Below are 72,089 nucleotides of genomic sequence, written 5' to 3' on the forward strand. Positions count from 1 at the left end.
CTTTTTCAAAATTCAGTGAGTAGAGCAGCCACACTGCTAAAGTTCGGCACCAACTTTCAGCAAAATCCACTCAATCCCAAGTACTGCGGTACTGCTTTTTTTGTGGATTTGGGCAATGGAAAATTCACTTTTAGCCAGGTTTACCACCAAACCTGCCTTCCAAAGTTGATTAAACAAGTCCGATAAATGCTGTAAATGTTCCTTCCATGAGTGACTAAAAATCACCGGGTCATCCATATATACCACACAGTTGGGTAATCCAGCAATGACCTTACTAGTCAGTCACTAATATGTGGCTGGAGCATTTTTCATACCAAATGGCATGGCTTTGAGATGATATAGTCCATTTGGCGTTACGAAGTCTGAAATTGCCTTGGCTCTCTCTGGAAGAGGTACGTGTCAGTATCCTCTGAGCAAGTCCAACTTAGAAATGTAAGTTACTTTTTTGACACAGTCCTCCAATTGTGGAATTGTATATGCATCGGTCTTTGTAACGGGATTGACTTTGCGATAGTCCACACATAACCATTGGGTAGCATGACCATTTGGCACTATGACTATGGGTGAGCTCCAGTCACTGTAATTCATTTTGATTATGCCATCTTGGAGCATGCGCTCTATCTCCTTCAGAACCTGTGCCAACTTTAGAGGGTTATGCCTAAAAGGGTGTTGCTTAATAGGAATGGCATCTCCTATATCTACATCACGCACAACTAGGTTAATACCTCCCAGTCTATTTCTGCATATCTCCCCATATGATAGTAATAACTCTTTCAGGTCGTTTTGTGGAAGGTAACTCAATAACTTATCCCAATTTTTGACAACTTCTTCATTGTCTAATTTGATTTGAGGAATGTCCCATTCAGAATCCTCTGAACTTGGTTCTTCCTTCTGTGCTGTAATCACTAACATAATCTTCTCTTGCTTTCCTTCCCTCTCAAAATACCTATTGAGCATATTCACATGACACACTCTGTGAGATTTCTTCCTGTCTTGAGTCCTTATCAAGTAGTGCACCTCACTCAATTTCATCTCCATTTGATATGGTCCTCTAAACCTTACTATTAAAGGATCACCTGTTACTGGAAGTAACACCAATACCTTATCCCCAATTGCAAAATTGTGAATTTGTGATTTCTTATCCGCTTCCTGTTTCATTGCATGCTCGCAGCTCTCCAGCTCTATTTAATCATTCTCTAAAATTTGACACATAGTCCAAATGGGTGCTCTCTGAATTCTGTCTTATTAATTTCTCCTTTATCAATTTTAACAGTCCTCTTATTTCATGCCCAAAAATTAATTTAAAAGTACTAAATTTGGTTGATTCATTCATTGCCTCTCTGATTGCAAAAAGTACAAATGCAACTCCCTTATCCCAAACATCTGTGCTTTGGATTGTATTAGTGGGTGACACAGTGGCTCAGTGGTTAGCACGGCTGCCTCACAGCACCAGAGTCCCAGGTTCAATCCCAGCCTCGGGCAACTGTCTGTGTGGAGTTTGCACATTCTCCCCGTGTCTGTGTGGGTTTCCTCCAGGTGCTCCAGTTTCCTCCCACAGTCGAAGGATGTGCAGGTTGGGTGAATTGGCAGTGCTAAATTGCCCATAGTGTTAGGTACATCATTCAGAGAGAAATGGATCTGGGTGGGTTACTCTTCAGAGGGTCAGTGTGGACTTGTTGGGCCAAAGGGCCTGTTTCCACACTGTGGGGAATCTAACTCCAATCTACTGATGACCATAAGCCCTCAACAAGGTCTTTAGTGTTTGATGCCATCTCTCTAGTGCTCCCTGCAATTCCGATTGGTACACAGTAGATTTAAATTGCTTTATTCCCAATATATCCATAACCTGCTTGAATGGTTTGCAGCACCTCCTTTCTATACCCTATTGACAAAACAATTTGATGAATCTCTGCCCATTTCTCATCTGCTTGAATGTGTGATGGTTTCCATTTCCTCATTAAGACATCATTTGTTAATAACACACACTTTCTTTCTCTGTAAATTTCTTTTGATATAACTGTTTTAAGTTCTCATCTTTCTGCTGTATTCAATCAGCCTTAGCAGAGCTAAAGATGTTTGAATGTTTACCAGTTTGTTCCTTCTCTGTGCCACTTACCTGATCAATAAAGGTCTCAGATAACACCATGTCATATGTGCCTTATCTGTGCCTTTTGATCCTTCCTGCATCAACTTGTGATCACACAATCAGTTAAAATTCCTGGAAAAACTTTCTTCATGTCTGCAGTAGCTTGTGTCTATATTGGTTTTTCAACTAGATTAGGCAATATGCCTACTGGGGAATCAGCTATATCATTTACAAGGGCTGATGATTATGAGCTGGTCCATAAAACTCAGCTAACCTCACTGTTTTAACTCTCTGCTCTCCCACATGGGTCTGCATTACTTCCTCACTAAGTTTACCCTCAGCCTTTATCTCCAGCCTTTTAAGCTGATTTCCCTTTTTAAGTGTCAGTTTCTGAAGTTCAAAAGCTCTCTCTTTTTCTTTCTCTTCTGCTTTTAATCATAACTCAAACTGTTTGAGTTCTGCTGCCCTTTCCTTATCTCCAGCCTCAAATTCAAGCTGCTTCATTTGCAATTGAATTCTTGCCATCTCTATTCTGATGGTTTCTCCAGCAAGTTTAAATGCTGAGCTACTGCTGTAATTACCTCTCCTTTCCCCACAGAAGCAGGCAGTTCCAATTCCAGTTTCTCTGCTAATCCCTGCAGCTTGGTCTTTTCCACTTTTTACAAAACTTCCAGTCACCGCATCCACATCCAGAAAACGTTCAGCGGTTGAAAGAGCCAAGCTTTGTCCACCCAATCAAACCAACATGCAAAATAAAGACACTATAGCACCTACCATTCGCTCTTTGAAATCCCACAAAGAGCCCCCAGTCTGTTGAGGATGAAGCCAGACCACTCAAAACATTCCTAAGCCAGCAGCCCCAGACTATAACCTTGCAATTTGTTTCGGTAAGTGCACAGTGAGAATTACTCTGAGTAAGCTAGCTAGGTCGCCTACCAGATTTTAAAACCGAAATTTATTCACAAAATTACGCAATGAAACACAAAGAACAGAACTCCTACAGAACTCAGTCTATCCAAACTAGACTTTATTATGCTTTTCCGAATCTACACAACAGTCCCAATAAGCTGTGATGTGTCTGGAAGCCCGGTTCTGTCCACAAGTTAAGTTTTAATTTCTGTCACACACCTCCGATTTGTTACTCCAGTCAGCTCACCCTTTCATCTCTTTCTCTCACTCACTCTATCACTGATATATGGAATGGCACACCATTGAGACCTGGAGCTATTTCCTGGAATCCCCTCCTCTGTCTCTTTCTCTCTTGTCACAGACCCTCCAAAGAAAATCTTATCTCTTTCCTAAAGCTTTTGGGCGCTGATTCTAATGTCTGCTGATGTGGCTTAGCGTCAAACCCCGAATGGTAATCCCTCCTAAGAAGCGCCTTCAGATCGTCTTCTACATCGGAGCGCTATATAAATGCAAGTGATTGTTGGGTGGATATAGCAGTTAACCCGTGGAAATGCTCAGTATTCCTCTGTCGAATTCAACATTCAGTTGTGAGCGAACGCCTATTTCAAACTGATGGTCCCTCTGCTAATTGAGGAGAATGTGGATGACAGTAAAGGGTGGAATCATGACAGAGATCTCCATCTGTGTGTCACAGAGTGTGCCTGTCTGTGTGTAGGGATTTTCCCCATCAGCCTGTTCACAGGACTGTTATTACACAGCTCTGCAGCGAGCCCAGGTCTCCTGGCTTAGAGGTAGGGGCGCTACCACTGCATCACAGGAGCTCCTAACAGTGCGTGTGTATCCGTGCATCCCTGAATGAATGCTGTGTCTGTAAACGAGTCTGTGTGTGCCTCTGTGTGTGTGTGTGTGTGTGTCTATGCGTGTGTGTGTACCAGCGAGTCTTTGTATAACTCGCCAACTGCCCCGAAACTCTCTTTCTCCGTTTGTCTTATTTCTCCTCCTTCGCTCTCTCACTCTGTGGGTGCCAGCTCATTATAAACTTACCAAATATACAAACCAAATTTGGCACGTTACCTAAATATAACATGAATCTCAAAAGGGTTAGGGTTAGGGTTAGGGTCTCTAACACACATTCACACAGCCACACGAACAGACTCTCTCACACACACACACGCATACATCCATACAGATCTACATAAACACAGAGCTATACAGATATACACACACCAATATACAGATATACATAAACACACATCCATACAGATATATAAACACGTAACCAACCAGATATACGTAAACACACAGCCATACAGATATGAACACACATCTATATAGATATACATAAACACACGGCTATACAGATAGAAACACACATCTATATAGATATACATAAACACACAGCCATACAGATATACATACACAGCTATTTAGATATACATAAACACACAGCTATACAGATATAAACACACATCGAGATAGATATACATAAACACACAGCTATACAGATAGAAACACACATCTATATAGATATACATAAACACACAGCCATACAGATATACATACACAGCTATTTAGATATACATAAACACACAGCTATACAGATATAAACACACGTCTATATAGATATACATAAACACACAGCTATACAGATATAAACACACGTCTATATAGATATACATAAACACACAGCTATACAGATAGAAACACACATCTATACAGATATACATAAACACACAGCCATACAGATATAAACACTCATCTATATAGATATACATAAACACACGGCTATACAGATAGAAACACACATCTATATAGATATACATAAACACACAGCCATACAGATATACATACACAGCTATTTAGATATACATAAACGCACTGCTATACAGATATAAACGCACACAGCCATACAGAGAAATATAAGCACACAGCCACATATATATATATATATATATATACATTCATATGCACGCACACACCGAGAGACTGCCTTCCATTCACACAGAAGCGCCTACATACATTGAAAATCTACGGCAGCTGAATTCCTGCAAGAAGCTTGTTTTTCTCGGCGTTATTCCCAGGTCAGGGTTTGTGCGGCACTGCTACCCGTGAAGCTAATGTCCTCCCGATTGATTCCCATGGTATCTGGTCCGCTTGTGTGTGCTCTGAGCTGAGAGGGTATAGTGAGCGCAGACAGCGCCGGTTCAGTGTGAACCCCAGTCTATGATTTGGGCTGGATTGCAGCAATTTGTTGGAATGGTGTTGACATTGAGAAATCTCCCCCACATTCCCGATTCTTTCCACATTAAGGCAGTGACTGCCCTTCGAACTGACTGCTTTGGTGCTCCGGGGTCTTGCTAGGCTGAGAAAGGTGCAGTTATTTCTTAATGTTGTTTTCATCAACAATAATCATTTTGTGAACACATTTCGAGCCATGGAGATGTACAGCACAGAAACAGACCCTTCGGTCCAACCCGTCCATGCCGACCAGATATCCCAACCCAATCTAGTCCCACCTGCCAGCACCCAGCCCATATCCCCCCAAACCCTTCCTATTCATATACCCATCCAGATGCCTCTTAAATGTCGCAATTGTACCAGCCTCCACCACATCCTCTGGCAGCTCATTCCATACACAAAAGTTGCCCCGTAAGTCTCTTTTATATCTTTCCCTGCTCACTCTAAACCTATACTCTCTAGTTCTGGACTCCCCGACCTCAGGGAAAAGACTTTGTTTATTTATCCTATCCATGCCCCTCATAATTTTATAAACCTCTATAAGGTCACCCCTCAGCCTCTGACGCTCCAGGGAAAACAGCCCCAGCCTGTTCAGCCTCTCCCTATAGCTCAAATCCTCCAACCCTGGCAACATCCTCGTAAATATTTTCTGAACCCTTTCAGGTTTAGAAGGTACAATTTCACGAGGCGAGAGAGGAATAAAATGTAAAAGTGAGAGCCCAGGGAGAGTGGAAACTACATAAAAAACACTTCCCGGCTTAGCGTAGAAATTAAAGTCTCGGGTCTTCCGAATCCTGAGCTGAGAAGTTCATCACTTCATTGTTTATTTAGACCTCTCCCTCGTCTCTCTGTCTGGAAACATACTGAAGTAATGAGCTAATTTGCAAATTGCGAGTCTGTTCGTGTGTGAAACGTTCAGAGTGGGTTTGCTCTTCAAACTTCAAACACGGGCTGGAGAAATGGAACGGGAGAACAGAAGGGACTAGAGAGAGAGAGACAGAGTGAGAGAGAGAGAGAGAGAGGAAAGAGCGGTGGAAGGGAATAGGGGAACCGGGAGCTTCAGAGAGAACGGCAGCGAGAACAGAGTGAGGAAAACGTGGGGAGCGAACGAGCAAATCTCGAGCGAAAGATAAATGCGGCTTGAAAGAGGTGAGAAGGTGGTTAAAGGAAGGAAGGATTGGAGAGGAAATGTAAGCGGAGAGAGATGAAAGAGGAGAAATTTTACGGAAAAGGAAGGATTGTTGGTTGTAATGTGGGCTGGAGACTAAAGCTCGGTGTTCAGAACCGGAGAGGTCCCCGATCATGATCAGAAACTCATCTTCAGCGGCAAGAAAAACAGCTAAAAACAACCCAGAGAAAATAAACAGGCAGATCATTTTGGATATTTTTTAAAAAACGTACAAGTAGGGAGAAATATCAAGAGTGTGGAGACGTGTAAATATGTCGATATGTGTCTGCATATGTAACTGCGCCAGTTCATTTACATGTCCATATTTCTGTACATATATAGTTTTGTATTTGTATAAATGCATATTTCTTTATGTGTGTGTATAAGTCGTTCTGTATTTGTACCTATGTATCTGTTAATATTTTTCTACATAGTGTGGTATTTGTATAATTGCATATATCTTTATGTGTGTGTATCTCGTTCTGTATTTGTATTGATTTATGAATTTATATTTCTGTACATATATAGTTTTGTATTTATATAAATACATATATCTTTATGTGTGTATGTATAATGTTATATATTTGTATAGATGTAGCTGTCTATATTTCTGTACATATAGATTTTTTATTTGTATAATTGCATATATCTTTATGTGTGTATACATCGTTTTGTATTTATATAGATGTATGTGTTTATATTTCTGTGCATATATAGTTTTGTATTTATATGGGTGTATGTGTTTATATATCTGTGCACATATGAATTTTGTATTCGTGTAAATGCATATATCTTTATGCGTGCAAATATAATTATATATTTGTATACATATATTTGTATAAATGCACATATTTTTGTGTATATACCGTTCTGTATTTGCGTAGATGTACATGTCTACATTTCTGTACATACTTAAATTTGTATTTGTACGAATGCATATATCCTCGTGTGGATATATCGTTCTGTATTTGCGTAGACGCATGTGTCTACTTCTCTTGTGAATGTAGACCTGTATTTGTGTGAATGTATATCCATATTGGTGTGCGAATATATTTCTCTATTTTTTCTAACAGTATATGTCTGTTTCTGTATTTGGTGTAGATGCACGCGTCTATATTTGTGTATATAAATACAGTACTGGATTGTGTACATGTAAATGTCTATATTGATTAAAAAACAAACAAAAATACTTCGAATGCGAGAAATCAGAAACAGAAAATTACAATACTGCCAAACCTGCTGAGTTTTTCAGCAATGTTCGTGCATGTGACCGTGTAAAATATACTCCTGTGTGATTGTGTGGGGAGACGTGTGAGGTGTGTGAAAACTAATGTATTTATACCCACCCAGTTCTGCAATTTGTCACCGCATTTCCGTGTTTTTATTGCCATTTGCCTGTCTGTATCGATATATGAGCCACTCTCGCGGTCTGTATGTATTTGTGTCTCTATCTGTGAGTGCCAGTTTCTAGGTTTATTTCACAGTGTGTCTGTCAGTGCGTGTGGGCTCCCGGCTGTCTCTGTATTTTGTGGGATTTGTAACCCTGGCGCGTTTTATTCGTTGTTAGCTCAGCCTCGGCACAGTTTTGTTAACACGTTGAACCGAGGGGTTACACAAAGACAAGACAGGGTGACCACCAGAGACATAGTTCAGCTCACTGCTCCCTAAACTATTCTTACAATGATCAAGAAAGTCAATTTACCCCGTGTTCAACTCTTGCCCCCCCCCCCCCCCCCCCCCCCACTGCCCTATGTACATTGCAGGAAAAAAATCTCACCGTGGTCCTTGCAAAGAGATAACTAATTCTGGAGTGTAGTTAGTGGGGCAGTGAGTTGGGGTAGAGTCAGAGGGGAGCTGGGCTGGGGTGAAGGCTCGGGGTTGGTTAGACTTTAATAACGGCCACTGTTTACCCCTGAAGTGCGGCTGGTGTCTGAAATTAGATTCTCTCACAGCCTCCCGTCACCGCTGCCAGCAATTGATCTCCCGCAAATAAAAAAAAACCCAAATTGCCCCCAACCCCCTACTTCACAGCTGGAGGCGGGATTATTGACCCCCTCGTGGCCGTGCTCCCATTGACAACCCTTCCTCCTCCCCCACCCCACCTCCCAGACAAAGTGTAATACAGAGGCTGACCGCGACTTTCATAAGGTCTCAGTGATTTCCTGAACCTCTATCCGTGTCTCAGACCAAACAGTACACACACACACATCCTCAATACAGTCTCATCACTGTACTTGCACATACCGTGTACATGTTTATCCATATACCTACATATACTGTGTACATGTTTATCCATATACCTACACATACCGTGTACATGTTTATCCATATACCTGCACATACTGTGTACATGTTTATTCATGTACCCACACATGCTGAGTACAAGAATTTACTCATGTAGCTATACAAGTTCTATACATTGGTATGAATGTATTTGGACGAATACTACAGGTATTCTTGCTCATGTACTGACACATATATACAGTGTACATGTACACCCATGTACATAAACATACAGTGTACATGTTTAGTCATGTCTCTACACATACAATGTACATGTTTATTCGTGTACCCACACATACCGTGTACAAGAATTTACTCATGTAGCTATACAAGTTCTATACATTGGTATGAGTGTATTTGGATGAATGCTACAATTATTCTTGCTCGTATACTGACACATACACTATATGCAAAAAAAAGACCTAAAGAAGCTGGAACTACACTAACAAACGCATACATTATCGACTGAAGTCTACACGCTGAAACATATACCTAATGTTCTTATTATTGGATCTAAACATACATTCGATTCATTCTTGTTAAAGTTTGCGTGTGCGCTTTATATATTCATATTAATGTATCAAGACAGATGTCGCATATATTCTAATTGTTTTTAAAATATACCTCATTTGCTCTTAATATATAGCATATATTCGTGTTAATGTCAGAACATATAGTTTATGCATTTTAATGTATGTTCACATAATACTTTATATGTTATCATTAATGCAGTTACACACATTGCAATATATTCGTGTTAACGAGTCAGAACAATACAATCGATGCTTATAATTGTATCTGCACATATATTTATACATTCTGGCTCATGTATTTACATAAACATGTATATATTCTTGTTAACGGTGTCTACACATATATTATGTTCTTGTCATTGTCTCGACGCATTTACTTTAATAATTTTAATACGCATTTACACAACCATCGCTGATATTCCTGTTAATGCATTTGCATAAACATATTTTTGATAACATATCTACACATACGCTTTATATATTTTTATTCATGTACTTACATAGATACCGTATATTTTCTTGTTCTTTTTTACAGACACAGAATACATTCTTATTGTTGCATCTAGATAGAAACCGCGTACAGATTTATTCAGTTCCAAACTCATGCCAGTGTTTTTTTGGACAGAATGCAGGACACTGACTGAGATTCTCATTGTTTCAAAGAGCAATTATTTCACGTTTCTCTCTCTGCCCCTCTCTCTCTCTCCCCCCCTCCCCCCCCACCCCCGTTCAATACAAGGAGGTGGAGCGGGGGGGTTAGTGGGACATTCACCCCCATGTTCACTAAATGTGGTGTCAAACTGACTCTTCTTACCAATCAACGAGCAGACAGGAAATTACGTGACCTTGGCAGAGAATTTTAAGAACCCCCCCAACCAAATCCAGCCACCCCCCCTTCCTCTGGGTCTCCCTCCCCTCCTCCAGAATCCACTGCATTCCCTGAGAGTTCAGGGACGAGGCGCAGGGTTTGGGGTGGGGGAGTTATCTGGTCTGACTGACGCTGGGATGTACATTGAAGAATTTGGACCTTCTGGTTTTCTGCCTGGCGATGAGTTCCTGTTGCAGAAAAGACGAGGGGGCGACCAGGTGAGGAAGAGGGGCTTCTGCTGACTGAGAAGTGACCCTCTCACATCCTCCCCCCTCCTCTGACCCCACCAAACCTCCCCCTTCCTGGACTGAATCCCTGGTAACTTTGGATAACCAAACGGTGCGTGTAGCGAAGGACAAGTCACTCCCGCCTTCAACTCCAGGCTCACCTCCCCGGTTCCTGGCAGCGTTTGGGGGTGGGTGGGGGTTAGAGGAGTGCTTGGCCTTCCCGCGGCCTCCTGTATCTTCATGTTGTCTCAGCGGGTCGGGGAACACTCTCCAGGAAGGTCCCTGACGTAGGCGAGACGGTGGGGCTGAGCTCCGGATGAGATGGCTCGTTGTGATCGCTCTTCCCTTTCAGAGGGGCGCGGGTCCCCGTGAATCGGGACCGGCGGGCGCCGTTCAAGAGCCGGGAACTTGAGTGAGCGCTTGCCCGAGGGCCGACAGCATGAGCGATGGAGGCAGTCAGCGAGGCGGGGAGGCGACCAGGAGCGAAGCCCAGGCCGGGGAGAGAGGGACAGACCCGGCCAGTGCATCCGCTTCGACCCCGAAGTCCCAGGGAGAAGCGAAACTCTCTCCGGGAGATCCGGATTATTGCAGGAGGATCCTGGTCCGAGGTGAGTGGAACCAGGCGAAAAATCTTCGCATTTTAACAAATAAAAACTTCTAGGAAACAAACGACAAGGCGACAGAGAAATCGAAAACGGGAAACTGATTTTGAAACTCGGAAATGATAGAATTTCAAAATTAAAATCAGAACTGTGTATTTTTTTTCTACATAAAGTCTTAGCGCCTTCACAGCGATAATTACGGGGAGGGTTGATCTCAACTTTGGATGGAAACAATTGTATTTGCAGTTCCCAATTCAGACAGATTTTATCAGAATTCCCCCACCCCACAACACACCAAAAAAAAAATACCCAGCGAGGGGACCTGGCACACTCCCCTCGCTTCATTCCGACTGAAGGTTGAGCTGAATTGAGGTTAAAAAAAATGACTATTTTTGTAAAAAAAATTAAGGTCATTCGAGTCAAACCAAGCCATTTTCACACGAAATGCGGTTGAGTTTCAATTGCTCTCCCATTTGATTCTGTTTTCACCTCCCCACACTCTCCGTCATCAATAAACTTGAGGCGATTCTCAATAATTTCGCCATCAGTTCCCGTTACCACAGACTGGGATTCCCAGAGCCCCACACCCCATTCATTCTTTTTTTATCTAACCCCTTCTAATGGGGTTTTTGATTGCTGGTCTTTTCTGTTGACCGTCTGCAGTTTTATTTTAATATACATATGGTGGAAACGAATTATACCGAAGGCCCCTGAGTCTTTTACCATGAGTTTAGAATTATACTGCCAGTGAGCTGGCTGCTGTAGATGGGGTGTGATTTATCAGCACAGAACAATCCCACTTCCATGTAAACATAATTTTAACACGACATTTTTCAAAAAAGTATTTGAATGTCGGCGAGCAATCAGCGGCGCGCACATATATTCAGTTAAACTTTGTCTCAAAATGAATTTCGGCCCAGGGTTCCCCCACACAGACTGGTTTGCCGGGACGTGTGATGTATTTAAAGATTGAGGATTTATCACAATAGTTTCTCTTGCTTTAAAAAGAAACGAAGCACAAATTTCCACAACGCGGCACATAAACAATTCAATTCGATGGAAGCGAGATTCGCGGTTAATCGGGACATCGTCTGATAATGTTCCGTTAAAGTAAATTATCACCGAGTCCGTGAATTGGAAATGTTGTGGTGAGGGAACTAACGGGACTTGGAATGTGGGTTTTTAATGGGGACATTATACCACAACTCTACTCTCTTTGTTACAGACCAGTTCCTCTCTCTCTCTTTCTCCTAGCTATGTCTCTCTCTGTACCCCTTTGTTTCTGTCTCTTTCTTCCTCTGAGTTTGTCTCTTTTTCTCTGTCTTTCTGTCTGTCTTTGCCTCTCTCTCTGTGTGCCTGTCTTTTTCTCTGTCTTATCTTTACTGTCTTTCTGCCCCTCTCTCTGTCTTTCTGTCTCTCTGTCTGTGTCTGTTTCTCCATCTCTGTGTGTATCTCCCTCTCTGTCTCTGTGTGTATCTCCCTCTCTGTCTCTGTGTGTATCTCCTTGTCTGTCCCTGTGTATCTCTCTGTCTATCTCTGTGTGTGTCTCCCTTTCTGTCTCTCTGTGTATCTTTCTGTCTGTCTCTGTGTGTATCTCCCTTCTGTCTCTCTGTATCTCACTCTGTCTCCATGAATACCTCCCTCTCTGTCTCTGTGTGTACCTCCCTCCCTGTCTCTATGTATATCTCTCTGTCTCTGTGTGTATCTCCCTCTCTGTCTCTGTGTGTCTGTCTCATCTGCCTCTGTCTTTTCTCGGTTTCTCTCTCTCTCTGCCTGTCTCTGTCTCTCTGCGCCTCCCTCCCTGACTTTTGCCTTTCTCTCCGTCTCTCTCCCTACTTTTTCTCTGCCTCTCCTCTTTGTGTCTTCGTTTCTCAACCCTGGCACCGCGATATTTTTACATTTATTTTCTCGACTCTTTAAAGCCCCCAGCCTGTCTGAGCAATTAATCCCCCGTCTCTGGTCTGAAGCCTTGCTGTCAATATTGCAAGGAGCGCGCGATTTCCTCACGCTCTCCAGTTTTTATGTTTGTCTGTATTTTTTCAAATTTCTTTCTTGACACCTGTTCTGGCCCGGGTTGAAATGTTGGTTTAATTTAAATGCACTTTAGACAACATCGTACACACACACACATAATTATAAGTTACGGTCTACAACGCACACATTGAACAGACAAAAAGATTTTTAAACTGAAAAAAGATGCGTTAACCTAACTATATCCGGTATATTCCAGACGGAAGCCTCGCAATTTCTTATATATATATAAATGATATTGAAATTGGGAACGAACGACACAAGTAAGATTAAGCTTCGTTCACTTGTCTTTCTGGAATAAACGGCTTATCCACAGGGAGATACGGCCCTCTTATCTGAGGGGAACCTCATAGAAACATCGCCCAGGGCGTGCCTTGGGAAGGATATATTGGTATTGGAAGGGGTAGAGTTACCTGGACTTCGGGGGTTAAGTTATGATGGGAGATTATATAAATTAGGCCTTTTGGTTTAGAATTTAGAAGGTTAAGGGGTGATCTGATAGAAGTCTTGAAGATATTAACAGGAAAAGACAGGATGGATGAAGAGAAACTATACCCACTGGTTGGAGATTCGAGAACCGGGGAAAAGAGACTGAGATTTAGGGCCGGAGCTTACAGGAGAAATGTTCGGAAGCACTTTTACACCCCAAAGGTGGGAGAGTTTCGGAACTCTCTTCCACTAACGGCCGTGGGGGCTGGATCGGTTGTTAATTTTAAATCTGAGATAATTTTTTGTTAAGCAAAGGGATAAGGCAGGAATATGGAGTTTGAGCACAGATCAGCCAGGATTGCATTAAACGGTAGAACAGGCTCGAGGGGCTGAATGGCCTACCCCTGTTCCTGGGATCCACTGAGTGACCCTGGATGGTTTCCTCCTGATTGGTTTGAATGAGCTGAGTGTGGGATCCTGGGATCCGGAACCCATCGTTATTTACGATGAAGCTGCAGGCGGGACACGGGGGATTGGGCTTTTATCTGCAGCAAGAGGAATTTCCCCCCCATCTCCAGAGAAAGGGACAATGGGAGTGCTCTGTGATAATGTCATTGACAAAGATTGTACAAGAGCAGGAGTGTGAGGGGGATCTGGTCATTGAGAGACAGGGGCGGCCCCAATGTTAGATAGACCCCCTTCCCACACACTCACACTCACACACACATTCACACACACACTCACTCACTTACACACTCACACACTCACTCACTCACTTACACACTCACACACTCATTCACACACACTCACTCACTTACACACACACACGCACATTCACACACACAAACATACATTTACACACACACAAACACACACGCACACACATTCACACACAAACACACACATTCGCACACACAAACACATATTCACGCACTCACTCACACACAAACACACATTCACACACATTCACATTCACACACACAAACACACACACATTCACACACACCAACACTCACTTACACACTCACTTACACACACACATATTCATACACGCACGCACATTCACACACACAAGCACAGACTCACACTCACACACAAGCAGACACACACACACAGACTCACACACACTCGCGCGCACACATACTCTGTACAATCCTTGGTCTGTCGAAGTTTAAACTGGAGGCTAGACGGAGGTCAAACACAGGTCAGTAAGTCCCTGTTCATCCTGCCTTAACTGGAGAGCAGCTTTAAGATAAAGAGAGAGAGAGAGGTGACAGCCTGCTCTAGATATTTATAGCCGAAAGATATTTTAAATAAAATAATCTGTCCCTCTCTCCCTCCCTCCCTCACCCCGCCTCCGGACCTTGGGGAAAAAAATCACGTCTCAAATTTCAGATCCATCTCCCTAAATTTTTTTAAAATTAGAAACGCAACTTCTCACCATGGAGTACTATGCCCACCCTACTCTTTGTCTATTCCCTAACATCCTTTCTGTATTGTTAAACTTTGAGTATAGGAGTTGGGCCGTTATGTTGAGATTGTACAGGACATTGGTGAGGCCTGTTCTGGAAAACTGTGCCCAGTTTTGGCCACTCCGTTATAGGAAGGCGATTATTAAAGTGGAGAGGGTTCAGAAGAGATTTACCAGGATGTTGCCGGGTGTGGATGGTTTGAGTTATAAAGAAAGGCTGGATAGGTTGGGGCTTTTTCTTTGGTGCGTAGGAGATTGAGAGGCGACCTGATAGAAGTTTATAAAATAATGAGGTATACTGATCGTGTTAATGGGAGTTGTCTTTTCCCTAAAATTGTGAATTTCAAGAGTGGGGGACGCATTTTCAAGGTGAGAGGAGAGATTTAAAAAAAAAGACATAAGAGGCAATTGTTTTACCTCTTGGTTCGCGTGTGGAATGAATTTCCTGAGGAAGTGGTGGAATCAGGTACAGTTGCAATGTTTAAAAGTCTTTTGGATGGATACATGAATAGAAAATGTTTGGAGGGATATGGGCCAGGAGCAGGCAAATGGGACTAGTTTAGTTTGGGATTATGTTTGGGCATGGACTGGTTGGACTGATGGGTCTATTTCCGTGCTATAAGACTCTATGACTCTATTTACTGTTTACTTGAACGGCACTTGTCATTTGTAATGTTAAATCAAATATATTTGCACCGAAAGTATTTCCTGTTATCTTGCACCTTGAGCAAAAACGCGGCGTCACTACCTTTAAATGAATGAAAGACTAGGAATTTAAAATGTAAAGCAGCCAGCTTAAAACCGTCCAAAGGTTCTGATAGGTAGAGATCAGAAATTCCGTGTGTCCTGTTTATAGGGGACAAGATACAGTATGCTATCAGATAAAACAAGGATGCTGCCTGAACTGCTATGCTCTTCCAGTACCACTAATCCAGTATCAGATAAAACAGTCAGTATTCCGAATCTCGATGATTTCAGGGAGATAGTTGAGTTCAATAAGATGCTGTCATTTCTCTCTCTCTCTCTCTCTCTGCATGACCTTGCCCAGCTCCGAGTTCTCTCACCTGAAGGCTGAGCTCAGGACCGCTGAGCGGTCTTCAAACTTGCTTTCCGTTGACTCGTTTCAGACAGGACCCGACCTTCTGACTGGGTGTCGAAAGATTCAGAAACCACCTCCTCCCTCCCTCCCTCCCTCTCTACTCCTGCCCCCCCCCCCCCCCTCCCCTTTCCCAACAGAGACATTTAAAACACAGTTACAATGAGCAGACTGGGAGACTGCTCAATATACCGGCTCACAATCAAACCGATTCATTTTGTGAGGAAAACAGAAATGGCTGGAAAAGCTCGGCAGGTTCGGCAGCACCTGTGGAGAGAAATCAGAGTGAACGTTTCGAGTCGAGTGACCCTTCCTCAGATTTACAGCACCCGCAGATCTTTCGGTTTAGTTTATGTAGTTATTTGCTGGCGCAGAGTCGATTGACCGAACGATCTCTCTGTGCACCGTTATAATCCTGTGACTCTAACCATGTCACATAGGAACAGTCATCTGCCTTCGGACTGAGTATAAGGGCGAGGTAAAAACAATGAGTGCAGATGCTGGAAACCAGATTTTGGATTAGTGGTGCTGGAAGAGCACAGCGGTTCAGGCTCCCAGCTTCTCCAAGCCTACGTGCAGTCACTTTGAACAGCAGACAGAGTGTGCCGAGTGTGTGAGCTCTCCTTGATACAGTTAAAAATCACACAACATTGGGTTATAGTCCAACAGGTTTACTTGGAAGCACTAGCTATCGGAGTGCTGCTCCTTCATCACACAACCACCTGATGAAGGAGCGTCGCTCCGAAAGCTAGTGCTTCCAAATAAACTTGTTGGACTATAACCTGGTGTTGTTTGAATTTTAACTCTGTCCACCCCGGTCCAATACCGGCTCCTCCAAGTCCTGGGTCAAACCCCACTGTAATATTGACTCGATCGGGACATGGGCACCGTCAAGGGCGCACATATCATCAGCACTATCGCCTACATCCGCAGCAAATGAAGGAATGGTTTGCGTTGTGCAGTTCCCATGGTGTCTCCAAGGGACATCCTGGGGTAGTTTGATAATTGGTTTAAGGGGACGACCCACTCCAGGTCTGCTCCCCAACCCCATTTTCAACTTCTGCTGGACATTGGTCGGATTCTCTTTCACTCCGTGTCTCCTCGTCGTTGTTAACGCGCGCACTCACACACACCCACACACAAACACACACCCACACACAAACCCACAAACAAACACACACCTACACACAAACACACACCCACACACAAACACCCACCCACACACAAACCCACAAACAAACACACACCTACACACAAACACACACCCACATACAAACACCCACCCACACACAAACCCACAAACAAACACCCACCCACACACAAACACACACCCACACACAAACACCCACCCACACACAAACCCACAAACAAACACACACCTACACACAAACACACACCCACACACAAACACCCACCCACACACAAACCCACAAACAAACACACACCTACACACAAACCCACACACACATACACACAAACACACACCCACACACAAACACACACACACAAACACCCACCCACACACAAACCCACAAACAAACACACACCTACACACAAACCCACATACAAACATACACCCAGACACAAACCCACACACGCACAAACACACAAACACCCACAAACACGCAAACACCTCACACGCACACACACACACACACACACACACAGGGTGTGTCTGTCCGGCTGTCCGGTCTAGGACAGGGATCTGTTCCTGAACGTGGTGTGAATTGCTCCGTTCAGTTTAATCTACCCCGCCCTTCACCGAGCCGAACAGTGGGTACTGACGGCCCGCTACTCTCTGCACCCCAGGGGCTCTCTCTCTCTCTCTCTCTCTCTGGCTCTACCTCACCTTCCCTTGGATAATCTCACTTTCCCCCAGATTACACCTCCATCGTTCTCTGTCCTCCCATCTATTTTGCATCTTTTCCTGTTTATACCTCTCTCACACTTCCTCCCTTTCTCTCTCTCTCTACCTCTTTTCACATTTTGCATTCCTCTGCACTGTCTCCATTTTATTCTCTCTCTATCATTCTCCTCACTCTCTCTGTCTCCATCCTTTCTGTTCTTCACTCCGTTCTGTTTCTCTATCCTGGCTCACCACCTCTCTCCATTTTGACTCTTTCTCGCTGGATTCTAGCTGTCTGTCTGTTAGCACACAAAACATGGCACAGTATAGGCCCTTCGGCACTCGACGTTGTGCCGGCCTTTTATCCTACCCTAAGATCAGACTAACCGACATACCCTTCATTGCACTAACTTCCATGTGCCTATCTAAGAGTCGCTGTCTAGCTGTCTATCCTTCCCTCCACCCTGACTCTGCCTCTCCACTGTACATCCCTCTCAGTCTATGTATTTCCTCTCTGCACCTCTCGTAATTCCGTCTATCGGTCTCTTTATTTCTCGGACCATCCTATCTCTCTCTATTCTATCTTTTTATTACTATTTCTCATACTGTGCCTCTACCTCTACACTTTAAAAAATTTGTATTCACTCGTGGCTTGTGGATCACTGACATTTACTATTTTCTCATGCTCATTTGGATGGGTATACGAATAGGGCGGGTTTGGAGGGATGTGGACCGGGTGCTGGCAAGTGGGACTAGATTGAGTCTGTTTCCATGCTGTACATCTCTATGACTCTCTGTCCTTTATTCCTGTCTCTCATTTCATCACTCTCTCCCAAGACCCCCACTCAACCTGCCTCTTTATTTAACTCTCATTTCATCTCTCTCTCTCTCTCTCTCATTCTGTCTATATATTTCTCTCTCACTCCACCTCTTTCTGTCTCTCTCATTCTACCTCTGTTTCTCTCTCATTCACTCTTATTACTCTCTCTCTGCCATTCTGCCTCTCCTTATCTCTCTCTCCTGTTCCATCTCCTTTTCTCTACCCCCCTTCCCCCCCCCCATCGCTTTTCTGACAGTAATTGGGACTCGGATTTGTTCAGAAAGTTTTGGAATTTTTCTGTGGTCGAGCAAGTCGGAGGAAAGAAATAGATTAATTTTCTTATCCAAGAAAAATAAATTGCGATGTGAAATATGGAAAGAAAGAGCGAAAAATAAAGAAATTGAGAATCCGAGAGCGAACAGATAATGTGAAGGCGGATAGAATATAGAATCATTGAAGAGAGAGAAAGAAAAAAAGTTGCATTAAATAAAATTAGAAACTTTGAATATGAAATAAAGCTTTGAATTCTGATTAAAGTAGAACTAGAGAAGAGCCAATGGGTGATGGCATGGTAGCTCAGTGGTTAGCACTACTACCTCACAGACCCAGGGTCCTGGGTTCAATTCCAGCCTTGGTTGACTGCGTGGAGTTTGCACATTCTCCCTGTGTCTGCGTGGGTTTCCTCTGGTTTCCTCTCACAATCCAAAGAGGCTAAGTGAATTGGCCATAGGATGTGTCTCGGTGACACATCTCTTTGGAGGGACAGTGTGGACTTGTCGGGGTTCTATGATGTTCACAAAGAAGAGAGAGAGATTGATACTTTCCACATTATTGCGTTAACCTATCTCTCTCGCTAGATGCTAAAGGGACCATCCGTGAGATCGTTCTGCCGAGAGGATTGGACCTGGACCGGCCGAAGCGGACACGGACCTCCTTCACGGCGGAGCAGCTTTACCGCCTGGAGCTGGAGTTTCAGCGCTGTCAGTACGTGGTGGGCAGGGAGCGCACCGACTTGGCCAGGCAGCTCAATCTCTCCGAGACCCAGGTACTGAGGTGGGGTGGCTGCTCACTCTGGTACATCTAGTCTGTTCCCAGAGCAAAGAGAGCAGCAGGAAGACAGTGGTTCCACATCTCATTAAGATAACTTCCAGGCTTGTAGCTTAGCACCATTCTCCATGGGCTATCCCCATATCTTCACAATGCAGAAATCTCTGTGTCATACATACTCAATGACTGAACTTCCACTGGGGCTGAGAATTAAAGACGCTCCTTCCACTGCTCTCTGGTTCCAGACTATCCAGCTTTCAAACATCATTTTCAGACAATTTCAGGCACAAAGCCTGCATTAAATAAACACTGACTGAGACTTCACTGAGATATGAGGAGAGATTGGAAAGGGGGGAATCTCATAGAAACGTGTAAAATCCTGATGGGCTGGGACAGGCTAGATGTGGGAAGAATGTTCCCGATGCTGGGGAAGTCCAGAACTAGGGACCACAGTCTGAGAATAAGCGGTAATTCCCATCCAGGACTGGAGATGGGGAAGAATTTCTTCCCTCAGAGAGTTGCAAACCAGTGGAATTCTCTCCCACAGGAAGCTGTTGGGGTCAGTTTATTAGATATTTTCAAGAGGGAGCTGGACATGGACCTTGCAACTAAAGGGATCAAGGTGTATGGGGAGAGGGCGGGAATGGGACACTGAGATTGCATGATGGGCTAGTCTCAAAGGGCCGAATGACCTACTCCCACACCTATTTTCTATGTTTCTATATTTTCTATGCAATGGTTTCAATCTTGGGCAATGCATTTTTGGAATTATGTCAAGGCATTGGAAAGGATGCAGATGTGTTATGTTTACATAGTTGACTCCAGGAATGAGGAACTTCAGTTATGCGGATAGACCAGAGAAGCTGGGACTGTTCCCCTTAGAGAATAGATGTAGGAAGAAGATTTGACGCTGTGCACAAATTATTTGCTGGTTTACTTTACTAAATTAGTGACTAACTGAGGTGAAAGGTTTGTCTTCAGACGTTTCATCACTGTATTAGGTAATGTCTTCAGTGAGCCTCCGAATGAAGCCCTGGTGGTGTAGCCTACTTTCAATGTATGTGAAATGTGAAATATAAATGAAAAGTGGGCTACACCACCAGGGCTTCATCCGGAGGCTCACTGAAGATGTCACCTAGTCTGAAAACAATCCTTCCAGCTCAGTGAGCAAACTTACATCCAGCACCTCATCCTGAGTTACAAATCTTCTCAAAACTCATTAGTGACTAAATAAGTTCTGAATTGGCTGCAAAGCCTTTGAGGAAGATTAGAGGTTGTGAAAACAAAAAAACAAAATGTCTTTCTTGCAGTTCTAGCGAGGAGCAAATGACTTTTGTGCTGGAATCTGTACTGAAAACTAAAAACTGCTTGAGGTCACAGAGAGCCAGGCAGCATCCACAGGGGGAGAGCAGGCTAACATGACATGTGTAGATGGCTCTTCTTCAGAGTTGACGTCTGCTCTGATGAAGATCATCTAGACTTGAAATGTTAGCATGCTCGCTCTCTCCATGGATGCTGCTTGACCTGCTGTGATCTCCCGCATTTTTTGTTTCCGGTACAGTTCTGGCTATTTGACTGGCAATTCGTCCAAGTAAGCGCAAAGTCATGCAATCTAAAATCAACCTCTGCTCGTGTACATGCTGAACACAAGATGTGTAGATACAAACAGGCATGGAATTGGAGAACATGATCTAAGTTGCCAGTGGTGGATCATCAAGGTGGTAAAAACAATGACTGCAGATGCTGGAAACCAGATTCTGGATTAGTGGTGCTGGAAGAGCACAGCAGTTCAGGCAGCATCCAAGGCTTCTTGGATGCTGCCTGAACTGCTGTGCTCTTCCAGCACCACTAATCCAGAAAGTGGTGGATCATCACCTGAGTGAGAGGCTGGTGGGTTTGTTAATTCACTCCAGAGGCTTCTCCGTTCCAGTGCAGTGTTGAGGGAGTGCTGCACTGTCAGCAGGTTCTGTTGTTTGGATTTGATGTTAAACTAAGGCTTCATCTGTCTTCTTAGGTGTATGTATAAGAGCCTGTGGAATTATTTTAAAGGAGCAGAGGAAGGGAATTGTACCCATGACTTGGCTAACAAGGCTGGGGCCAAAGCAAATTGGTGCACCTGCTGTGTGCCTGGAGATATTCCGATAAGGGTATGCGTATGGTCACTACCCAAGCTGAATACTCAGCAACTCCTTTTAAACCCGTCGAGGTGTTTGAAAGGATGAAGAGGTGCAAAAGTCATGGTCTGGGGAAAAGATTACAGAGCGTGTGCAGAAGCTGGGGCTTTGGTTCACCCCCACTTTTGCTCGGGCAGCTGGTGCTGGGCAATAAATAAATAAATAATAAACACTGGCTGCGCCAGCAATGCCCACATGCCGTTCAAGAATGAACAAATAAAAAGATGTGAAATTTTTGTTCGGTTCTCCTGAGAAGGTAGAGTCTTTGTCACCCTCCTGCCAGCTCCCCCATTGGCAGAAATCTCTTTATTTTGGCTGGTTCAGTACCCTGGGGAATATGGAACAAAGTGACAGATATAAGGTTGACCCTTTTTCCCATTCTTCTACAACAGAGTTGAGGGGATGAATAATCCTTTCTGTTCCCACGTAGCAGGTTTGAGGGACTGAATGGTTCCTGAATATACATGATGCATACTGTGTCCAGTTGGGAATAATGTGCCTGGTTTGGGAGTGATGCGTCTGATTTGAGTTTTTTCACTCAGAGGATGTGGGCTAAGGCAACATTAATTGCCCATCTCTAATTGCACAGAGAGTAGGTGGGAGTCCACCATTGTTGCAGGCTTGGAATCACACAGAGGCCAGGCCAAGCCAGGACAGTAGTGAACCAGATGGGTTTCCCTAAAATTTGACAGTGGTTTCATGGTCAACATTAGACCCTTAATTCCAGATTCTTTGATTAAATTCCAGCTGTGAACTCAAACTGTCTGCCAGGACAGGATTTGAACCCAGGTCCAAGAATTTGAATAGCCTAGCGGTAATACCACAGGACCATTGCCAGGTCGGGGGAACGGTGTCAGGTCGATGGGACGGTGCCAGGTTGGGTGGGATGGTGACTGGTCGGGAGGCGGGGGGGGGATAGTGCCTGGTTGGGGGGATCGGTGCTTGGTCGGGAGAGACTGTACCCGATCAGGGAGACAGTGATCAGTCAGGGGCATGGTGCCTGGTTGTGGGGAAAGTGCCTGGACAAGGCGATGATGCCCAGTCAGGGGCATGGTGCCCGGCCAGGGGCATGGTGCCTGGTCAGGGGGGAAAGTGTCCAGTCAGGGGCATGGTGCCCGGCCAGGGGCATGGTGCCCAGTCAGGGGCACAGTGCCCAGTCAAGGACATGGTGCCTGGTCTAGGGTATAGTGCCCAGTCAGGGGGGACAGTACCCAGTCAGGGGCAGGGTGCCCAGTCAGGGGCACGGTGCCCAGTCAGTGGCATGGTGCCCGGTCAGGGGCATCGTGCCCAATCAGGGGGACAGTGCCCAGTGAGGGGCATGGTGCCCAGTTAGGGGCATAGTGCCTGGCCAGGGGCATAATGCCGAGTCAGGGGCATGGTGCCTGGTCTTGGGCATGGTGCCCTAGTCAGCAACATGATGCCCGGTCAGGGGGGACAGTGCCCAGTCAGGAACATGGTGCCCAGTTACGGGGGATAGTCCCCAGTCAAGGGCATGGTGCCCAGTCTGGGGCATGGTGCCTGGTTGGGGGGACAGTGCCCAGTCTGGGGCATGGTGCCCAGTTGGGGGGACAGTGCCCAGTCTGGGGCATGGTGCCCGGTTGGGGTGGACAGTGCCCGGTCATGGGGATGGTGCCCGGTCATGGGGACGGTGTCTGGCCATGGGGACAGTGCCCAGTCGGGGGAACAGTATCTGGTTGGGAGCACCATGTCTGGTCAGGTGTATTTTGTTAAATTAGTCTTATTGTGAAAAGATAGACATTGTGAAAGTTTTTGTTTAACCTGCACGCATCAGGACTATGCATAAGAATGCTGATTTAGGATTCTTTCAAATTATCCTGCTAACTGGAAGAGCATTGACAATTTTAAAAATATTTTCAAGCAATGCTCAAGTTCTGTTTTATCAATTGTGTTGCTTTCAATTTTTAAAAAATAAATACTTTTACGATATGTTAGATTACACTTGTTTGTTTTGTTTTTGGTGATTTTAATTTGTTCGTATTTTTATTTTTGAATGTGGTATTTTGTAGTAGTTGTATATTTTAAAGAGTTTTTGTTTCGAAAATAAAAAAGAAAACTCTGTTTGCCTATTGCATATACCATGCCCTGAATCTGGTCATTCATGTTTCAAAATGTTTTAATATATGTTTTTGATGAGGTAATTTGAAAGATGAGAAAGCAGGAAATATGAGAACTATAGTGTGCTCAGCAAGCTCTCATTAGGTGACTACACCTCCTCCATGATAATCCTCTGTGCGCTTGAGACTTGATCTCAAAGCCTTCTTACTCAGAGATGACCAGCTGAACCATAGCTAACAGAAGGTAGAAAGGTGTAGATATGTTCCAAATAAAAACTGAAAGAACTGCAAATGCTGTAAATCAGAGACAGTTATAGAAATTGCTGGAAAAGCTCAGCAGGTTTGGCAATATCTGTGGAGATGCTGTTTCAGGTCACGTGACCCTTCCTCAGAACTGAATGTTCCACTTGATTCAGTTTATTCTATTTCTTTGTAACATTTATAATATGTTTGTGCGGGTTACTCATTTTGATTTGATTTATTTATTGCCAAGTGTATTTTGTAACAAAAAGTGTTATGTAGTGTCACTACTCTTCAGCGCTATCTTAAAACACAGAAACAAATAAACCAAAACGAAAAATATAAAAAGGCAGAAAAATAAGTAGGTAAAAAAAGTGTTCATCTTCATAGTCCACCCTGTTAAGTGCTGTGGGCCTGGTGCTCAGGCACGAGACATCTTCATTGTGGAACCAAAGTTGGCGCTTTCAGCGACATCTTGCCTCCCCCAATGCTCTTGCCATCATGAGTCCTCAATCGACTTTGCCAATGCAGACTCCACTGGTTCTGCCAGGTACCGCACTGATCCAAACTCTACTCTGCTGCCACTGTGATGAGTCTGTTTCAGGCCCACCTCGCCAATGTAACCGCTGCTGATGCCTCTGGGTCTGGTACTGGGGCCAAACTCCCCTCCGTCACCGTTTCCTTGAATCTGCACTAGTACCCCCTCGTCAGTACCAAAGCTACCAGGACCCCTAACTCAGCTCTGACACTACCATGAGATAGCACTGCGCCCACTCAAGTCTGCACTGGGCCCACTTGCTGCTGTCATTGTCATTGCTGCAACCTTGCTCTTAAACAAGAGGGAAGTGAGATAAAAGAGGGGATAAAGAGAAAAAAAATGAGAAAATGGAGGAAAAAAATAGAGAATGGAAAGTGGATGGAGCAGACAAGCCTGGGGCTCAGAGCCCCTACTCCACCACTATCTTACTGCCTTCCTCTTATTTCACTGGCAGTCATATTATTAAAGGTTTATGATCTATCTTGGGGATGGCTACTCTATTTCCTCAGGTAGGGTTCATTTCTTTGACTTGGTGATATTTTGGCAGGTTTTGTTTGTCGATTGTTGGATTTGTTTATTTTCTAGCATTTGATTTCTGTTGTAACCATTTGGTAACGGTTATACAATTCTGTCAATCGTTTTGCGTTGTGTTTCGTACATCTTGTTGAATTTAACATTGGACTCTTTTGAAAGGTTGAGGTATTTAGGGTTATCTTTGATTTCTTACATCTTTGTCACATTCTTATGTTTATTATATTATTATATTTTGCAGGACTTGTTACGTTTTATGTGGTTCGTTCTGCCTCTTTGGGCTTTTGTTGTATTTTGATGGCTTCACTGTTTTTAATTTCTTGGCAAATATTGGCAAATATTCACAACTCACTGTATTTTGTAGATGCTTTTCTTTGTGCGCATTTTATTGGCTTTAATCTTGGGATGTTGTGTTGCTGGTCTATCTTACTGTGGATCCATGGACTATGGGTTGAAGTGGTGTGTAAAGATAGCCCCATTATTGTGGAGCCAAAACAATCATTTATTCCTTGACTTGGTGTTTCGCTTTTCACGTAATAAATGCACACTTAGGGCTTTTGTCACATTAGGAGCTGGTCTCAATTTTTCAATTCAGAGGCACGTTTCGGGTTACACGTACCTTTGTTTTGGATCTCTTATGAGTCATGGACATTGCTGGCTGCACCATCATCTATTTCCCATCCTTAGTTACTCTCAGGGGTGGTCATGAGCTGCCTTCCTGAACCTCTGCAGTCCATGTTGATCCACAATGCCCTTATGGAGGGAATTCCTGGATTTTGACCCAGTGACACCGAATGAAAAGTGACATATTTCCGATTCAGGGTGGTGAGTGGGTTGGAGGGGAGCTCTCAGGGAGTGTTTGGAATAACTTCACCGAAGCCAGTATCCTGTCGCCAAGTCACCCTTTAATTGCACGTGGAGAGAACTTGGCACTGATCCAGCTCCCTCAGAGGCAGCTCTCAGAGTGAACAATATGTCTGACACTCCTGTTCTTACCCGTCAGGCAGGGCTCCCTGATTGGACCAATTAACAGCCCCAGTCAGGGAACTCATTTTGTGATGTTTATCAGGCTGACCTTGTTACAATCACTACAGTGTTCCCACGTATCTACTGCCCTTGTCCTTCTAGGTGGAAGTAGTCATGGGTTTGGAAAGTACTGTCTAAAGATCTTTGGGGAATTCCTGTGGTGCATCTTGTAGATGGTACACACTGCTTCTACTGAGCATCAATGGTGGAGGGAGTGGATGGTTGTAGATGTGGTGCCAATCAAGTGGCCTGCTTTGTCCTTGATGGTGTCAAGCTTCTTGAGTGTTGTTGGAGCTGCACTCATCCAGGCAAGTGGGGAGTATTCCATCACCCTCCTGACTTGTGCCTTGTAGCTGGTGACAGGCTTTGGGGAGTCAGGAGGTGAGTTGCTCACTACAGTATTCCCAGCCTCTGACCTGTCTTTAGTCAGGACTGCAGTATCCCCAGTCTCTGACCTGCTCTGGTAGCCATCATGTTTATGTGGTGGGTCCAGTTGAGTTTCTGGTCAATGGTAGCTCCAAAGATATTGATAATATGGGATTCAAAGATAGTAACCCTATTGAAGTGGTTAGATTGTCTCTTATTGGAGATGGTGTTTGCCTGGCATTTGTGCAGCACGTATGTTACTTGCCACTTGTCAGCCCAAGCCTGGATTTTATTGAGATCTTGTTGCTTTTGAACATGGACTGCCTCAGTACATGAGGAGATGTGAAAAGCTTTGAACATTGCATCATTATCGGCAACTCCGAGATCAACAGATGTGTTACTGCGAAGGTACATTGCAGTCTAAGACAAGTCTGCACACAGCAGACCACACATGTTGACCATCAGGTATAAAAGGTGTGCCCTGCTAAAGAAAATGGATGCTAACTGAATGCTATTGAATAACAGCTGCAGTGCAGGCATTTAGAGTTTGTGAGAAAGTTGGTGGAAGATAAAATCCAACCTGAAGAAGGTGACCCACACCAAACCTGCAGGCAATGGAACCCAGTCCTCTCCTGCTCTTAAGAACCATGTATCAGAATGGGTCCTTGAAAATCATCTGAATGATTTGTCCATCACTAGAAATATGTTCAAATCCCTCAAGAGGGTTAGTCAAACCGAGTCTGGTAATGATTTCAGTGGAGTGAAGCAAGACGAGGGGAAGAGAGACTGTCACTTTCACTTTAAAATGATACATCTAGACAAACAAAAACCTTCCAACTTATCAGTCCCTTGTCCTGAGACTTTGCCCCTGTATTTTAGTTTTTCCAGACACCAGAGGCAATATCTTAGCATCTGCCCTCTCAAAGCCCATCAGAATCTTTTTGGGGGTGTGTGGAATGGTACCTGACACATCAGGTTCCTCCTCCATGGGCATTACTGTAGAAATCCAGGTTTAGGGCCCGGGGTCTGCTGGAGAGGTGCCCTCTTCATTGCACTGGTCCTCAGGACCAAAGAGCATGGTGAAAGGGAATTGGGAGCTTGGCACATGGCCCTGTCTCACAAGGAGATAGGGCAAGAGGTACCCAGCCCAAGGAGGAACCACCCAGAGGCCCCTCAGTATTCCCCTCTGAGGAGTCAGCAGAGGTGGCTGGGCACTGGAGGATAGCAAACTGCGTATTAATGAGGCAGGATCTGCAATTAATCAGGTCATTAAGAAGCAGTAATTCTTCTCATCCCTGCCTAGTGTGAATTTCATCTCAACGCCCAGAACTTAGCTACAAGTTGTAATGAGTTGATGATAGCAGGAAAGTGGCTGTTGTCTACATGGACTTTAGCAAGGCCTTTGACAAGGTCCCTCTTGGCAGGCTGATACGGAAGGTGACCTCACATGGGATCCACAGTGAGCTGGTAAAGTGGATACAGAACTGGCTAGGTCATTGACAGAGAGAGGGGTGAAGGGAGTGTTTCAAACTGGAGATCTGTGGCCAGTGTTGTTCTGCAGGAATCAGTGCTGGGACTCCTGTTGATTGTAGTATAGATAAGTAGTCTGGAGGAGAATGCAGGTGTCTGATTTGTACGTTTGCAGATGACACAAAGTCTGAGGGAGCTGTGGATAGTGAGGAGGATTGCTAAAGGATACAGATAGACTGGAGACTTGGGCAGAGAAATCGCAGATGGAGTTCAATCCGGACAAATGTGAGGTGATGCGTTGTGCAACATCTAATGCAGGAGGGAAGCATACAGTAAATGACAAAACCATTCATAGTATCAACAGGCTGAGGGATGTGGGTGTACAGGTCCACAGTTCCCTGGAAGGATAAGATGGTCAAGAAGGATGTAGCATGCTTGACTTCATCGGTTGTCATGATGTGGAGGGGCCAATATTGGACTGGGGTGGACAAATTTAAAAATCACATAAAACCAGGTTATAGTCCAACGGGTTTATTTGGAAATACTAGCTTTTGGAGCGCGACTCCTTCGTCAGGTAGCTGTCGAGCAGGATCGTAGGACACAGGATTGGTTGGGGCATAGAGTAAAAAAATTGGCAAGTTATTATAATTGCAGCTTTATAGAACTTTAATTAGGCCACATTTGGAATATTGCATACAGTTCTGGTCATTATACTACCAGAAGGATGTAAAAACAATGACTGCAGATGCTGGAAACCAGATTCTGGATTAGTGGTGCTGGAAGAGCACAGCAGTTCAGGCAGCATCCAAGGAGCTTCGAAATCGACGTTTCGGGCAAAAGCCCTTCATCAGGAATAAAGGCAGTGAGCCTGAAGCGTGGAGAGATAAGCTAGAGGAGGGTGGGGGTGGGGAGAGAGTAGCATAGAGTACAATGGGTGAGTGGGGGAGGGGATGAAGGTGATAGGTCAGGGAAGAGAGGGTGGAGTGGATAGGTGGAAAAGAAGATAGGCAGGTAGGACAAGTCCGGACAAGTCATGGGGACAGTTACTGAGCTGGAAGTTTAGAATTAGGGTGAGGTGGGGGAAGGGGAAATGAGGAAACTGTTGAAGTCCACATTGATGCCCTGGGGTTGAAGTGTTCTGAGGCGGAAGATGAGGCGTTCTTCCTCCAGGCGTCGGGTGGTGAGGGAGTGGAGGTGAAGGAGGCCCAGGACCTCCATGTCCTCAGCAGAGTGGGAGGGGGAGTTGAAATGTTGGGCCACGGGGCGGTTTGGTTGATTGGTGCGGGTGTCCCGGAGATGTTCCCTAAAGCGCTCTGCGAGGAGGTGCCCAGTCTCCCCAATGTAGAGGAGACCGCATCGGGAGCAACGGATACAATAAATGATATTAGTGGATGTGCAAGTAAAACGTTGATGGATGTGGATGTGGAGACTTTGGAAAGGGCACTGATGGAGGGTATTACCTATGAGGAGAGATTGGATAAACTTGGTTTGCTTTCACTTGAATGTCAGAAGCTGAGGGGACGACCTGACTGAAGTTTACAAAACTTTTTTTTGACAGAATGGAAATGTTAACTACTACTGGGTAAAAACGGAAAAGTTTAAAGGAGATGTGTGAGGCATGGTTTTTTTTACACAGAGGGTGGTAAGTGCCTGTCAAAGGAGGTAGTGGAGATGGGTATAACATTGGGAGACAGTGAGGTCTGCAGCTGCTGGAGATCAGAGTTGAGATTGTGTTGCTGGGAAAGCACAGCAGGTCAGGCAGCATCCGAGGAGCAGATACAACATTTAACAGGCATTTTGACATATACATGAATAGGCAGGGAATAGAGAAATGTGGAGCGCGTGGAGGTAAAAAAATCTTTAGTTTAGAAAGGCATCATGCTTTGGCACAAAATTGGTTGGGGAAGCTGGGGGTATGATTATTATTATCACAAAATTAAACCTGCATTAAACCTGGGCTGACGGGCCAGTTCCTGTGCTGCGCAAAAGTCAGGACTGCAGATGCTGGAGATTAGTGGGCGGCATGGTGGCACAGTGGTTAGCACTGCTGCCTCACAGCGCCAGAGACCAGGGTTCAATTCCCGCCTCAGGTGACTGACTGTGTGGAGTTTGCACGTTCTCCCCGTGTCTGTGTGGGTTTCCTCCGGGTGCTCCGGTTTCCTCCCACAGTCCAAAGATGTGCAGGTCAGGTGAATTGGCCATGCTAAATTGCCCGTAGTGTTAGGTAAGGGGTAGATGTAGGGGTATGGGTGGGTTGCGCTTCGGCGGGGCGGTGTGGACTTGTTGGGCCGAAGGGCCTGTTTCCACACTGTAAGTAATCTAATCTAATCTAGAGTCAAAAGTGTGGCGCTGGAAAAGCACAGCTGGTCAGGCAGCATCCGAGGAGCAGGAGAATCTTCGTTTCGGGCAAAAGCCCTTCATCCGGAATGTTCCTGTGCTATACTGTTCTTTGTTCTCTTCATTCTCTTCAAGTTGTTCCTGACTTCAGGATAGACCTTGCCAGACCCCAATGTGATTCTGCTACATCTTCTGCCATAAGTGCACGCTATTCTGGCCCCTCAGAGATTCTGCCCCTTGTGTCATTAGAATTGTGCGTGATGAAAATTTAGATGACTATTTAGGGGCTGGTTTAAATTTAAGAGAGCATTTTGTGAAATGCAGGTTTAATTTTGTGATAATAATAATCATACCCCCAGCTTCCCCAACACAGCATCCCATTGGCTCTAACATGATTCCACAGACATTGGCAATTTTCCAACCAGATTTTAAACCAAGTAGGGGCCCAGATTGGTTGCTGGGAGTCTGCCAATAAGAGTTGCTGTTACTGGAAGGTGGGAAGCTCCCTTGATGCTTCTGGGGTCTTTTCAAAGAAATTGGAGCTACTAAAACACTGCCTGAAGGTGGGGAGCAGCAGCTCAGTCACTGTTAGTGACTCTGACTGCACAAATCAAATCAGAGCTGTCCTTCCAAGAGCACTGACTGTTTTTTTCTCTAACAGCCCTTCAGGCCAAACAGGATATCAACCCTGGATTACCCTGTCTCCCCAAGCCCTCGGGCATCAGGCACAGCTCCCTGTCCCAGGTCAGGCCCGGCCAATTAAGAGCACTGCGTTGTCCTGGATGGTGTTGAGCCTCTTGAGAATTGTCAGAGCTGAACCCATCCAGGCAAGGGGGGGAATATCCCATCACATTCCTGACTTGGGGGAGAAAGCCAAACAAGCTGGGCCGGTGAGTCGTGAGGTGGATGTAAGCAGACGTCGAGGTGACTTAGACACCTATTTTTCTCCCTGTAAAATTTATGTGATAACAAGTTATTCAAGTTCAGTGAGTAGGCAAACACATGGCAGCTACAATGTGGAGAAATGTGAAATTATACACTTTCATGTGATCAACAGGAAGGTAGGATGTTGTTTAAATGGTGAGAGAGTGGGAAGTGTGAATGTACAAAGGGATCTGGGTGTCCTTGTACACCAGCCAATGGAAGTAGACAGATGGGTTCAGCAAGCAATGAGGAAGGGAAATGGTACACTGACCTTCATTGCAAGAGGGTTTGAGTTCAGAAGCAGGGGTGGCTTACTGCAGTTATACAGGATACTGGTGAGGTCACAGCTGGAGTATAGTGAGTAATGCTGGTCTCCCTCCCCAAGGAAGGATGTACTTACAATAGTTGGAGTGCAGTAGGCTGATAGCAGGGATGACAGGACTATCCCATGAAGAGAGATTTGTTTGAATGGAGGTGTATTGGCGAGAGTTTAGAAGGATCAGATGGGATTGAATTGAAATGTATTAAATTCTAACAGGATTGGACACACTTCATGCAGGCAGAAAGTTTTCTCTGCTTGGGGACCCTAGACCAGGGGCACAGTTTAGGATTGGAGGGTCTACCATTTTGGATTTTGATGGGGAAAGATTTCTTCAAAGGCTAGCGAACATGTGGAATTCTCAACCACAGAAGGCTGTGGAGATCAAAACACTGAATATATTCAAGAAAGAGGTAACGTTTTACATTTTGTATGCATCAGGAGGGTATGAGGAAAAAGAGGGAATATGTTTGTGAGAGAGAGAATCATCCATGATCATACTGAATGGAAAAGCAAACTCAAAGGGGCTGAATGGCCTACAGCTTCTATTTTCTTATCTCTATGACTTGTGCCTTGTAGATGGTGGACAGGCTTTGGGGAGTCAGGAGGTGAGTTACTTGCAGCAGTATTCCCAGCCTCTGACCTGCTCTTGTAGCCTCTGTATTGAGAAGAAAAACAATTTCTCCAGGTTTTATAGGTAAACCAACTCTATTTATTGTCACACTTTTGCTTTCACAAGAACAGTGAAAAGGAGAATACAAACTTATGCAAATTAAAGAGTACCCATTCGGAACACCAAAGTCACACGTGCACCCAGCCATGATTAAAACAGCCAAGAGGCAAATGGTTCAGTGCATATAGTCTGGGTGGAAAAGAATACTGACAGGATAAACAAAAAACCTGAAGAAACAAAGTCCAAACCACAAAGTGAAAAGTCATTTTCTCAGTCCTTTTGATCTTAACAGTGATGGCACATTGTTCTCTGTAGGATGACAGTCTTTCTTTGATTCAGAGGATGATCAGGTGGACGTAGATCTCCTCTTGTTTTAGAATTCTTTCCTTTCAGGTTTCTTTACTTTTTTCTGTCCTTTTCCCACATGGAGGAGAGAGAGAGAGAGAGAGAGTAGGCTTTCCGACTACAGGATCTGGGCGTTTCTTCCTCTCTGCATCTCTGAGCATTTAATAGCTTTTCAAAAACGTAAACCTCAATCAATCAGAGGGCAGACTCCTCAGCTCAAAATGTTCTTGATACTGCTCCGACCACTTCTAATAAAAAAGCATTGTATTTTCAGCTCAACGATACATGTAGCACATGGTACTTTTTAAAGTTGCAAAGCCTCCTGGGTTTTCAGCATAGAACGGTCAATGTTGAATTTCAGTTTGGTAGTCCAAAATGAGAAAAATATGTGTCCTCCTGCAGTTCGAATGCTTTCTTGCCCTCAGGCAATTCTATCTCTAACCTGATGGGCTGCGTTCCGGGATATTAAAAGGAGAGGCATCAGAGATAATGGGTAGACTTGTTAAATTTTCCAGGAATCCTTAGATTGTGAAAAAGTCCCAGAGGAATTGGAAAACTGCCACTGTGATGCCTTTATTGAAAAGGGGAAGCAGTCATATGACAGGCAACTGTAAATCAGTTAGCTTAATGTGTGGTATTGAGAATATGTTAGAATCTATTATAAAAGCTGTAATAGTAGAGCACTTAGAGATACAAAATAATGTCAAACAGAGTCAGCACAAAGGGGAAATCATTCGGACAAAAATACTAGAATTTTTGAGCAAGTAACATGCAGGATAGATAAAGAGGAAGCAGTAGGTTTAATATATTTGGATTCTCAGAAGGCATTTAATAAGGTACTGCGCATTACACTACTTAATAAGATAATGTCCATGCTGTTGAGGTAGTACATTAGCATGGATAGAGGATTGGCTAACTAACAGAAAATAGTGTCGGAATAAGGGGTGCCTTATCAGGCTGGCACCCTGTAGCTAATGGAGCACCACAAAAACCTGGTAATTTACCATATATTAGCATCTTGAATGAAGAAAGTGTAGCCAAGTTTGTGGGTGACACTAAAATAGGTGGGAAAATAACTGGTGAAGATGTTACAAAGAGGCTGCAGAGGGGTATAGAGAGGTTAAGTGAATGGGTAAACATTAGCAGATGGGATATAACGTAGGGTCATGTGAAGATATGTCCTTTGGCAGGAAGAATAGAGGAGCTGAATATTATTTAAATGGATAAAGACTGCAGAAAGCTACAGCAAAGAGAGATCTGGGAGTCCCTCGTGTATGAATCATAAAAAGCTAACATCCAAGTTCAGGGGTAATAATTAAGGTAAATGAATGTTGTCCTTTATTTCAAAGGGAATGGAGCCTAAAAGTAAGGAGGTTTTGCTCAAACTATACAAGGACAGGCCCACTGCTAGAACACTGTGAGCCGTTTTGGGTCCCTTATTTAATGAAAGACATATCAGCATTGGAGGCAGACCAGAGAAGGTTCGGTAGACTGATACCAGGTGTGAAGCAACTGTCTTATGAGGAGACGTTGAGTGGATTGGGCCTGTACTCTTTGGAATTTCAAAGTATGGGAAGTGACTTTATTTAAACATAAGCTTCTTGGGGAACTTTACAGAGTCAGTGAGGAAAAGGTGTCTCCTCATGTGGGAGAGTGTAGGACCAGAGGGTATAATCTCAGAATAATGTGGTCACCCATTTGAGCCAGGAACGAAGAGGAATTTCTTCTCTTAGAGGGGAGTGAGTCTGTGGGATTCTTTAGCACAGAGAGCTGTTGAAATTGGGTTGTATATTTAAGGCTGAGATTGTAATTCTCTCTATCAGTTTGGGGATGAAGGGTTATGGGCAAAAGGCAGGAAAGTGGAGTTAAGGATCAGCCATGATCTCAGTGATTGGCAGAGTAGACTCACTGGGCTGCATCTGTTCCAGTATGTTATGGTCTTATAATTGCGTCCTGCCTCACATTTCCAAGAAATGCCTTGCCCATTTTATTACCAATGGTAATGGTGCCATCAGTTGGCCCAGTATCTACAGTCTCCAGGCCCTCCCTGAACCTCTTCATTTCTGTCCCACACTTTCATACATGATGATGCTCCTTAATATTTACATCCTTGACCAAAATGTTGGTCACCTGTATCCTGCTACCTCCTCCTTTGACACGAAACCAACCATTTTGTCTAATCAAAAGACCTGGGGCTGCTCCTGAAGTATAGCTGCTGCAGAAAATGCAAGTTGATGTTTATGGCACCCCCCCCCCCCCCATTGATTGATTCAATTCCATTCTGTCTTTGTGTTCTAGGTCAAGGTCTGGTTCCAGAACAGACGCACGAAGCAGAAAAAGGACCAGAGTAAAGACTGTGACAGTCGTCCATCCAGTGCCTCAGAATCCATCGCCACCTGTAACATCCTGAGACTTCTGGAACAGGGGAGATTGTTGTCCATTCCTCCCGCTCCCAGTTTGGTCATTCAAGGAGCCACTCCTCGTGGATCTCCAGCGGTTGACAACTGTGGCCTGGTCTCCTCCAGCAGCAGTTCTCCTGGAATGACAGCTGCCTCTCTCAGCCTCTCCACCCCTCCCCAGACTACCAGCTCCCCCCACTGCCAGCAAGTTACTTCTCCGTGCTTCACGTGCCCACCACTAGGCGCCACTCTTGAGCTCTCCTCCAGCTACGGGATGGGTATGTCAGCCTTCGAGCCTTACGCGTGAACTGAGAGACAAGGCAGTGCCACAGAGGAAAGGCCAAGTTCGTAGACAGACAGAGAGAGAGGGAGGGGGGAAAGAAAAGAGATTCTCTCAACACATTCCTATTGCATCTTGTGCTTGAGTCGTACCAATGTTCAGTTGATGTGATGGTGATTCTGATGCAGCTTCCTCCCCCTCCCCCACCACACCCCAACACAACACAGAAAAAGAGAGACAAGGAGAACCAAATAAAATCTGACAAATCATTCTCTTGGCAACAACCAGGAGCTGACACCCTACAGTTCACAGGTCATGGGTCAGGTCACCCATTGTCCAATCAATGGAGGCTAAACCCACCATGTTGCTCTTGGTTGGATGGTTTCAGTCTGGTTTCTGACTCACTGTGTGTAGGACACTAACTCCTCGACCATGGCCTGATCCACTCCGCCGCCCCCCCCATCCTGACCCTCAGTCCTTTTAATCCCTGAGACATCTGGCAACGTAGGCATTCAGAGATTCGGAAAGGCAACAAGGTGATGTAGTGAACATTTCCCCCATCCTGGTTGTTGCATTCTGCAAAGTCAGTGGAGTTGTGGACCTTCTGTACCAATCGATGAGGGGACAGCAGACATGATGTAAGGAAAAGGCCACAGGGCTTAGGGGTGGGGGGGATGCTTCGGAGCATTCGTTACTAATGGGTCCAAACTCACCTGTATATCCCATACACATTTCACCCAACACAGGCCAAAGCAAGACAGACACTAGTTCTACAGTCAGTGGATAATGACCATGAGTGATGGGGTGAAAACTGACCGATCTCCATCAGCATTCTGTCCCCACTCCCACCAACCTTCCCTATCTATTGAGACTCCAATACAAATGGAGACAATAGAGTGGGGATCAGTGATCTCTCCAGTCTGAGAGACTCAGAACAGACAGTGCCTTACCTGTCCAAGCCAATGGGGGGCAGTACCTCGACACAATTCACCTCGTCCTATGGCCTGTTGGTCCCTGGGTGGTGGAGGAGGGGGGTGGGGTGGGGGTCGGTTTGAAGAGAGTCTGCGTTTCATTTTACACTTCACACCTCTCCAAACACATATCAGCTGTGTGTCTCTGTCTCTCTCTATCTCCGTGCTCCCATGGGATCAGGTAACTCCACAGTCTCTGCTGACTGTACTTCACTGATCCTCAAAGGAAATGCTTTCACAGTCAAAAGGTAAAGAGCTGACTTTGAACAGAAACAAATGCGTCTTTCAAAAACAGGCTCCGTGGTTCAGGAAACATCTCATCTACCCCCACCCCCAACCTTCAAACTGAGAGTCTTAACGGCATTTATTAAATTATAACTTATTCAACAAAGATTTGTAGCCTCTTGTTTTATTCTGCCTGGTTCTGATTTTGGATTCTCATTGATGTTCACAGTATTTTCGGGTCTTTATGTTAATACTTGCTGTTTTATAAGGGGGGGGGGGTGCTGTGGACGCACTTCCCGGAGGAGGCTACAGGCAAAGAGATGAAGATTATCTTCAATGGAAGAAATGCAACAAAATAATTTTGACAAGCACTTTCGGAGCTCTGGATACTGGGAAGGGAGGAGGTTAGGTCAACATCATCTTTCGCCCAGTCCTGTTCAGCAAGTCACTCACTCCTTCTTTTCCATATTCCTCAATCCTTCCAAATAAATTCCTCAATCTCTCCTCGTTATGTCCCTCAAATCTTTCTCGCTGTAGCCCAGAATCAAAGCATCCCTCTGTCTCCTAAATGTATCCATCAATCCTCGCTGCAATCCTTAAGTTCTTCCTCCCCCATCATAAAAGCAATATGGCACAGAAAAAGGTCATTTCATCCATCAAGTCCTTGCCAGCTCCCTATAGAGCAATCCAGTTTCATTTTCACCTCTCTTTCTCACCCCGTCCCTCAATCCTCTCTTGCCCAACAACCAATACTAATTCTCTCTTGTCATGGATAGTGTTGTAGAACAGATGGACCTTGGGGCGCCAGTTCATATTTCTTTGAGGTTTGGATCATGTATAGAGAGGGTGGTTAAAAAAGTGTTTGGTAAGTTTGCCTTCATTGCTCAGTCCTTGGGGTATAGGTGTTGAGACATCATGTTAAGTGTATGATGTAAGGCACATTGGTGAGGCCTGTTCTGGAATACTGTGTCAGTTTTGGTTGCCCAGTTATAGGATGGGTATTATTAAGCTGGAGAGGTCTCAGAAGAGATTTACCAGGATGTTGCCAAGTATATTCTAAAGAAAGGCTGGATAGGCTGGGACTTTTTTCACTGGTGTATTGGAAGTTGAGAGGCGACTTGATAGAAAGTTATAAATAATTAGGGGTATAGATAGGGTTAATGGTAGCTGTCCTTTCTCTAGAGTGGAAGATTTCGAGACTGGGGCACACATTTTTATGGTGAGAGGGGAAAGATTTAAAAAAGACATGAGGGGCAAATTTTTAACGCAGTATGTGTGGAGTGAACTTCCTGAGGAAGTGATGGATGGAGGTAGAGTTACAACATTTAAAAGACATTTAGATGAATGCGTGAGTAGGAAAGGTTTGGAGGGATATGGGCCAGGAGCAGGCTGGTGGGACTAGTTTAGTTGGGATAATGTTCAGTATGGACTGGTTGGACCGAAGGGGCTGTTTCTGTGCTGTTTGACTCTCTGACTTTATATGTTCTTCCCTATCAGCTGATTTCCAGTTAATTTGCCTTTGAGAATAAGATTTTCTTCTTTCTTATTTTTGCCTAATTCATAAAACCATAGGCTCCCTACAGTGTGGAAACAGGCCATTCAACCCAAGAAGTCCACACTGACCCTCCGAAGAGCAATTCACCCAGACCCATGCCCCAAGAACTCTACATTTACCCCTGACTAATGCGCCTAACCTACAAATCAGGCAATTGAGCCTGACCAGTTCAGCTAACCTGCGCATCTTTGGATTGTGGGAGGAAACCGGAACACCCAGAGGAAACACACACAGACACGGGGAGAACATGCAAACTCCACACAGACAGTTGCCCAAGGCTGGAATCGACCCCAGGTCCCTAGTGCTGTGAGGCAGCAGTGCTAGCCACTACGCCACTGTGCCACTCTTCACTTGGATACGTGGACTTTGGGATTTGAACACTTCAACCAGATCGATTGGGAAAAGGAGGAGGGGCAGCGCTGAGAGTGAATGTTGACAAAAGGACATTTGTGAGAAAGGGTCTTGGCTCAGTCAACCAGGAAGCAAAACCAGTAATGGTCAGAAAAATTTGTAAGTATTTTATTGACTGCCATAACAGTGTTTGCACCATTGGACACGGCATTAAATGACAAAATATTGGGGCTTGTAATAAACACAACAGCTATCTTAGGGAATTTAATATAAGGCTGGATAAGTCAAGAGGGTGTTGGGCAAAATCTCTAAATTTGCAGATAACACTAACCCAGGGAGAAAAGGGAATTGTTAGGATGCTGCTGGGTGACTTCAGAAAGACATTGACAAATTGGCCAAATGGACAGACACCTAGCAGTGTGAATTTCAATGCAGAGAAATATGAGGCAATGTATTTTGGTAGAAGAAACATGGATAGATCATGCAGACTCAATGGTACAACCTTGAAAGGGGTCTAAGAGCAGAGGCACCAGAGTTTACATGCGTAATTCTCTGAAGGTGGCCAGGCAAGGTGAAACAGTTGTTACGAAGGCTTATGGAATCCTTCGGTTTATAAATAGAGGCATCGAGTATAAAAGCAAGGAAGTGATGCTACACCTCAACCAGTCATTGGTCAGACCACATTTGGATTATCGTGTTCAATTCGGGACACCTTATTTAAGGAAGGATGTTAAAGCCCTGGAGAGAATGGAAAGGAGATTTACTAGAATGATACCAGGAATGAAAGGTTTTAGATATAAGCCAAGGTCAGAGAGATTAGGCATACTGCCTGAAGAAGGGCTTGAAACATTGATTTTCTGCTCCTCGGATGCTCCCCGATCTGCTGTGCTTTTCCAGCACCACTCTAATGACTCATATTCACTTTGGAGCAGAGAGGATTAAAAGATGACCTTATTGAGGTTTTCAAAATTATGAACAGCTTGGACAGGGCAAAGGATATTTTTTTCCCACTAATCGGTGTGTCAGTGAATAGGGCTCACAATTTCAAGACTGTCAGCAAGACAGCTAGGAGAGAGATGAAGAGAAACTTCTTTAGAATCATAGCATTTTGAGAGGCCATTCGACCCATTATGTCTGAACTGGTTCCTGAAAGAGCTACTCAGTTAGTCCCAATCTCCAGCCCTATCTCCATAATCCGCTAAATTCATCACTTTCAAATATACAACCAACTCAGAGAATCGCTAGGATTTGGAATGTGCTGCCTGGGACAATGGGGGAGGTGGATTCCACAGGAGGAAGCTCATTTAAAACCTCATATGGAATCTGCCTCCCCCACTCTCACAGGCAGCTCATTCCAAATCCTAGCGATTCTCTGAGTTGGATATACATTTGAGAATGATGAATTTAGCGGGTTACGGAGATAGGGCTGGGGAGTGGGACGAGCTGGGTCGTCTTGCAGGAGCCAGTGCAGGCACGATGGGTCAAATGGTCTCCTACTGTAAAATTCTATGATTCTATTATTTGGCAAAGAAAGCATTGAAGACGAATTTGTGGAATGCTTTCCCCGAAATAATACATCATGGACTTAACAAGCGATGAACTTTTCAATCCAATATTGTGCATCTGGGAAGATTAATTAGTAAACTCACAACAAAGGATTATCTGAAGGTCAAACATAATGATCATACAATAAATCAATTCCATATTCAATGTGGCATGTTTCAGTTCTTAGTTTAAAATGTACATGAGAGGAAAGCTAGCAAAAGCTGACTGGGTAACTTCAGCATCTTTAACAAAAATATATCCCATTGAGAAACTAAAATTCAGTTGTATAGACCCATGTGTAGTTTGCAAAATTAAGGATAATAGTGCATGTATTATAATCATAGTCATAGAGAGGTACAGCCCAGAAACAGACCGTTTGGTCCAACTCGTCCATGCCGATCAGATATCCTAACCTAATCTAGTCCCATTTGCTAGCTCTTGGCCCATATCCCTCCAAACCCTTCCTATTCATATACCCATCCAGGTGCCTTTTCAATGTTGCAATTGTACCAGCCTCCTCAAAGAAGTCAAGACTGAGGGCTAGGGATGTTCCAGAGACCAGCAAATGTAACCAACATATTATTATAAAATGGGGAAATATATAAAAGAGCAAAGTAACAGGGGACATAAAAATTAATTGCAAGAGCTTTTACAATTGTATTAACAGGAAGAGAGCAGCTAAGGTAAACGAGTCATCGGGACCTGAAATGTGAGCTTGCTTTCTCTCTCTGCGGATGCTGCCTGACCTGTTGTGATCTCCAGCATTTGTTGTTCTCAGTAAAGTAAACGTTGGTTACTGAGAAGCAGAAACAGGACGAATTATTATGGGGAAATGGCAAAACCTGTGAGCAAAGCTTTGATGTCTGTTTTTACAGCGGAAGATAGAAATCACATTCCAGAAATGGAGAGGCTGGTTGAAGGAGTGAGGAAATCTATGTGGCTAATATCAACAGATCCCCGAACTGAATGGTATACACCCTAGATTTGTAAACAAGAAGGCTGCAGAGGTAGTAGATGTGCTAATTATGATTTTCCAAAATTCTTCAGATCCTACAATGATCCCAGTGGATTGGAAGTTAGAACATTTAACACCACCTTTGAAGAAAGGAGGGAGAGTGAAAATAAGGCACCATTGGCCAGTTAGCTCGAGATCAGTCATTGGGAATTGTTGGAATCTATTATTTAGGAAACCTATCAGTGCAACTGAAATCAGACAAGCAGGGAAACGTGTTTGAAAAGTTATTTGAGTCATTTTAGGATGTAATTCCCTAAAGGCGTTTGATAAGTTGTCACACAAAACTTTGCCTCACAAATCAAGGACTCGCGCAATTGTGGGTAATATATTGGGTTATCCATCAGGTAACACTCTTCTTCTCAAACTCTCCCCTCACCTGAGGAGTGTTAACTCTCAGGTTAAACCATCATCCATCATTTCTCTCTCTCTCTAGTAGGAGAGCAGCTCTATCATCTGATTTTCTAAAGCTCTGGTTAGGCCCCATTTGGAGTACTGTGTCCAGTTTTGGTCCCCACACCTCAGGAAGGACATACTGGCACTGGAACGTGTCCAGCGGAGATTCACACGGATGATCCCTGGAATGACAGGTCTAGCATATGAGGAACGGCTGAGGATACTGGGATTGTATTCGTTGGAGTTTAGAAGATTAAGGGGAGATCTAATAGAGACGTACAAAATAATACATGGCTTGGAAAAGGTGGATGCTAGGAAATTGTTTCTGTTAGGCGAGGAGACTAGGACCCGTGGACACAGCCTTAGAATTAGAGGGGGTCATTTCAGAACAGAAATGCGGAGACATTTCTTCAGCCAGAGAGTGGTGGGCCTGTGGAATTCATTGCCACGGAGTGCAGTGGAAGCCGGGACGCTAAATGTCTTCAAGGCCGAGATTGATAGGTTCTTGTTGTCTAGAGGAATTAAGGGCTACGGGGAGAATGCTGGTAAGTGGAGCTGAAATGCGCATCAGCCATGATTGAATGGCGGAGTGGACTCGATGGGCCGAATGGCCTTACTTCCACTCCTATGTCTTATGGTCTTATGGTCTTATGGACAAAACTATGGCTCCTTTCATCTTCTTTTAATTTGTTAGAATGGCTAAAGGATTGGTTAATGAGCAGAAAGTAGAGAGTAGAGGAATAAATGGGGGAAATCTCAGTGGATGGCACAAAGCCAAGAGTCCCGGTAGAGTGAGGTGGAGCAGTGAGTGGTCAGTTTTCAGGCTGGTAAGGAATTTGACAAGAGCAGTACTGAAAAGGAAAGCACTAAATGCTGAGGGGACCTGGGAATTTGTACTGGGCACAGTTTCAAGTTTCCTTATTTAAGGCAGGATGTAAAGTGAATCAGAGAAGGTCCACAGGACTGATGCCTAGAACCAGGGGTTATCTTATGGGCAGTCTGTGTGCTTTCCCCCTGGAGTGTAGAGCAATGAGAGGGAATTCTATTGTCACCACTCAATGGGGTAGTCCATTGGAAATCGATTCGCAAAGTCACCACAAATTGTAAAAGTGAATGAAATTATCCTAATTTACCTTTGCCTCCCTGTTACCCAGGATAAGGGCAAACCACTCTGGGTTCCTTCAGCAACAATACAAACAAACTTTATTGACCGGAATATATTTAACTTTAACAAGAACAGTAAAGACCATAATGGAGCTTAAACTTTACCCCCTTTCAGACTTCCCACCTGACATCCAAATAAATAAACAGACCAAACATAAATATTATGAATGAAGGGAAACAGAGAAAAATATAGGGAAACAGGGTTCTGTATCCCCCGGTCCCCAAATCACAAGCCGAGCTGCAGTGCTTTTGCGGTCTTCTCAATTCTGCAATAGATGCAGGAGTAGGCCATTCGGCCCTTCGAGCCAGCACCACCATTCATTATGATCATGGCAGATCATCCACAATCAGTATCCTGTTCCTGCCCTATCCCCATAACCCTTGATTCCACTGTCTTTAAGAGCTCTATCCAACTCTTTCTTGAAAGTATCCAGAGACTTGGCCTCCACAGCCTTCTGGGGCAGAGCATTCCACACACCCACCACCCTCTGGGTGAAGAAGTTTCTCCTCAGCTCTGTTCTAAATGACCTACCCCATATTTTTAAGCTGTGCCCTCTGGTTCTGGACTCACCCATCAGCAGAAACATGCTTCCCGCTTCCAGAGTGTCCAATCCTTTAATAACCCTACACGTCTCAATCAGATCCCCTCTCATCCTTCTAAACTCAAGTATATACAAGCCCAGTCACAATCTTTCAACCTATGATAGTCCCACCATTCCAGGAATTGACTTCATGAATCTACAGTTCACTCCCTCAATAGCCAGAATGTCCTTCCGCAAATTTGGAGACCAAAACTGCACCCATTACTCCAGGTGTGGTCTCACCAGGGCCCTGTACAGCTGCAGAAGGACCTCTTTGCTCCTATACTCAATTCCTTTTGTTATGAAGGCCATCATGCCATTAGCCTTCTTCACTGCCTGCTGTACCTGCATGCTTGCTTTCATTGACTAATGCCTTGATGTTATCTGCATGGTGATGATCAATCTGATTGATTGGACCCAGATCTTTCCTGTTTCTTCGACCTGTAAAATTACTTCCTTCAGGAACATCATATTGTTTCTCTATTCATTTCACAGAAAATTAGAGAGCGTGACTTTATTGAGAGAGGAGAGAGAGTGATCGATGGATCCAACTTCTGGGGGTCCCCTTGCTTCACTCCCCTCACAGAGTCTATGCAACCTAACCTAGCAGAGAGTTGTTACTGTGCTGAGCTCTCCTGAAGCAGCAAGGGTCCCAGCACCAGTCCCTTTGGTACACCGCTGGTCACATGCTTCCAATCACAAAAACAACCCTTCACCATCAGCCTTCTCTTCTGATTTGCAAGCCAAGTTTGGATCTATTTTGCCAACTTGCCTTGGATCCCATTATCTTTTGGACCAGCCTTCCATGTGGAACCTTGTCAAAGGCCTTACTGAAAGCAATGTAAACCACATCAACTGCCCTCATCAATATACCTAGTTGTTTTTGCAAAAAACTCAATCAAATTAGTCAGGCAGGATCTCCCTCTAACAAATCCATGCTGGTCCTATCCCTGATCACTCTCTACCTTTCCAAGTGTTGATTAGTCCTGTCCCTCAGAACTTTTTTCCAACCATTTGGTATTGCATTTGTTATCTATGCACTGTCTTCTGGATTTAGAGACTTTGCATTTGAAAATCATCTCCTGACCCTCTCCTAGCCTGATAACAAAATCCTCGAGGAACTTAATGAGCCATTAACTTAGAGTTGAGGGAACTCCCAATTTGCCTCCTGCCGTTGAAAATTAAAGGGTGTTTGGTTGGTATTAGGAGCCAGCGATGATCTCAGAAACCACCTGCCCACTCTCATCCCCTGCTCCTGCTCCTGTACATGGAGTACTGAGTCCTTCTGGGAGCAGAGGATACAGTGAACTGGCGTGGTGCTTCACAGCACCAGTGACCTGGGTTCAATTCCACCCTCAGGTGACTGTGTGGAGTTTGTACAAATCTCCTCCATGTCTGCATGGATTTCCTCCAGGTCATACAGAGGTGCAGCATGGAAACAGATCCATCGGTCCATGCCAACCAGCTATTCAAATTATTCAAGTCCCATTTGCCAGCACTTGGCCCATATCCTTCTCAACCCTTCCTATTCATATACCCATGCAGATGCCTTTTAAATGCTGTAATTGTACCAGCCTCCACCACTTCCTCTGGCAACTTATTCCATACAAGCACAGCCTCTGCATGAAAAAATTGACCTTTTAATTTTTTCCCCTTCCACCCTAAACCTCTAGTTCTGGACTCCCCTACCCCAGGGAAAAGATCTAACCTATCCATGTCCCTAATGATTTTATAAACCTCTGTAAGGTCACCCATCAGCTTCTGACGCTCCAGGGAAAACAGCCCCAGCCTGTTCAGCCTCTCCCTCTAGCTCAAATCCTCCAACCTTGGCAACATCCCTGTAAATCTTTTCTGAACCCTGTCAAGTTTCGCAGCAATCTTCCAATAGGAAGGAGACCGGAAGGTGTCCTCCCACAGCCCAAAGTTGTGCAGGTTAGGGTGGGTTGGTCATGCTAAATGCAGTTGCCACAGGAGTAGGTCAGACACTAGGAATCCTGCAGTGAATAACTCACCTCCTGACTCCCCAAAGCCTGTCCACAAGGCACAAGTCAGGAGTGTGACGGAATACTCCCCACGTGCCTGGATGGGTGCAGACCCAACAACACTCAAGAAGCTCGACACCATCCGCAGAGTAGGGCTCTGAGCCCAGGACTTGTCTGCTTTCCTTTCCTTTCCTCCTTTCTCTAGTTTTCTTTTCTCTTTTATTTCTCTCCCCTTTAGCTGAAGAGCTCGGTGATGGCTCTGGTGGCAACAAGTGGTCCCAGCGGAGCGGACTCGAGGTGAGGCTATCGGAGGTGAGTTTGGGCCCAGTATGATTCATTGGCATCTGCAAAATGAGATGGGCCCGAGGTAGGCTCATAGCGGTGGTGGAGGAGTCGGGTTTGGGCTGGTGCAGTACCCAGTGGCATCGATGGTGTCTGCATTGGTGAGTTCCAGCAAGGACTCATAGCAGTGAGGGTTTTGGTGGAGGCCACTTTAATTCCAACAGCGGCGAAAGGGACTTGTACCTGCTCACCAAGCCCATCGTCCATGGCTCATTCCTGATGAAGGACTTTTGCCTGAAACTTTGACTCTCCTGTTCCTCGGATGCTGCCTGACTGGCTGTGCTTTTCCAGCACCACTCTGTTCGACTCTGACTCTCCAGTATCTGTAGTCCTCACTTTCTCCCATGGCCCATGGCGGATCACCAAACAAGAGGGACTGTAACGCTGAACACTTCCTTCGTATCTTCATTTTTCTGCCTTTATATCTGTTTCTGTTTATTTTTCTGTCTTTTAAGATGGCGCTGGAGAGTAGTGGCATTATACAACGTTTTTCATTGTATTTCATAACGCGATATATGTGACAATAAATAAATCACATCCAACCATCCAGGACAAGGTGCTGTTGGAATGGATATAGACTGGCTTGTTAGAGCAGTGGGAACCTGAGGGGAAGCCCAAAACTGGAAGGAAAAATGTTTGGCAACAGGACATTGACAGGACACTATGGGGACGAGAAAACAGGAGAGAAATATGAGCATTGAATATGGAAAGTGGAATGATGTCAAAAAGACAAATTTAAGGGCACTCTGTCTCAATGCATGTGAGATTTGCAACAAGTTAGACGGTCTAAAGGCAAAAATATTGATACATCTGTACGACCCAATTGCCAGTACAGAAACAGGCTACATGGTGTTCAGGACTGGGAAATAAACATTCAAGGATTTTCAACAGTTAGGAAGAATAGATGAGGAAATTGAGGTGGGATTGCACTAATAAGGGATGGGGTCAGTACATTAGAAAGGGAGGATCTTAGATTGACAGGGGATCAGCATAGGCGGTGGCTTAGTGGTGCTATCACGAGACTATTTGTCCAGCGAACCAGGTAATGTTCTGGGGACCTGGGTTGAAATCCCACCATGGCAGGTAGTGGAATTTGAATTTAATAAAATTCTGGAAGGAAGAGTCTAATGTTGAAACTTACTTAGAGCATTAGAGATGTTCTTGTCACCTCACCCACAAACATCCACTCCCTCCACACCGACACTCAGTAGATAGCAGTGTGTACCGTCTACAAGATGCGCAGCAGAAATTCACCAAAGATCCTCAGACAGCACCTTCCAAACCCACGACCATTTCCATCCAGAAGGACAAGGGCAGCAGATACATGGGACCATCACCCCCTGCACGTTCCCCACCAAGCCACTCACCATCCTGACTTGGAAATATATCACCGTTCCTTCACTGTCACTGGGTCAAAATCCTAGAATTCCCTCCCTAACCTACTGGAGGGGTTCAACAAGGCAGCTCACCCCTACCTTCTCAAGAGTATTTAGGGAGGGACATTAAGATATTTAGGGAGGGACATTAAGAACATAACAATAAGAGCAATACTGGGCTATTCACGTCCCAAGGCAAACGTGAGGACTGCAGATGCTGGAAATCAGAGTCTTGAATAGAGTGGTGCTGGAAAAGCACGTATGTTTCTATAAGATCATTCCTCATTCTTCTAAACTCTGATGCATAAAGACCTAACCTGTTTAGGCCTTGTTAAGTCTATCCCTTCATTCCAGAATCAGCCGAGTGAATACTGTTTGAACAGCCTCCAATGTTTGTAGAATACAGGGACCAGAACTGTTCACAGTACCCCAGGTTTAGCCTCACCAAAACCTTGTTAAGTTTTAACAAGACTTTCCTACTTTTAAACTCTGACTCGTGAGCAATGAAAGTCAAATGTTCATTCACCTTTTGAAGTACTTGCTGCATTTCCATGCTAACGTTTTGTGTTTTTTTCACAAGATCAGCTGTGTCCCTCCAAGTTGCACCTTTCGGTATCTCTCTCCATTTAAATAATAGCTTTCGATTCTTCCTAACAAAGTGCATGACCTCACACTTTTCTACGGTCGAGAAAGCACAACAACGTCTCTACTCCCTCAGGAGGCTAAGGGAATTTGGCATGTCCACAAGGACTCTTACCAATTTTTATAGATGCACCATAGAACGCATCCCACCTGGATGCATCACTGCGTGTTTGAATGGACCGCTCAAATGTTAATGTTAATCTCTCTCTGCACCTCCTCTGTGGCTGTAACACTGTATTCTGCACTCTGTTCTGCTTCCCTGATGCACTCTGTATGGTACAATCTGCCTGTATAGCACACAGAACAACACCTTTCACGGTATCTCGGTACATGTGAAAACAATAAATCAATCAATACAGTCAATAAATTCCATCTGCCCAGACTGTTGCCCACTCTCAATCAATCTATATCCTCTCATAGACTTTTTATGTCCTCACCACAACATACCCTTCCACTTATCTATATCATCAACAAATTTGGATATAGCATGCTCTGATCCTTATCATTGAGATCCTAGGACTAATGCTGTGACTCCCCATTAGTTATATATTTCCAATTTGAAAATGAGCCATTATCCCTGACTCTGCACCTTCTGTGTGTTCATCAATCCTCAACCCATGTTAATAGATTACTGCTCAATACCATGAGCTCCCTTCTTGTGCAATAAAGTGGCACCTTACTGAATGCCATCTCGAAATCCAAATGCACTCCCTATACACTTTTTCCCTTTACTAACTCTGCTTGTTATGTCCTCGAAGCAAATTTGTCACACATGATTTCCTTTCAGAAAACATGTTGATTCTGTTTAATTGTGTTAAGCTTATCTAAACATCCAGCTATTTCATCCTTATAAATGGACTATGTGATCAATGACAGATGTCTGAGCGATACTGATCTGGCCAGGGATGCCCACAGCCCATCAAAGAATATTTTATAAAAATCATATCAAAGTGCAAATTTGAGAAGCCCCACGCTCTAATCCTGCTCCTGAATCTGATACTTTTCTGGAATATTCCGTGACATGATTATAATCTGACTGGAATTTGAACTGGAGGGAATGTTTTCAGCTAGTTAACTTCTTAAAGTGTACTTTTAACCAGCTCCATTAAACATTGTCAGGAAGGTTTGTCATTTCCAATCGTCACAAGGTGGGTGGAAATCCTCTTAACCATATCATTGCCACTTCCAAACACTGACAAATGGAATGACCGATGAGTAGGTCCCGACACAGGCTAGAATCTGACAGTGAATGGACACCAAGGGGTTATGAAGAGGTTTTCCTTGACATGTTCCACCCCTGCTTGTGCATGGAGACTTGAGACTGAATGATATCCCTGCCCACTTCACCAGGATTTCATTGGCAGGACCACATTTCACCTCACATCAGCCCTCCCTCTCCCATATCCATTCTCTGGGTGTGACTGCCATCGACAAGACAAACTGAATGGTCTGCCTTCCTCACAAATTAGGTTCAGTATCACCCAACACCTTCCGAGGGGACAGTTCAGAGTCAACATGTTTACGTGGGATCACATTCAGATAATCTAGAGGGTGATCGAATTGAGAGGTTTTGGTTCTTGCAAGAAATTGATTGGCTTGTTCAGGAGAAACTCGTTGTACCAGTAGGGTGTGTGTGTAAGACACAATCTTCAAATCAGAGCCACATCATTCAGATTAGCAAATATCTTTCACAAAGATGATGATGGAAGTGTAAACCTTTCTCCCCAGATGACAACTCAGTTCATTCAGTTTTCTAATGTCCATTAGGGAAGAAAATGGGCGGCACGGTGGCACAGTGGTTAGCACTGCTGCCTCACAGCGCCAGAGACCCGGGTTCAATTCCCGCCTCAGGCGACTGACTGTGTGGAGTTTGCACATTCTCCCCGTGTCTGCGTGGGTTTCCTCCGGGTGCTCCGGTTTCCTCCCACAGTCCAAAGATGTGCAGGTCAGGTGAATTGGCCATGCTAAATTGCCCGTAGTGTTAGGTAAAGGGTAGATGTAGATGTAGATGTAGGGGTATGGGTGGGTTACGCTTCGGCGGGTCGGTGTGGACTTGTTGGGCCGAAGGGCCTGTTTCCACACTGTAAGTAATCTAATCTAAAAAAAATCTGTCAGGTCATGTCTAGCCTACATGTGACTCCAGTCCATAGTGGGGTTGCTCTCTGAACTACCTAGCATGTCACTCAAGAGCAAATAGGAATGGACAACAGTTACTGGCCAAGCCCACAAAGTCCATGTCCCATGATAGAACAACTTTAATAAATAGCTGCATATGATGCCAAGACTCAGATCATCTCATTGAATGGTGGAATAGGCTTCAGGGGCCGTAATTGACCCAGAAAGGACTGGATCATTCACAGATTACCATTCGTAGTGCAGCCCAGAAACAGGCCACTCTGTGTCACTGAGACATGCTAGGGTCACCATGCCTAGCTCTCTTTGCTATGTCCCATGTAAGCTCGGGTTGCTTTCTTTGGAGTAGGGAAGGCTGAGGGGGGATCTGTTGGAGGTATAAGATCACAAGGGATATGTGGATAGAAAGCAGCTGATCACCTTGATTGAAGGGTCAATAACCAGGGTCATCATATGAAGGTGAAAGATAGAAGGTTTAAAGGGGATTTAAGGCAAAGGGGTAGGTCTGAGGGTCTGGAATACATTGCGCGGGAGGGGAACCTCGCAATCTTGAAAGGTACACAGATGAGCACTTGAAATGTCATAATGTTCAAGGCTTTGGGCCTAGTGAGGGCAGATGGTCCTACTATAGACTTGATTGGCTGAAACCCTCTTATGTATTGCATGATCCTATGATTCTATGTAGCGCTTCCCAACTCTCTGCATCTCAGCCACGGACATTACTCGCTAATCCTTTTCCTCATGTGTTTATATATTTCCCTTGCAATATATCCGTGACATTGACCTCAGATGTACCCCAAGCGCTGTGTCCCCCAGTTGACTCACTTTGCTTCTCAGTTCCTTCAAATGGTAATGAATATGAAGGCTGCACCCTACACCCCTGGCCCTCTCTCTCCAGCCCCACCCATCAAACACTGATCCAGCAGCCCCCGAGCAAGGTCTGGTTCACATTAAATGGGTTTTGAAAGGCTTTGGGAAAGGTCAATGATTGTTCTCCTTGGGGAAGGGTGGAGGTGTGAGCAAGGAGATCAACACTGCTCACTGTAACATTGGAATGGCTGCTGTTTGTCTTGTGTGTACTCATGTACTTTCTGGGGTACAGTGCACTGTTTTTATAGAATTTAGCTGAGGTGGTCGATCCTGGAGGGTTGGGGGTGGGGGGGGCACTTACCAGGCGAGGCATTTGAAGGGTGTCTAAGGGTGCCTTTCATCCTCCTTTTAAACCTTGCTGTGTCCTTCCCAGGCCGTCACTCCCAGGTCTCTCAAAGACCCCCAGAACCGCCCCCCCTTGCCTCAAATCCCCTGTAAACCTCCTCCTTTCACCTTCAAATGATGCCACTGTTTATTGAGCCTTTTACTAAGTTGAACAGCTGCTCTCTATCCACACGTCCCTCGTAATGTTACACTCCCTTATCGCGTCCCCTCCTCCCTCACCCCACTCCAGCTCCAAAGAAAACAACCCAAGGTTGTATGGGAGCTATGGCGTGGTCTCCTTGGCATGTCCCAGTGACACAGAGTGGCCTGTTTCTGGGCTGCACTACAGATGGAAACCTGTGTTAGGTGAACCAGTGAAACCTGTGTTAGGTGAACCAGTGAAACCTGTGTTAGGTGAACGACCCAGTCTGTTCTGGGTCAATCGCATGAGAACAGGAGGCCATTCGGTCCCTCAAGCCTACTCCACCATTCAATAAGATCACGGCTCATCTGAGTCTTGGCTTCAAATGTTTTTAAACCAAAGGTTTCTGTCATGGGACGTGGACTCTGTGGGCTAGGCCTTGGCTCTTTCACTTCATGCTCCCCTCCCCGGGTACTGATAACAGCTAAGCTGTAATGGGCATCATGTCAAAGGCCTCACCCAGCTTCCACCCAAGTTGCAGCACCAGGCAGGGTAAATTACTAGGATTAGCAGCTGTTCTTGCAGTTCTTCTGGGATTCCTGTGACTTTGGACTCAACATTCCTGTCACCGGGAATCCCCCTGTAACCTATTCCCATTCCAACAAAAACATGCCCCTGGGAAGTAATTCCAGCATCCCGGGAGCATTATCAAATAAAATGCGGCACCAAGACATAGGAGTGAATATTAAGACAGAGCCATGGGATACGGTTGCCCGTCCCTAATTGCCCCTTGAGAAGGTGGGGGTGAGCTGCCTTCTTGAACCGCTGCAGTCCATGTGCTGTCGGGTTGACTCACAATGCCCTGAGGGAGGGAATTCCAGGATTGTAACCCGGCGATAGTGAAGGAACGGCGATATATTTCCAAGTCTGGATGGTGAGTGGCTTGGAGGGTGTGATATTATGAACTTTAATAACTGTCCATGAACTGAATGAATTAACTAAAGATAAACACATGGAAAGAATGAGCAATAACTCTGTCTGGAATAAACTATTAAAGGAAAAGGACAATCTGATACAGGAATTGGATGCAGTTCGCCATGTCTGGGAGAAGAAGGAATCAAATCTACATGACCAAAACTGTTTTGACATTTGCTTGATAACTGGCTACATTGTGGCTCAAGGACAACTGATTACTCCGCAGAAGAGTTTAAGGAGTTAATCACAGGAAAGCTGTGTCTTCAAACAGTCAGTCAATGCCAAATGTAACAAGGAACGGGGAAGTTGCTTTTGGTAAGAAGGCAAATTGAAGTTTTGCAATATTGTGGTTGAAATAATCTAAAGCATCATCAATAATAATATGAGACCTGACGAATGAACAGTTTTGTAAGAAAGCAACCTTAGAACTCTCCCTTGGTAGAACTTTGAAGAACAACAATACACAAAGATCAAGCCCTGGACACATCCAGAGACAAACACTGTTGGTTGGATTCATAGTTAAATTCCAAGAATAATCGGATGATAGCCAAGTTGAGTTGGGAGGCTTAACTTGGTTACTTGAGCAATCTTCCGACACACAATAAAGTTTAAATCATTATTTCAAAAGTTGGTTGTGAGATTTCTTCATAAGTAGCTGAATTAAAGGAAGCTTGTGGTGATTTGCCTACAAGAGGAATTTGTATGTGTTGGTGTTCCCATGTATCTGTCCTTCTAGATGGAAGTGGTTGTGGGTTTGGAAGGGGCTGTTGAAGACTGGGGTTAAGGAGCATATTAAAGGAGGTCGAAGTGCCAAGGACATTTCATGGTCCCCTTTAGACCTGCTAATTCCCCATTTAACATCTTTCCTGTTTCCATTATATTCCTTGTCTGATTTCAGTTTCCGAAACCCTACAGAGATTCCCTTTTTCTTTTTGACCAAACTTTCAATATCTCTTGTCTGCCAGGGTTCCCAAATCTTGCCATCCTAATCTTCCATCCTCTCAGGAACGTGCTGGTCCTGAATTCTGATCAACTGGCCTTGAAAAGACTCCCACATGTCAGATGTGGATTTACCCTCAAACAGCTGCACTCCCCTCCCCCCATCTAATTTCTCCAGTTCCTGCTTAGTACTGCTGGAAGTAACCTTCCCTCAGTTTAGCACCCAGTTTTACTCTTATCATAATTATCTTAAAACTTTTGGAATTATGATCACTGTTCCCAAAATGCTCCCCCATGATCATTTGGCCAGACTCATTCTCCAAAACACTATGGCCCCTTCCCTCGTTGGATTATCTACATGTTGTTTCAATAAACCATCCTGGACGCACCAAAAAAATTCTTCCCCATCTAAGCCCTTGGCATTAAGGGAGTTAATATTGGGGAAGTTCAAATCACTCACTACAATCACCTTGTTTTTACATCTTTCCATGATCTGCCTACATATGGAGTTAAATGCAGACCATTGTGAGGTGATTCACTTTGGTCGGAGTAACCGGAATGCAAAGTACTGGGCTAGTGGTAAGATTCTTGGTGGTGTAAATGAGCAGAGAGATCTCGGTGTCCAGGTAGACAGATCCTTGAGAGTTTCTACCCAGGTTGACAGGGTTGTTAAGAAGGCGTATAGTGTTTTAGCTTTTATTAATAGAGGGATCGAGTACCGGAACCATGAGGTTATGCTGCAGCTGTACAAAACTCTGGTGCAGCCGCACCTGGAGTATTGTGTACAGTTCTGGTCACCGCATTATAAGAAGGATCTGGAAGCTTTGGAAGGGGTGTTGAGGAGATTTACTAGGATGTTGCCTGGAGGGAAGGTCTTACGAGGAAAGGCTGAGGGACTTGAGGTTGTTTTCGTTAGAGAGAAGAAGGTTGAGAGGTGACTTAAGAGAGACATATAAGATAATCAGAGGATTAGATATTGTGGACAGGGAGTATGGTGACAGTGAGCATGAGGGGACATAGCTTTAAATTGAGGGGTGATAGATATAGGACAGATAGAACATAGAACATAGAACAGTACAGCACAGAACAGGCCCTTCAGCCCACGATGTTGTGCTGACCATTGATCCTCATGTGAGGTAAACCTAATGTATGAGCCCTCAAATTTCTGTGACCATATGCATGTCCAGCAGTCTCTTAAATATCCCCAATGACCTCGCTTCCACAACTGCTGCAGGCAACGCATTCCATGCTCTCACAACTCTCTGCGTAAAGAACCCACCTCTGACATCCCCTCTATACTTTCCGCCAAACAGCTTAAACCTATGACCCCTCGTGTTAACAATTTCTGCCCTGGGAAAAAGTCTCTGGCTATCAACTCTATCTATCCCTCTCATTATCTTGTACACCTCATTTAGGTCCCCTCTCTTCCTTCTTTTTTCCAATGAAAAATGTCCGAGCTCAGTCAACCTCTTTTCGTAAGATAAGCCCTCCATTCCAGGCAGCATCTTGGTAAACCTTCTCTGAACCCTCTCCAAAGCATCCACATCTTTCCTATAATAGGGCGACCAGAACTGGACACAGTATTCCAAGTGCAGTCTAACCAAAGTTTTATAGAGCTGCAACAAGATCTCACGGCTCTTAAACTCAATCCCCCTGTTAATGAAAGCCAAAACACCATATGCTGTCTTAACAACCCTGTCCACTTGGGTGGCCATTTTAAGGGATCTATGTACCTGCACACCAAGATCCCTCTGTTTCTCCACACTACCAAGAATCCTATCCTTAATCCTGTACTCAGCTTTCAAATTCGACCTTCCAAAATGCATCACTTCACATTTATCCAGGTTGAGCTCCATCTGCCACCTTTCAGCCCATCTCTGCATCCTGTCAATGTCCCGCTGCAGCCTACAACAGTCCTCTATACTGTCAACGACACCTCCAACCTTTGTGTCATCTGCAAACTTGCTAACCCATCCTTCAATCTCCTCATCCAAGTCATTAATAAAAATTACAAAGAGTAAATGCCCAAAAACAGAGCCCTGTGGAACACCACTCACCACTGACCTCCAGGCAGAATATTTTCCTTCTACTACCACTTGCTGTCTTCTGTTGACCAGCCAATTCTGCATTCAGACAGCTAAATTTCTCTGTATCCCATTCCTCCTGACCTTCTGAACGAGGCTACCATGGAGAACCTTATCAAATGCCTTGCTGAAGTCCACATACACCACATCCACCGCTCGACCCTCATCAACTTGTCTAGTAACATCCTCAAAGAACTCAATAAGAGTTGTGAGGCATGACCTGCCCCTCACAGAGCCGTGCTGCCTGCATTTAATCAAGCCATGCTCTTCCAGATGGTCATAAATCCTATCCCTCAGAATCCTTTCTAACACCTTGCAGATGACAGACGTGAGACTTACTGGTCTGTAATTGCCGGGGATTTCCCGATTACCTTTCTTGAAGAGAGGAATTACATTTGCCTCTCTCTGGTCCTCCAGATGTCAGACGTAATTTCTTTACTCAGAGAGTAGTAAGGATATGGAATACTTTGCCTGCAACGGTAGTAGATTCGCCAACTTTAAGCACATTTAAGTCGTCATTGGACAAACATATGGACGTACATGGATTAGTGTAGGTTAGATGGGCTTCAGATTGGTATGACAGGGTGGTGCAACATTGAGGTCTGAAGGGCCTGTACTGCGCTGTAATGTTCTATGTTCTGTGTCCATCTCTTCCTCTATCTCCTGTTGGCTATTGGGAGGCCTCTAATATAACCCCATCACAGTGATTACACCTCTCCTGAGTTCAGTCCACTATGCTTTGCTGGATGGCCCTTCCAGGATTGTGCTCCAGAACTCTGACTTGTGGCTGGGTCGTCCATTCTGTCACTTAACCACCTTTTGACTTGATCAAAGCCTTGCTTTAGAATAGAATAGAATAGCTTTTATGGTCACGTGCACTCTAATGAGTCAGTGAAATGTTTGTAATGTCGCCTCGCGATGCCATTTTGTGCATAGGGTACCTAGGTTTTACAACATTTAGAGGCCACACAGCTGGAGCATGTCAGATCCTGAGGGGAATTAACTGGGTGGATGGTGAAAGTATAGTTCCTCTTATGGGAAAATCTAGAACCAGGGGTGACTGTTTCAAAATAAGGAGTCACCCATTTGAAACAGAGAAGAGAAATCATTTTTTTCTCTCAGCGGGTTGTGGTCTTTGGAATTACTCTCCTCAAAAGGTAGTCGATGCAGAATTTTAAAATATTTTTTAAAGGTATTCTCTTGATGACGAAGGGGATGAAAGATTATCAGGATACGCAGGAAGGTGGAGTTGAGGTTAAAATCCGATTTAAAACAGGGTTTAAACCAGGGAGGAGATGGCCTGGTGGTATTATCGGGTGACTATTAATCGGGAGACCCAGGTAATATTCTGGGATCCTGGGTTTGAATCCCACAAGGGCAGATAGTGAAATTTGAATCCAAGAAATATCTGGAATTAAACATTGAACGACAGGTGGCTCAGTGGTTAGCACTGTGCCACCACTGTAGAGCTTGCACATTCTCCCTGTGTCTGCATGGGTTTCCTTCCACAGGTCGAAGATGTGCAGTTTAGGTGAATTGGCCATGCTAAATTGCCCTTAGTGTTCAGGGATGTCTAGGTCAGGTGCATTAGTCAGGGGTAAATGTAGAGAAACAGGGTAGGGGAATGGGTCGGGTGGGATACTCTTTGCTGGGTCGGTGTGGATTGTTGGGTGGATTGTTTCCACCTGTCGGGATTCTATGATGATTCTATGACTACTATAAGTCCATTGTCAATTGTTGGAAAAACCCATCTGGTTCACTAATGCCCTTGAGGTAAGGACCATCCTTACCTGGTCAGGCCTACGTGTGACTCCAGACCCACAGCAATGTGGATGATAGATTTAAGACAGGTGTCAGAGGCAGGTTCTTTACTCAGAGAGTGGCAAGGACATGGAATGCCCAACCTGCCAATGTAGTCAACTCAGCCACATAAGGGGGATTTAAACAATCCTTGGATGAGCACATGGATGATGGGATAGTGTAGTGGGACGAGCTGAGAATAGTTCACAGGTCGGCGCTAAATTTAGGGCCGAAGGGCCTGCTTTACGGTGTACTGTTCTATGTTCTATGCTCTAAGTTCTAATCTTATCTGCTCTCTGGGCAATCGGGGACGGGCAATCAATACTGGCCTAGCCAAAAGGCCCTCATCCTGTCAATGAATAAAGAAAGAAAAGTCCAGAATAAAAAACATTTAAAGTACTTAGGTTCTTACCCTTTTCCCCTGAGTCTGTGTCTACGGACCTTCAGAACACAAGGCCTTGCTGCATCCATGAGATGGACTCCGTCCATGACTTCTCCCTCTGGCTAATTGGGGATCACTCTGCTCCCCACCCCGGGCACTGTACACCCCCTCACCCCCACATGGCCCACACTCACTCTGCTCCCCACCCCGGGCACCGTACACCCCCCTCACCCCCACACGGCCCACACTCACACTGCTCCCCACCCCGGGCACTGTACACCCCCTCACCCCCACATGGCCCACACTCACTCTGCTCCCCATCCTGGGCTCCGTACACCCCCTCAACCCCACATGGCCCACACTCACTCTGCTCCCCATCCTGGGCTCCGTACACCCCCTCAACCCCACATGGCCCACACTCACTCTGCTCCCCATCCTGGGCACTGTACACCCCCCTCACCCCCACACGGCCCACACTCACTCTGCTCCCCACCCCGGGCACTGTACACCCCCCTCACCCCCACATGGCCCACACTCACTCTGCTCCCCACCCCGGGCTCCGTACACCCCCCTCACCCCCACACGGCCCATACTCACTCTGCTCCCCACCCCGGGCACCGTACACCCCCTCACCCCCACACGGCCCACACTCACTCTGCTCCCCACCCCGGGCACTGTACACCCCCTCACCCCCACATGGCCCACAGTCACTCTGCTCCCCACCCCGGGCTCCGTACACCCCCCTCACCCCCACACGGCCCACACTCACTCTGCTCCCCACCCTGGGCACCGTACAACCCCCTCACCCCCACAGGGCCCACACTCACTCTGCTCCCCACCCTGGGCTCCGTACACCCCCTCACCCCCATACACCCCCTCACCCCCACACGGCCCACACTCACTCTGCTCCCCACCCTGGGCTCCGTAAACCCCCTCACCCCCACATGGCCCACACTCACTCTGCTCCCCACCCCGGGCACTGTACACCCCCTCACCCCCACATGGCCCACACTCACTCTGCTCCCCACCCCGGGCACCGTACACCCCCTCACCCCCACACGGCCCATACTCACACTGCTCCCCACCCCGGGCACTGTACACCCCCTCACCCCCACATGGCCCACACTCACTCTGCTCCCCACCCCGGGCTCCGTACACCCCTCTCACCCCCACACGGCCCACACTCACACTGCTCCCCACCCCGGGCACCGTACACCCCCCTCACCCCCACACGGCCCACACTCACACTGCTCCCCACCCCAGGCACCGTACACCCCCCTCACCCCACATGGCCCACACTCACTCTGCTCCCCACCCCGGGCTCCGTACACCCTCTCACCCCCACACGGCCCACACTCACTCTGCTCCCCACCCCGGGCTCCGTAAACCCCCTCAACCCCACACGGCCCACACTCACACTGCTCCCCACCCCAGGCTCCGTACACGCCCCTCACCCCCACACGGCCCACACTCACTCTGCTCCCCACCCCGGGCACTGTACACCCCCCTCACCCCCACATGGCCCACACTCACTCTGCTCCCCACCCCGGGCTCCGTACACCCCCCTCACCCCCACACGGCCCACACTCACTCTGCTCCCCACCCTGGGCACTGTACACCCCCCTCACCCCCACATGGCCCACACTCACTCTGCTCCCCACCCCGGGCTCCGTACACCCCTCTCACCCCCACACGGCCCACACTCACACTGCTCCCCACCCCGGGCACCGTACACCCCCCTCACCCCCACAGGGCCCACACTCACTCTGCTCCCCACCCCGGGCACTGTACACCCCCCTCACCCCCACATGGCCCACACTCACTCAGCTCCCCACCCCGGGCACCGTACACCCCCTCACCCCCACACGGCCCACACTCACACTGCTCCCCACCCTGGGCACTGTACACCCCCCTCACCCTCACATGGCCCACACTCACTCTGCTCCCCACCCTGGGCACTGTACACCCCCTCACCCCCACATGGCCCACACTCACTCTGCTCCCCACCCCGGGCTCCGAACACGCCCCTCACCCCCACACGGCCCACACTCACTCTGCTCCCCACCCTGGGCACCGTACACGCCCCTCACCCCCACACGGCCCACACTCACTCTGCTCCCCACCCCGGGCTCCGTACACCCCCCTCACCCCCACATGGCCCACACTCACTCTGCTCCCCACCCCGGGCACCGTACACCCCCCTCACCCCCACATGGCCCACACTCACTCTGCTCCCACCCCGGGCACTGTACACCCCCTCACCCCCACATGGCCCACACTCACTCTGCTCCCCACCGTGGGCACCGTACACCCCCCTCACCCCCACACGGCCCACACTCACTCTGCTCCCACCCCGGGCTCCGTACACCCCCTCACCCCCACACGGCCCACACTCACTCTGCTCCCACCCCGGGCACTGTACACCCCCTCACCCCCACATGGCCCACACTCACTCTGCTCCCCACCGTGGGCACCGTACACCCCCCTCACCCCCACACGGCCCACACTCACTCTGCTCCCACCCCGGGCACTGTACACCCCCTCACCCCCACATGGCCCACACTCACTCTGCTCCCACCCCGGGCACTGTACACCCCCTCACCCCCACACGGCCCACACTCACACTGCTCCCCACCCTGGGCTCCGTACACCCCTCACCCCCACACGGCCCACACTCACTCTGCTCCCCACCCTCATCCCCACACGGCCCATACTCACTCTGTTCCCCGCCCTGGGCTCCGTACCACCCCCACAGGGCCCACACTCACTCTGCTCCACACCCCGGGCTCGTACCCGCCCCTCACCCCCACACAGCCCACACTCACTCTTCTCCCCACCCCGGGCTCTGTACACCGCTCACCCCCACAAGGCCCACACTCACTCTGCTTCCACCCCTCACCCCCACACGGCCCACACTAACTCTGCTCCCACCTCTCACTCCCACAAGGCCCACACTCACTCTGCTCCCATCCCTCACCCCCACACGGCCCACACTCACTCTGCTCCCACCCCTCACCCCCACACGTCCCACACTCACTCTGCTCCCACCCCTCACCCCCACACGGCCCACACTCACTCTGCTCCCACCCCTCACCCCCACACGGCCCACACTCACTCTGCTCCCACCCCTCACCCCCACACGGCCCACACTCACTCTGCTCCCCACCCTCACCCCCACATGGCCCACACTCACTCTGCTCCCCGTCCAAAACTCCAGCCCCTTCCCCCACCCCACCCCACAGGGCCCACAGTCATTCTGTTCCCCGTCCCCGACCCCAGACCCCCCCTCACCCCCACATGGCCCACACTCACTTTGCTCCCCACCCACACCCCCACAGGGCCCACCCCTCACTCTGCTCCCCACCCTCACCCCCACACAGCCCACACTCACTCTGCTCCCCAACCAGGCTCTGAACACACCCCCCTCACCCCCACACGGCCCACACTCACTCTGCTTTCCCCCCGTCACCCCCACACGGCCCACACGCACTCTGCCCCCCACCCCGGGCTCCAGCCGAGACTCTCTCCCAGATGTTAATCGCTCTGCACCCATTCCAGGATCTATCCCTCCCTTCATTTTTCCTCCATTCTCTAGGTACGGTAGTTTAGGAAGTTAAAAGTTGGTGTGGAATGGATGTTATGACACAGGGTTAAACCCCTCTGCTAATTTAACCCCAACACACAGAGAAGCTCACTGCGTGCCATAATCTGTTAAAATTCAAGAGGCACAGAAGTATCCCAAAGGTCACTATTTAAAGGAAAAATTAACAATTTTATTTCTTAACAACTACTTCCAACTCTTTTCTCTTAAACCTATCTTTTACCTTCCCCTCTACAATACTGGTCTGATAAAAACCCTAATTAAGACTTACAATAAAAAATCAAATTTCAAAACCAGCCAGGTGTTGAATCTTCTCTTTGTATCTTCCCTTATAGATTTTCCTCTGTTGTCCTTTCTTCAGTATTCTGCTTCACAGGTCTTTCATATGCACAGGTACCCTTCAGAGAGCTATTCCACTGACAGTCTATACTTGTTGGTTTTCTTGGCAGTTCTCCCTCTAATTGTTCAAAATGTCTGATTTTATACCTTAAAATATTGGATCATTTCATTGGTTTGATGTTGTCAAAATACTAAAGTTAAATTTGATTGGATTTTGGTATCTGGGGCATAATTTAAACTGATTGGCCTCATTTGAATTTGTTTATGTACCATGGCAACTCATCTGCACTATTGGTTTCACAGTCAAATGTTGCATTTTAAATTCTTTCAGCCCACTCTGTGCCTTCTATGTTCATGCTAGCTTCTAGTTTCCTTAAAGGTACAGTACACATCCACACCTCCATAACAGGGAGGAATGGATAACTGCTGCATAAAGGGAGAAATAGGGAAAAGGAACTGCTGAACAGAGGAGCTCTGGCTGGAGCATCTTACTCTGCTGCCATCTTGCTTGCTATTTGTTTTACACCCTTAACCAGCAAGCAGAAAGTGAGGACTACAGATGCTGAAGATCAAGAATCAAAAGGTGTGGTGCTGGAAAAGCACAGCAGGTCAGGCAGCTTCCTGATGAAGACCTTATGCTCAAAATGGTAAGTTCCCTGCCCCTTGGATGCTGCCTGACCTGCTGTGCTTTTCCAGCACCACACTATTTCACCCTTATCCAGCAAGCCCATGTGACCCAAAGGTATGTTATTAGGGTCAGAATCAGAGACACAACTGGGGTTTAGACATAGTGTTAGAAGGAACACCAACACAGGAAACTCGGGGTAACAACTTTCACATGAACATGAAAACAAGGCCACTCATCCCCTTTGAGCCTGCTCTCCCTTTCAATAAGATCAAGGCTGACTGGATTTTATCCTCAACTCCACCTTCCTACATATCCTGATAATCTTTCATCCCCTTGGTCATCAAGAGAATACCTTTAAAAAAATTTTAAAATTCTGCATCCACCGACTTATGAGGAAGGGAATTCCAAAGGCCCACAACTCATTGAGAGAAAACAAAGATTTCTCTTCTCTGTTTTAAATGGGTGACTCCTTATTTTTAAACAGTGATGTAGATTTTCCTGCAAGTATAGTTTCATCATCCTCCCAGTTAGTCCCTTCAGGATCTGACATGCTTCAGCTGTGCCACGTCTGAATTTTGTAAACTCCAGAGGACACTGGCTGCAGTGATTGTAATGAGATCAGCTGGCTGGACCTCACTGTGGGTTAGCACTGCTGCCTCACAGCATCAGGGACCAGGGTTCGATTCCGCCCTCGGGTGACTGACTGTGTGGAGTTTGCACATTCTCCCCGTGTCTGTGTGGGTTTCCTCCGGGTGCTCCGGTTTCCTCCCACAGTCCAAAGATGTGCAGGTCAGGTGAATTAGCCATACTAAATGAGATTAGATTAGATTCCCTACAGTGTGGAAACAGGCCCTTCGGCCCAACAAGTCCACACTAATGCACCTAACACTACGGGCAATTTAGCATGGCCAATTCACCTGACCTGCACATCTTTGGACTGTGGGAGGAAACCAGAGTACTCGAAGGAAACCCACGCAGACACGGGGAGAATGTACAAACGCCATACAGACAGTCGCCCGAGGCTGGAATCGAACCTGGGTCCCATTTTGCTGTGAGGCAGTACTGCTAATCACTAAGCAACTGTGCCACCCCATAGTGTCAGGGATGTGCAGGCTAGGCGGATCAGCCATGGGAAATGTAGGGTTACAGGGGCAGGGTCAGGGAGTGGGTCTGTGTGGGATGCTTTTTGGAGGGTCGAGATGGACTCGATGAGCCTAAGGAACTGTAGAGACTTTATGATTCTCTGAATCCTCTGAATCAGAGATGATCAAGATGGAGCTGCTGCGATGCCTTTGCTACCAGAAGATGAGAGTGAAATTCTACCAAGGAGCTCCTGGAGCAAGATGCGAGTTTCTGTGTGGTACGCACCGCCCGTATCACATGCCGAGTCCAAGGAACATGACCCGGTGCTAAAACACCCCTGGAAGCTCTCCAAGATAAAGGACCGACCGTGTTCTCAGACTCAGAGGGGGAGCGATGGGGAGATTGGAGCGGGGTCAGCCGATAGACCTCCCTGATTGGGGCTGTTAATGTGGTCCAACCAGGGAGCCCTGGCTGACAGATTAAGAAGGATGAGTGTCAGAGATGCTGGCATTCTGGAGTCTGAATCTCAATGAGGCTGCACTAATATCAAGGACAGCTGTTCTTGTGTAAATAAAGGGGAGGTGGTGACAGGATACTGGCTGCTGTGCAGTTATTTCGGTGGCAATGAGAATGGGAATAATGCTGTAATCATGCAATCGTACCTCCAACCCCTTCATCCAGATCATTTACTCTATAAAATTAGATAGACAGGATTTTCTTTCGTAGGCAGCGAGAGCACTGAATGGTGGTGGATGTGGTTCCTCCTGATGAAGGGCTTTTGCCCGAAATGTCATTTTTCCTGCTCCTCGGATGCTGCCTGAACTGCTGTGCTTTTCCAGCACCACTCTAATCCAGAATCTGGTTTCCAGCATCTGTAGTCATTGTTTTTTACCTCCTGGAGATCAAAGCAAGTCTGCAGGCTGTGGCTAGGCCTGGGGACCTGCATCGGTGGTTCCCAACACCTTTATCGAGTTGAGACTTAGACTTTAAGATTTGGATGTTTTTCTTAACTTTTGGCTTTCTTTTATTTCTGCTGTTATTTTCTTTAAAATTCTGGTTTTTAATCAAGTTGGCAATGGAGACTGGTGACTTTGTACACTCCTCAATGCAATCATGTACTCCTATACTTGAGTACACGTGACAATATAGTAACCAAATTCGAATTCTGACTCATTGCCTATTGCACCAAAAGTTACTTGGTTAACTCTTTTCTGATTTAAATAATAGAGTAAAGTTTTCCTGTTTAGATATTTGTAAAGGAACTTTCTCTTGTTCTTTTAATACTTCCTTCTTTATTATTTTTTAGCATACCTTTGATTTTTTTTGTTGCATATTCTGATAAATTCCTCTGATGAGCCACCATTCCCGACATAGTTCAGGAGCCCTGCACTGAAACCAACTCGAGTGAGTGAGGGAAGGAGCAAATCTCAGGTTTGTACTGACCTTGCTTGACCTAGCCGCTGGGAATGTGCAGTCCATCCCGGCTCTGATAAGTATCAAAGTTTACAGCAGGGAGGAGGCACTGCCTCAGTGATTACAGTAAACAGAGGCTCTGCTTCAGAGGCGCAGCACAAAGACACGGTTACACAGAGACAAGTGAGAGATACCACTGCAGCACCTGACAGAGTACACTACTCTGGAGAAAACACAGGCATCAGTTGTGATCAGGTGGGACCAGCACCTCGCTCCCAATACTCATGGCAACTAAGGTGCAACTCCAAGTGAATGATAGGCAAGGAGAGCTGACGGCAGCCAGGGAGCATGTGCATGCAGTGACAAGAGACTATATCTGTCAGCCCAGACTCAGTAAGTAACTCAGACAGAGTACGCAATATCCAACCCAGACCCTGATCACTGAGGGATACAGATACAGGGCAAAGGAACTACAAGTGTGTTACAGTGTGACAGGGAGCTGGGAATGTGTTACAGTGTGACAGGGAGCTGGGAGTGTGTTACAGTGTGTCAGGGAGCTGGGAATGTGTTACAGTGTGACAGGGAGCTGGGAGTGTGTTACAGTGTGACAGGGTGCTCAGTGTGTGTTACAGTGTGACAGGGAGCTGGGAATGTGTTACAGTGTGACAGGGAGCTGGGAGAGTGTTACAGTGTGACAGGGAGCTGGGAATGTGTTACAGTGTGACAGGGAGCTCGGTGTGTGTTAAAGTGTGACAGGGAGGTGGGAGTATGTTACAGTCGAACAGGGAGCTGGGAGTGTGTTACAGAGTGACAGGGAGTTGAGTGTGTGTTACAGTGTGACAGGGAGTTGGGAATGTGTTACAGTGTAACAGATGGGAGTGTGTTACAGTGTGACAGGGAGTTGGGAATGTGTTACAGTGTGACAGGGAGCTCGGTGTGTGTTACAGTGTGACAGGGAGCCGGGAGTGTGTTACAGTGTGACAGGGAGATGAGAGTGTGTTATAGAGTGGCAGGGAGCTGGGAGTGTGTTACAGTGTGACAGGGAACTGGGAGTGTGTTACAGTGTGACAGGGAGCTGGGAATGTGTTACAGAGTGACAGGGTGCTCAGTGTGTGTTACAGTGTGACAGAAAGCTGGGTGTATATTACAGAGTGACAGGGAGTTGGGAATGTGTTACAGTGTGACAGGGAGATGGGAATGTGTTACAGAGTGAGAGGGAGCTGGGAGTGTGTTACAGTGTGACAGGGAGTTGGGAATATGTTACAGAGTGAGAGGGAGCTGGGAGTGTGTTACAGTGTGACAGGGAACTGGGAGTGTGTTACAGTATGACAGGGAGCTCGGTGTGTGTTACAGAGTGACAGGGTGCTCAGTGTGTGTTACAGTGTGACAGAAAGCTGGGTGTATATTACAGAGTGACAGGGAGTTGGGAATGTGTTACAGTGTGACAGGGAGATGGGAATGTGTTACAGAGTGACAGGGAGCTGGGAGTGTGTTACAGTGTGACAGGGAGATGGGAGTGCGTTACAGTGTGACAGGGAGCTGGGAGTGTGTTACAGTGTAACAGGGAGCCAGGAGTGTGTTACATTCTGGCAGGGAGCTGGGAGTGTGTTACAGTGTGACAGGGAGCTGGGAATGTGTTACAGTGTGACAGGGAGCTGGGAGAGTGTTACAGTGTGACAGGGAGCTGGGAATGTGTTACAGTGTGACAGGGAGCTCGGTGTGTGTTACAGTGTGACAGGGAGGTGGGAGTATGTTACAGTCGAACAGGGAGCTGGGACTGTGTTACAGAGTGACAGGGAGCTGGGAGTGTGTTACAGTGTGACAGGGAGTTGAGAGTGTGTTACAGTGTGACAGGGAGTTGGGAATGTGTTACAGTGTAACAGATGGGAGTGTGTTACAGTGTGACAGGGAGTTGGGAATGTGTTACAGTGTGACAGGGAGCTCGGTGTGTGTTACAGTGTGACAGGGAGCTGGGAATGTCTTACAGTGTGACAGGGAGCTCGGTGTGTGTTACAGAGTGACAGGGTGCTCCGTGTGTGTTACAGTGTGACAGAAAGCTGGGTGTATATTACAGAGTGACAGGGAGTTGGGAATGTGTTACAGTGTGACAGGGAGATGGGAATGTGTTACAGAGTGACAGAGAGCTGGGAGTGTGTTACAGTATGATAGGGAGCTCGGTGTGTGTTACAGTGTAACAGGGAGCTGGGTGCGTGTTACAGTGTGACAGGGAGCCGGGAGTGTGTTACAGTGTGACAGGGAGATGAGAGTGTGTTATAGAGTGGCAGGGAGCTGGGAGTGTGTTACAGTGTGACAGGGAACTGGGGGTGTGTTACAGTGTGACAGGGAGCTCGGTGTGTGTTACAGAGTGACAGGGTGCTCCGTGTGTGTTACAGTGTGACAGAAAGCTGGGTGTATATTACAGAGTGACAGGGAGTTGTGAATGTGTTACAGTGTGACAGGGAGATGGGAATGTGTTACAGTGTGACAGGGAGCTCGGTGTGTGTTACAGTGTGACAGGGAGGTGGGAGTATGTTACAGTCGAACAGGGAGCTGGGACTGTGTTACAGAGTGACAGGGAGCTGGGAGTGTGTTACAGTGTGACAGGGAGTTGGGAATGTGTTACAGTGTAACAGATGGGAGTGTGTTACAGTGTGACAGGGAGTTGGGAATGTGTTACAGTGTGACAGGGAGCTCGGTGTGTGTTACAGTGTGACAGGGAGCTGGGAATGTCTTACAGTGTGACAGGGAGCTCGGTGTGTGTTACAGTGTGACAGAAAGCTGGGTGTATATTACAGAGTGACAGGGAGTTGGGAATGTGTTACAGTGTGACAGGGAGATGGGAATGTGTTACAGAGTGACAGGGAGCTGGGAGTGTGTTACAGTGTGACAGGGAGTTGGGAGTGTGTTACAGTGTGACAGGGAGTTGGGAATGTGTTACAGTGTAACAGATGGGAGTGTGTTACAGTGTGACAGGGAGTTGGGAATGTGTTACAGTGTGACAGGGAGCTCGGTGTGTGTTACAGTGTGACAGGGAGCTGGGAATGTCTTACAGTGTGACAGGGAGCTCGGTGTGTGTTACAGTGTGACAGAAAGCTGGGTGTATATTACAGAGTGACAGGGAGTTGGGAATGTGTTACAGTGTGACAGGGAGATGGGAATGTGTTACTGAGTGACAGGGAGCTGGGAGTGTGTTACAGTATGATAGGGAGCTCGGTGTGTGTTACAGTGTAACAGGGAGCTCAGGTGCGTGTTACAGTGTGACAGAGAGCCGGGAGTGTGTTACAGTGTGACAGGGAGATGGGAGTGTGTTATAGAGTGGGAGGGAGCTGGGAGTGTGTTACAGAGTGACCAGGAGCTGGGTGTGAGTTACAGTGTGACAGGGAGTTGGGAGTGTGTTACAGTGTGACAGGGAGGTGGGAGTGTGTTACCGTGTGACAGGGAGCTTGGAGTGTGTTACAGTGTGGGAGGGAGCTGGGAGAGTGTTACAGTGTGACAGGGAGTTGGGAGTGTGTTACAGTGTAACAGGGAACTGGGAGTGTGTTACCATGTGGCAGGGAGCTGGGTGTGTGTTACTGTATGACAGGGAGCTGGGAGTGCGTTACAGTGTGACAGGGAGCTGGGAGTGTGTTACAGTGTAACAGGGAGCCAGGAGTGTGTTACATTCTGGCAGGGAGCTGGGAGTGTGTTACAGTGTGACAGGGAGCTGGGAGAGTGTTACAGTGTGACAGGGAGCTGGGAATGTGTTACAGTGTGACAGGGACCTGGGTGTGTGTTACAGTGTGACAGGGAGGTGGGAGTATGTTACAGTCGAACAGGGAGCTGGGACTGTGTTACAGAGTAACAGGGAGCTGGGAGTGTGTTACAGTGTGACAGGGAGTTGGGAGTGTGTTACAGTGTGACAGGGAGTTGGGAATGTGTTACAGTGTAACAGATGGGAGTGTGTTACAGTGTGACAGGGAGTTGGGAATGTGTTACAGTGTGACAGGGAGCTCGGTGTGTGTTACAGTGTGACAGGGAGCTGGGAATGTCTTACAGTGTGACAGGGAGCTCGGTGTGTGTTACAGAGTGACAGGGTGCTCCGTGTGTGTTACAGTGTGACAGAAAGCTGGGTGTATATTACAGAGTGACAGGGAGTTGGGAATGTGTTACAGTGTGACAGGGAGATGGGAATGTGTTACAGAGTGACAGGGAGCTGGGAGTGTGTTACAGTGTGACAGGGAGGTGGGAGTATGTTACAGTCGAACAGGGAGCTGGGACTGTGTTACAGAGTGACAGGGAGCTGGGAGTGTGTTACAGTGTGACAGGGAGTTGGGAGTGTGTTACAGTGTGACAGGGAGTTGGGAATGTGTTACAGTGTAACAGATGGGAGTGTGTTACAGTGTGACAGGGAGTTGGGAATGTGTTACAGTGTGACAGGGAGCTCGGTGTGTGTTACAGTGTGACAGGGAGCTGGGAATGTCTTACAGTGTGACAGGGAGCTCGGTGTGTGTTACAGTGTGACAGAAAGCTGGGTGTATATTACAGAGTGACAGGGAGTTGGGAATGTGTTACAGTGTGACAGGGAGATGGGAGTGTGTTACAGTATGATAGGGAGCTCGGTGTGTGTTACAGTGTAACAGGGAGCTCAGGTGCGTGTTACAGTGTGACAGGGAGCCGGGAGTGTGTTACAGTGTGACAGGGAGATGGGAGTGTGTTATAGAGTGGCAGGGAGCTGGGAGTGTGTTACAGAGTGACCAGGAGCTGGGTGTGAGTTACAGTGTGACAGGGAGTTGGGAGTGTGTTACAGTGTGACAGGGAGGTGGGAGTGTGTTACCGTGTGACAGGGAGCTTGGAGTGTGTTACAGTGTGGGAGGGAGCTGGGAGAGTGTTACAGTGTGACAGGGAGTTGGGAGTGTGTTACAGTGTAACAGGGAACTGGGTGCGTGTTACAGTGTGACAGAGAGCTGGGAGTGTGTTACCATGTGGCAGGGAGCTGGGTGTGTGTTACAGTATGACAGGGAGCTGGGTGTGCGTTACAGTGTGACAGAGAGCTGGGAGTGTATTACAGTGTGACAGAGAGCTAGGAGTGTGTTACAGTGTGACAGGGAACTGGGAGTGTGTACAGGGTGACTGGGTGTCGGGAGTGTGTTGCAGGGTAACAGAGAGCTGAGAGAGTGTTACAGTGTGACAGGGACCTGGGTGTGTGTTCCAGTGTGACAGGGAGCTGGGAGAGTATTATAGTGTGAGAGCTGGGAGTGTTACAGTGTGACAGGGAGCTGGGAGTGCGTTACAGGGTATCAGGGAGCTTGGAGTCTGTTCCACTGTGCCAGGGACCTCGGAATGTGTTGCATTGTAAGACGGGACTGGGAGTGTGTTACAGGGTCACTGGGAGTGTGTTACAATGTGAGAGGGCGCTTGGAGAGTGTGACAGGGAGCTGGGAGTGAGTTACTGTGGTAGGGAGCTGGGGGAGTATTACAGAGTGACAGGGAGCTGGGAGTGAGTTGCTGTGGTAGGGAGCTGGGGGAGTATTACAGAGTGACAGGGAGCTGGGAGTGAGTTGCTGTGGTAGGGAGCTGGGGGAGTATTACAGAGTGACAGGGAGCTGGTATTATGTTACAGTGTAACAGGGAGGTTGGACTGTGTCACAGGACGACAGGAAGATGGGAATGTTTTACAGTGTAACAGGGAGCTGGGAGTGTGTTACTGTGTGACAGGGAGATGGGATTATATTACAGTGTAACAGGGAGATCAGACTGTGTCACAGGGCAACAGGGAGAAGGGAATGTTTTACAGTGTGACAGGGAGCTGGGAGTGTGTTACTGTGTGACAGGGAGATGGGATTATATTACAGTGTAACAGGGAGATCAGACTGTGTCACAGGGCAACAGGGAGAAGGGAATGTTTTACAGTGTGACAGGGAGCTGGGGATGTGTTACAGTGTGGCAGTGTCAATTTTTCGGGCATAAGCCCTTCATCAGGAATCCTGAAACAGCGATTCTCCTGCTCCTCGGATGCTGCCTGTCCTGCTGTGCTTTCCTAGCAACACACTCTTCGACTCTGATCTCCAGCATCTGCAGACCTCACCTTCTCCACACTGTCAATCTGTGTTGAATGAACTGTACAATAATACTTTGTCTTGCTGTTCACTGAGGCTGTCAGAGTTAGAATAGGTGACCAATCAAGAATATTAATCACAAGACTTGTGGGTGTGCATGAGTCATTGCTCGTGTGTCTTTCAATATGTGTTTGTACGTATGTATGTCAGTGTGAGTGTGTCAGTTTGTGACTGTGAGTTTGTATATCTGCGTGTGTGTGTGTTAATATGTTTGTGCCTGCATGTGAGTGTCTGTATATGTGTGTATAATTGTCTCTTAGTGAACGTATGTACATGTATGTATGTGTTTATATGTGTGTGAGTCATAGAGTTAGCACAGAAACAAGCCGATCAGCTCAGCTTTCTCAGCTGACCAACAGTCACCAAATTACACTCATTCATTTAAGTGGTCCAATGTTACAATGGGCGAAAGTGAGGACTGCAGATGCTGGAGATTAGAGACTAGATTAGAGTGGCGCTGGAAAAGTACAGCAGGTCAGGCAGCATCCGAGGAGCAGGAAAATCGACGCTTCGGGCAGGAGCCCTTCATGAGGAATCTTACAATGTTAAGAGCTCATCCAGATGCTTCTGAAATGTTGTAGGAGAATCTGTCTCCATCATCCTGTCAGGCAGCGCTTCACATAATTCTCCCACCCTCTGAGAGAAAAAAATGGTTCTTTCTCAGACCTCCTCTAAACCATTTGCTCCTCACCTTAAACTTATGCCTTCTGATCTTAAATGCATCTGGCAACTGGAATGGATTCTTATGATCTACTCTGTTTATGTCTCTTATAATTTTGTGTCCCTCAGCCTCCTTTGCTCCAGGGAAAATAAACCCAAGTCTATCCAGTCTCTCCGCATCACTGAGACTTTTCATTCTGTGTAACATCCTGGTGAATCTCCTTTGTACCCTTGCCAGTGCAATCACATCTTTTTGATAGTGTGGCGATCAGAACTGCAGACAGTATTCCATCTGTGCCCTAACCAATGTTTTATAAAGTTGTAACATGGCTTCCTTGCTCCTACATTCTATGCCCCCGGCTAATGAAGGCAAGCATCTTGTATGTCTTCTTCACCACCCTGTGTACCTGTGCTGGCATCTACAGGGATCTATGGACTTGTACATCAAGGCCCCTTTGTTCCTCAGTAGTCCCTAGTATTCTCTACATTCATTGTTGTATATCCTTCCCTTGTTAGGCCTCTCAAGGCCATCACTTTTCACTTATCAGGATTAAATTCCAAACGCCATTGCTCTGCACAATTTACCAACTGATCACTGTCAGATTGTAGCCTGAAACCATCCTTCTCACTATGAACAACATCACCAATTTTCATGTCGTCTGCAAACTTACTAATTATACCTTCGACATTGACATCTAAGTCTTTAATGTACATAAACAACAATGGGCCCAGTACCAGTCCCTTTGGTACACTGTGGGTCACAGGCTTCCAATCACAAAAACAACCTCCGTTCTGCAAACCAATTTTGCCAACTTGCCTTGGATCCCATTAGCTCTTATCTTTTGGATGAGCCTTCCATGTGGGACCTTGTCAAAGGCTTTACTGAAACCACATATACACCACATCAACTGCACTACCCTCATCTATATACCTAGTCACCTTTTCAAAAACTCAAAAAACTCAATCAAATTAGACAGGACCTCCTTCTAACAAATCTGTGTTGACCATCCTGATGAATCCTTGCCTTTCCAAGTATTGATTAATCCTATCCCTCAGAAATGTTTCCAAGAAATTCCCAAGCACTTACATCAGACTAACTGATTTGTAATTACCTGGCTTATCCCTGCT

At 46.3% G+C, this 72,089-nt stretch overlaps 2 protein-coding genes across 2 annotated transcripts in view; both read left to right on the plus strand.

Annotated features, from left to right (window-relative positions):
• Positions 1 to 10,143: 10,143 nt before the first annotated feature.
• Positions 10,144 to 36,373, plus strand: vax2 (ventral anterior homeobox 2). Its single transcript, XM_072578101.1, has 3 exons — positions 10,144 to 10,920; positions 19,465 to 19,652; positions 34,971 to 36,373. Exons 1-3 carry the CDS (start codon positions 10,752 to 10,754, stop codon positions 35,376 to 35,378), a joined length of 765 nt encoding a protein of 254 aa, XP_072434202.1. The 5' UTR covers positions 10,144 to 10,751; the 3' UTR covers positions 35,379 to 36,373.
• A 27,998-nt stretch (positions 36,374 to 64,371) lies between these two features.
• Positions 64,372 to 72,089, plus strand: part of LOC140481624 (V-type proton ATPase subunit B-like) — a 116,763-nt gene continuing 109,045 nt past the window's right edge. Inside the window, exon 1 of the mRNA XM_072578116.1 lies at positions 64,372 to 64,599. Coding sequence (XP_072434217.1) covers positions 64,491 to 64,599 — 109 coding nt within the window. The 5' untranslated portion in view covers positions 64,372 to 64,490. The remainder of the gene's footprint in view (positions 64,600 to 72,089) is intronic.

Source organism: Chiloscyllium punctatum, chromosome 1 (genome assembly GCF_047496795.1).
Source record: "Chiloscyllium punctatum isolate Juve2018m chromosome 1, sChiPun1.3, whole genome shotgun sequence".
Taxonomy (NCBI): domain Eukaryota; kingdom Metazoa; phylum Chordata; class Chondrichthyes; order Orectolobiformes; family Hemiscylliidae; genus Chiloscyllium; species Chiloscyllium punctatum.

Bases quoted from the DNA above. Each gene is read 5' to 3' on its own strand.
- vax2 (XM_072578101.1), top strand. From the start codon at position 10,752: ATGAGCGATGGAGGCAGTCAGCGAGGCGGGGAGGCGACCAGGAGCGAA. The intron at 10,921-19,464 runs GTGAGTGGAACC...CTCTCTCGCTAG, and splicing joins CAGGAGGATCCTGGTCCGAG to ATGCTAAAGGGACCATCCGT. The intron at 19,653-34,970 runs GTACTGAGGTGG...TTTGTGTTCTAG, and splicing joins TCAATCTCTCCGAGACCCAG to GTCAAGGTCTGGTTCCAGAA.